Raw genomic sequence first — 72,089 nt, forward strand, 5'->3', positions numbered from 1 at the left:
CATGGGCTGTATCTTACCCACCCCTGTTCTGGATTTTAAATTGCCCTCAATTTAGGGTCGCCACACACCAGGCCAAAAATAGGAATGAAATGCTACCAAGGTACAGTTATGGTTTATGCCTGTTTTGCACTGGTGTAAGTGACTGCAAAGGTGCGCTGGAAAGAGGCATATTCCCCTTATTGTGGGCATCCATCCTGAACCATTAGCTAGCCTGCCCTCACCCCCCTGCTCTGACTGAGGGCTGGCTGAAAAAGAGCAATTCTTTTTCACAACAAAAAACCTTGGTTTTGATGTTTGTTTTGGTTCCTATATGGAACTGACTGTTCATACAATACATATACAGAAAGAGCGTACTAACCAAACCCAGAGCAGGTCTACTCTAGGAAACTATGTCTAAATAACTAAAATTGATTTAATAACACCCAAAATAACCAAATCGAACTAGTGTGTCCACACTACAGGGAAGCCTTGAAATGAGTCCGAAGCAGATTCCATTAACGTGACATGCTACCTTGACTTAGAGCCCCAGGAAACACTGGGGAGTAATTAGTTCGAATGACTCTGGGGAGTAGTTATTTCGAAATAGCGGCACTGTAGCATCCACACTACCGCTATTTTGAAATAACTATTTCAAAATTAGCATTATTTTCTGAGGTAAGCTGTAGTACAGATTTTGAAATAAGCAGCCTGTTATTTTGAACTAACGGGCATGGTAGTGTGGATGCTCCACTTATTGATTTGACCTCGGGGGTTATTTTGAAATAAAGCCCTAATGTAGACCAGGGATCAGAGAGTAGAACCAGCATCTGATGTGAGGGCCTAAGCGGGCTTTCAGACCTTCAGCAGTGTTGTAGGTGATTAGACTGAGTCATTGGGTTAGTGGATTGTTTTGACGGGTGTCGCTGCTTAGTGATACCTTAGTTGATGTGATTTGTTGTGGGTTTAGTTTATTTCATAACTGCCTACTGCAGATTTCCTCTTCTGATGCAGCTGTTACTGATAAATGTCAGAAAGTAGCCCAGCGGTGGGCAAATACCAGCCTGCAGGATGGTTCCAGTCCACCAGGGTTAGCCCCTGGTGGGCCCCCATACCGCTGCATCTGCCTGCACCGCTGCAGGTACAGGTGATCGCAGCTTCCGTTGGCCTCAGATCACCATTCCCAGTCAATGGGAATGGCGATCACCTGTACCTGCAGAGGTGCAGGTAAATATAGCAGCCCTGGACTCACTGGACCATTGTTTCTGGTACAGTCTGGTGATTTCTGTGCCACTCTATGAGACCCAGCCAAAAAGTAGACCTCCATTAACAAAAAAAATGTTTTTGACCAATTTCTCATGAAAATACAAAGTTTTGATGAAAGGTGTAACTTGCCAGGTGTCCAGTATTGGCCGCGTGTGGTGGGGGCAGTGGGATTTAAAGGTGCAATAGTGCATTTGATTTTTTTTTTTTTTTTTTTTTGCTCTACCAATTTTTTCCCCGCCATGTTTGGTATTTTTTGTGAAACTACCTGGCAACCCTAGTGTCAATTGCAAACACTGACAAATTTTCTACCAGCTCTCTATTAACAATTACAGAATGTCAGAAGCAAAATGACCCCTCCCTGTCCCTTTAAGAATCATTTTCCTTTGCCATTTTCTAGGGGGACCAAGATGTTTGGAACTGACAGCATGGATGGGGCAAGGGTTACAGTCCCTAAGCCTGAGCCATCCTCACTCAAACTGACACACCTGGCTCCTTTGAGACGCCAAAGAACTTGAGCACAAGTAAAGTTAAAACAGCAATGGGCAGTAAAGCAGAAGTGGGAGACTGCACAGAGAGCCTGCACAGAACCACTGATTTACTGTCTGTGTTTTTATTGCCAAGTGCTGAGGGATTACAGCTATAGTACATACAACAAACGTGGCCAGCTGACTTAGTACCATTTGGAGGCTAACTGTGGCACTGCAACAATTTTTAGGGTGAGGAAGCTAAGCTATGCCCCCCACCTTACCCTGTCCTTGCCCCTCACTGCCCCTCACAGCTGGGGGAAGCTGCACAGCCAGTGGCACAGGGCCTGTAGCTGAGCCCCTGGGCCTGGAGGCAAAGACCCCCAAAGGTAGTGGACGCCAGCAGCCAGGACTGGATGGAGCTGGTGATACAGGGATCCTGAGCTCAGGCTGGAGGCTAGGACTCTGGCATTGGCAAAAAAATCTGGGTGGTATTGCAGTACCCCCTATATCACCACTTCCCGCACCCCTGGAGACTTGCAAAAAGGCCATAGCATGCTGGAATCTGCAGCTGCACAACCCTTTAATTAAAGGCACAGGTCCTGATTCTGGTAACATACTGGTGTAACTTTCACTTGAACAGAATCACTCCTTAGCTCCACTGGCATACCAGAGCGGCATCTGGAATAGAGCCTCTAGATTTGGAATTGTTAGAAAAGTTTCCCCCGGTAGTTCTGTCCAGGTCACAGCTCTTTGTTTCCCTGTTATTGTTTATATGGCAGTAGCACTGGCAGGTGTGTATCCGGGCTCAGGGCCCCAACGTGCTACGTTTTGCACGAACAACAAAACCAGTCCCCGTCTCAAAGGGCTTACCATTTCAGTAGGCCATGGAAGGGAAATAGGAGTCCAGAGATAGTGACAGGCCCATCAACACATTAGTAGCAGAGCTAGGAATGGAACCAGGTCTCAGTCGCTACTCTAGAAATGAGTTTAAGAAGAGCACACTGCCATTTAGAAAACTGGTGTTTCATTGTAGACAAAGCCTGCATGTAATTTGGATTGAGGTGAGGGAAGGGGGGTTGATCCAAAAACTTGATCTCCATTCACACTATAGGCTCCTTTTACAGTGCTCGGGCAGTGGAAAGGAGTCTTAATGCAGGTATGAAGAGAGCTTTAATGTAGATATGAAGTCTCATGTAAGCAGTAACTTTGTCCAAACCTCTGGAATCAAGAGCTTTCTGCAGACAAAACTGGAAAAACACCTTTGCTGGTTCCCTAACAAACTGAAACCCCTGGGTTTTTCAGGGCTCGATGTAAGACAACTCCATTCATTCACGCAACATTTATGTCAAGCCTATTTTATTTCCACCTGTCCTCATGTCACTTAAAAGTGCAATTCGACCGTGAAAGGCAACTCTGCTCAATTGCCCTTTGTGCTTTGTGCTTGGAATCCTAATGACTCCTGCTCCAATGTGCTCAAATTACGGATACTTTTTCTTTTAGCTGCTAGCCCTGCAAATGTAAGACGTGTTTTAGGTGTGCTTGCATCCCCCATTAGTGATAGGTCCACATTCTGCGTAACAGGCTACTATGGACACTCTCCACTGAAGTGTTCAGTTAGCGCAAGCGGCTGAGGTGTGAAAATTGTGACTACAAGTCCTACCATTCAACCTTCTATCATGACTCAGGATGGGGATGGGGGGAGGGGAAAGGTTACCCAAGAGGCCACAGGGATCTGGGTCATGAGTTGGATTCTTGCCTTCTTAGCTATTGTCACCCTAATAGATATTCTACAGCCCAAATTTCACCCTTGCTGCTTACGCAGCATTGTCTTGAAGACTATGTCTAGACTGCAAGCCTCTTTCGAAAGAGAGCGTCTAGACTGCACGCGGAACTTTCGAAAGAGCAAGCCGCTTTTTCGAAAGAAAGCACCCAGTGAGTCTGGATGCTCTCTTTCGAAGAAGCCCTATTTACATTCAAGAACGCCTTCTTTCGAAAGAAGGTGTTCTTCCTCGTGAAATGAGGTTTACCGCTGTCGAAAGAAAAGCCGCGTTCTTTCGATTTAATTTCGAAAGAACGCGGCTGCAGTCTAGACGCAGGTGAAGTTTTTTCGGAAAAAGGCTACTTTTCCCAAAAAAAACCCTGAGTCTGGACACAGCCCAAGTGAAAGCATCCAAGACTTCTCTTTAAGCTTGTTCTCACAGCATGTGTGTACTTGCACACAGAACCGCTCTCCAGGACACACCCCAACCTACAAAGAGCCATTTAACATGTGGGGGATATAAATATGCCACCCGCAAACACCCCTGATCTTCCCCTTTCTCTCTCAGGCAGTTCTTTATGAGCAGCCTGACACCTATAAGCCCCTACACTGAATCCCTCCAAATGTGAGGGTGTGGCATTGCAGCTTGGCATGTGGCTATTGGTCCACTCAGGATTAGCCCAGCCGAAAAGGGGTCAGGCCAATGTCTGGGTGGCCCTATGGGATACTGTGTTTGGCCTGTAGATATTCTGGGGCAAAAAAGTGGCATGCAAACTACTCACTAGGCTGAGGCAGTACAGAAATAAACAAACCCTGATGAGTTAAGCACTTGTTTATATACAGGGTTGCACCAGTTTAACAAAATGGCTGCGTCTAGGCTGGCAAGATTTTACGCAAAAGCAGACGCTTTTACACAAAAACTTGCCAGCTGTCTACACTGGCCGCTTGAATTTGCGCAAGAGCACCGACTTTGTAAGGTACAAAATCAGTGCTTCTTGCACAAATACTTTCACGCTTCCGCACAGGGATAAGCCTTCTTTCGCAAGAATACTTGCGCAAGAGGGCCAATATAGACAGGCACCTTAATGTTTTTCGCAAGAAAGCCCGATGGCTAAAATGGCCATCGTAGCTTTCTTGCACAAAATCTCATCTAGACTGGCCACGGATGCTTTTGCGCAAAAGCATCTGTGCCAATCTAGATGCTTTTTTGCGGAAATACTTTTAATGGAAAAACTTTTCCGTTAAAAGCATTTGCGCAAAATCATGCCAGTGTAGACATAGCCAATGTGATTTGAAACCAATTGGTTCATTAAGTTGGTGCAAAAAGGCTGTGGAGGGAGTCACACTTATTTTGACTCAGACAAGGCTTATTTCAGTTTTAAAAAAAAAGTTAACCTTAAGCAGTGTTCACATGGGAAGTTGTGCCCAGTTGAACTAATCCAGTTCAAAGAGGGAGTGGTTTACCTAAACCAATGTATGTTTGTGGGTAGACAATCCCTAAAGGAATCCAGATTGCCAAGCGGAGCCTGATTCTGTAACTTTGGGAAGATTTCACTTTTAATTAAAAGCCAATATGTTTTGCCAGGAAAACATTCCTGCCTGTCATTTTCATCCATTCCTGCCAATGGATCACAAAGACTGGTGCTCAACTTCCCTGAATTCAGCTTTTTTTGGCAGCTGTGGACATTCCACTCCCTTGTCCTTGAATCTGGAAGATTTATCGTCTTGCCCGTGACAGTTACGTGTGGAGCAGCGGAGTGAAGGAATTCTGAGCTAAGACTGATACAATGTTGCTGACCTCACTGGAGTTGTACCAAGAATAGGCTGAGCCCCACTGAGAAGATGGGAAAATTCTACTGCGAGACTGTTTGGCTTCTTTCCTCTGCTCTCAATCTCTGTGCATCATTGAGCACATCTTGGAATGCAGCATCTCCTGCCACAAGATTCTATCTACCTCTATATGGCCCCGATCCAGCAAAGCATGAGCTTATCAGCTCCGCATTCAGCTCCCAGCGAGTCGTCTGCCACTCTGTGCTGCTGCCTATATACCAGAAGCAGCAGCATGGGGCAGCAGCCGGCTCCCCGGCACTGGGGCGGCAGGCAGGAGCCGATACTCACTGGGAGATGGCTTAAAAGCTGGCTCCCGGGGAGGAGATGGCTGCCTTTTGCTGCTGACTGTATACAAGAGTCTGAAGCATGGGGTGGCAGCTGGCTCCCTGGGAATGGGGCAGGCAGCCAGAAGCACACTGGCAGCCAGCCCTGCTTCTAGGAAGCCAGCACGGAATTGCTAACATTTTCAGTGGCTACACGGTTACAATCAAACCATTTTTAAAAAATCCCTAATATCTATGGCATGGGGTGATTTTATTTGTCCCAAATAAGCATTTTCTCTACCATGAGGTGGTTTTCTTTCTTCCAGTGGGGCTAAACTCCACCTTTCCTCCCAACATCTGCTCCAAGTCATTTGCACCACTGGGAGCTGGAAGGTAATTGCTGTGATCTGGACACAGACTGTCACCCTGAAGCTACGGGGACCATAGTCAAGGATCCATGAGCACAGGAGGACAGGGGCATGCACTGGCTTAGAAAGGCATTCAAGTCATGCTCCATGAGCCTTAGGACTGTGTGTTTTGCTTATCCCATTATAGCCCTTTGGATGGGACATTGACTGAAATGGCTCCGAAAGCCTCTCTGGGAAGGGGGTTCCCAAAAAACACTCCGCCCATCCCTGAATTATTTTCTTACTGATTTTTGGTGAGAGCTTTTTTGGTGTCATCCCCCATTTTTTTAGCATCCATCTCATTTTTTTCCCTATCACCTGCAAATTCTGCAGCCAGCCCTTGTTTGCCATTTACCAGCTAAGTGGAGTTGGTGGGAATGGGAAATCTACAAAGTGCTGAAGGAAAGGCAGGCGATGAGTCAGCACGGGGAGGAGGGTAACCGAGTTAGTTCACAGCATGGAGCTGGGAGGGGCTGGGGCTGAACTGTTGGAAGTTCCATTATTGAGTGGAGACGTAAAGCTAAGCACCATTAGCAGGCATTGAAACAATACCACGGGACTGTCACTCCTTATTACAATCATCTTTCCTTGGTGGGGGACCACAGTCTGATTAAGCAAGATCAGGAAGAGACAGATCTGGGCTCTGTTCCCAGCTATGACACTGACATGCATGATTACTTAAAAGGGGCTCAGTTATCCCCCTTTGTAAAACCCAAGGTGCATGCTATAACCGTGCAGAAAACACAGCCTGTCTCTCCCTGTTGCTCAAAGAGCAGCAGAATTGGCCAGCACTCCAACATCATGCAGCTACGTAAGCCTCCAACTTCACATGTCAGTGCCAAGGATTTTACGAGGTAATCAGTGGATCTCTCGTGCTGTGGCTAATGCCAAAATGCTGGGAAGGACTGTATGGAGTTTTGAGGTAATAGCTAAGGGTATGTCTACACTACCCTCCTAGTTCGAACTAGGAGGGTAATGTAGGCATACTGCACTTGCAAATGAAGCCCGGGAAATTCAAATCCCGGGCTTCATTTGCACGTGCGGTATGCCTACATTACCCCGCTAGTTCGAACTAGCGGGGTAGTGTAGACATACCCTAAGACTGCGGTGTTTAGTTCAAATCTAGCTGTATTTCCATCCTAGCAGAGACACTGGAAATGTCACACAGCACCCTGACCTCACTCAAGTTATAGCCCAGTTTCTGCTCTGAAGCTTCAGCTGAACAAAGGAGGCAGGGTGTCCTAGTGGCTAGATCACTGCTACTAGCTTGGCTGGTGATACTAGGTGACTCTGCACCTTGGTCCTCCATCTGTAAAGTGAGGGCGATGCCACTGACCTCCCTGATAAAGCGCTTTGAAATCCTCAGAGGCAGAATACATCAGAAGGCAGGATGGGCAATATTTTTGATGAGGGAGCCACTCCAAGATTTTGGTAAGTGGTCAAGAGCCACCTTTTCCCTGGAGCGGTGCGAGCTCAGGGTAGGGGATTGGGGTTCAGGAAAGGGTGTGGGGTCTTACAGGGAGGGGGTTGTGGCAAGGGATTAGGGTGCAGGATCCTGGAGAGGGTATGGGTGAAGGAGAGGATTCTGGCCTGGGGGTGAAGTGTAGGAGGGGGTGCAGGATCTGGGAGGGAGCTGTAACCTGGGGTGGGAGGTGCCAAGGGCTTAGGTGGTGACCTGGGACAGGGAGTTGGGGTGCAGATGCCAGGTGCAGGCTCTGGCCAGGATGGGCTTACCTAGGCAGGCCCCAGCCAGCAGCCCAGATTCCCTTTCCTGGTCTCTGTTTGTGGAAGGCTAGAGATGGTTGGCACAAGACAAATCGCTTGGTCATTGTCTTAGGTCCATCCCCTCAGGGGTACATGGTGCTGGCCCCTGTCGGCAGACAGGCTACTGGGCTAGATGGACCTTTGGTCTGACCAAGTACGGCCATTCTTATGTTCTAAGCTCAGGGTTCAGGGTCTGGGATCTCACTGGACCAACTTGATTTTCATGCAAACTTGCTCCTGGGTTCGCATGTGGCCTTTGGTGGCCAGGCTGGCAGCTATCCTGCCCTAGATGGCCGCATTCCTATGCCTAGTGCAGAGGTCATGGACGTTGGAGGCCTCCCCCCAAACCTTGATGAGGTCCACGATCTCCGCACTAGACCAGATGGGCACCTGCCTCTTGCAGTCCCGGGCAGGCTCCTGGGAGCTACCACCTGGTCCTGGAAAGAGGCAGAGGGCTGGGTGGCAGCGGGTGGCTTGCTCATGCCGTGCCAGGTGCAGGGTCTGCTGGCTGGGTGCTGGCAGGCTTGCAACTGGCATGAGCACTGTAGCCAGACTGTGCCCCTTTAAGGGCTCCGAGGCCGGGAGGGGAGCAGAAAAGTTTCCCTGGCTCAGAGTGGCCACCAGGGCAAGCTGGGAAGGGCTAGCCTCCAACTAGTTGGAATTAAGTGGCTACACAGCCCTTAATTCGAACTAGGCGTTAGTCCTCGTAGAATGAGGTTCACCTAGTTCAAATTAAGCACTCCGCTAGTTTGAATTAAGTTCGAACTAGCGGATTGCATGTATAGACGCTATGAAAGTTAATTCGAACTAATGTCTGTTAGTTCGAATTAACTTTGTAGTGTAGACATACCCAGAGAGGCTGACATTTTCAGAAGTGGATGTTCTTAAAAAAAAACAAAAAACAAGAGCCTACCAATCATAACAAGCTGAAATCAACAACTTCAGAGCCAGATTCCTGGAAGGATGACCCCTCGCTCTGACCTATGACATCCCTGCAATCCTGTTCCCAACCTCTTTTGGCGGAGACTCTTCATCATACCAGACAGGGCAGAGATGCATGCATGAGGGCTTTTCTGCACATGATTTTTGCACAGTTTTAATGGAATCTGTGACAATCCCAGAAACAAGTTATCCTAATTGTTACAGGATTGACTCACCACCACAGTGCCTCCTGCTGGTCACACCAGGAATTAGCTCGTTTTATGTAGTGATCCAACTTCTGGCCAATGTCTTGGCTATTATTCCACTTTCTCCACGCTCTGGTTCTGGACCAGCAACACTCCCTGGACTGTAGCATCCTCTTTAGGATACTTCCCTCTGGCAGCGCCCACCACTCCAGTGTCTCGCCCTCTTCTTGGGGTATCCGCAATGTTCCATCAATACACCCGCCTCTGTGGCCAACTGCAGACCCAAAATCTAGCCCTTTGCTTCAGGGGAAAGCTGCAGTCTGTACAGGCCAAGCTTCAATGGGGCTTCGTACAGGGCAAGGGAGAAGAGGAAGGACGCAGGACCACCCACTACTCCGGGCGCCAACCCAGGGACTCACTGGCGGCAGTCTTGTCCTGCCCCCTTCTCTCTCCTTAACTGACCATGTTCCCTGAGCCACTTCCCTGTGGACCTTGCATCAAGCCAGGACTTCTTTCCAGCTCCCGGAGCCCTGCTCCATGCAAGGTGCTTCTCCCAGGGCACCAGCCCTTCCCCTCCACTGGTCAGGAGCCAGCTCTCCTCTGCTCTGCTGAACAGCTCCTTATATCAGGGCAGCCTTCAGCAAGCAACCCTTTGATTGGCTCCCTAGAAGTCTCTCCCTGATTGGAGAGATCTGAGCGGGCTCCCCTTGGACTGGTTTTAACCCCACCCTTGCCACAGTGGGGCAAGCCTCCCCCTACACTAACGTAAACACATTTATATTGTTCAAACTGCATCCACTCTATGTGCTGTACCAATTCAGGGGGCTCTTTCCACCAGTCAATGCAAAACCTGCATGAAAACAAGCTTCGGGAACAGGGACTAGGGGGAAATTTACCACCCCACTTCTTTTACAACTTTGACCTTCCAGCTCTGGATACAAAGTGTCCTTAGGTCAGTTCTGGATTCAAGAATAAGATAATTAAGTTACAGAGTTAGGGCCTTGCAATATGAGGGACCTCTAAAAAGGAAAACTGACTCCATGTCCAATTTTATCAAGATTGTTTGATAAAAGGGAGACAAAGCAAAAAATCTCTCTAGACATTTTCATTCAAATACAACAAAAATATATGCAAGTGGCTACACAAATACTCTTACCCTACCCTTACCCTTTACTAACTGTTCGTGATTGACAGTCAGGAGGGTAGGGCAGTGAAAAAATGATTATTATACTTGTAATATTAGTATTTCTACTATGAATATGTCTGCTATCAGTCTCCTAAGGCAGCGCTTTGCTGCCCAGCTGCCACTAGTAAAAATCAGACTGCACCTTTTACTCCTTTAAATCAATAATCTGACTGCTGATAAAAATCAGGGAAGATGTGAGGCTGGCGACAGCAGTGTCTAGTTAATTGCTGTGATCTGGATACAGAATTTATCCCTGAAACATATATTGCACCCCGCTTGGGGGCTGCTAATAGCCGGACCACCATCTTTTCTTCACAGTCCAGCATGCTCAGTCATATAGTGCCTTCGTGCCTGCTATTCTCCATTTACTGAAGTGTTAGTGATCTGTCTTCTTTCGACCTGTACATATGTACAGTTGTGAGGTTTGGTGAATGCACCACTTTCTGCTTCATGTTCGGGTTTGCAGGTTACCAAACTCACACTGTCCCCGCCCCACTCACTGACTCTGCACCGCCATTGGTGGAGACTGGACCAATGGGAGCTGAGAGGTGGTGCCTGTGAGCAAAAGCAGCATGTGGATTCATCTCTTTCCTCTCCCCCCAATCTAAGCATCTGACCTGATGGCTGCTTCCAGGGTGCAAGAGGACAGGCAGAGGCCTGCCTTAGCCTCACTGCACCATTGATCGGGAACTGCCTGAGGTAAGCTCATGGCCCAACTCTGAGCTCCTAACGCCTGTCTGTCCCCCTAAGTATAGAGCCCCCCTCGGACCCCAAACCCCACCCAGGGCCCTCACCCACAACCCAGAGCCCTTTCTTGTACCCAAAATGCCTCATCCCTGGCCCCAGTGCAGAGCCATCACCCTCCTGCACCCCAACCCTCTGCCCAGCGTAAAGCCCCCTCCCATACCCTGAATCACTCACCCCTGGCCACACCCCAGAACTTGCTCTCCCAGCCCAGAGCCCTTGCCCCCACAGCACCCCCGCCCCTGCCCAGAGCAGAGCCCCCTCTCACACGCTAAACCCCTTCATGCCCAGCCCCATTCCACAGCTCAGAGTCCTTGCCCTCCTACATCCCAACCTTTTGTCCAGCCTAGAGCCCTCCCTGCACCCTGAACCCCTCGTTATTGTCCTTACCCCAGAACCCTCACCCCTCCCGCACCCCAGCCTCCTGCCCCAGCCCAGTGCAAGTAGTGAGGGTGGTGAAGAGCCAGCCACTAAGGGAGAGGGAATACAGTGAATGGGGGCAGGGAAGAGAGCCTGGCCTCAGAGAAGGGGCAGAACTAAGGTGTTCCATTTTGTGCTATTAGAAAATTGGCAAACTTAAATGGAAGTTACTCCTAGTCACATCCCTGAGAGCTGAACCAAGCTGCAAAACATAATTGCGTCACTCAGCTCCCTGCACTTTTCTTCAAATGTTGCCATGTGTTTGACAGCCTGGCCTCCCCCTCTGATTCCTGCCCATGACTTTAGAACAGCAAAAGCAAAGATGACGCCTGCAAGAATCCAGCCCAGGGTTTTACACGGAGCCCCATGCATGCTGGGAAAGGGTCTGGGGAGTGAGTCCGTGCTGTGTGGATACCTGCACAGAGCAGGCCTGGTCAATGAAGCTCCTGTTCATGCACCTCACTACAGACAGTGAATGCTTTGATGAAGTGCTCTGGGCAGTATGGTTCCTTCCTCGCTCCTTTGCAGGTAGGTAAATTCCCCAGGAGGAAGATGGGGATTGCTCTTAAGGCAGAACCCGCAGCGGGCTGTTCATAGACGCACGTGAAGAGTTGACCTCATGGATGCAAACTTTTGTTTTTGCAAATGCCACAGGGACATGCATACATCAACATGCCACTCACATTACATCAGCCCTTTCGCATTCTGAGTCCAAAGAGCTCCGTCTTGCTTAGCTGTAATCTCCGCTCTTCTCCCCTCCCCCTATGGAAACTTGATGCTGCTTTTACACCCCACAAGGGCAGTTAGACTTTTCTGCAAACACCTTGGAACAGTTAGGAAAGACCTGACTTCTGACCTGCCTAGACCTTCCCTGCTTTGACATGCATCGTGCTGAGAGCCCCCCTTCTCCCCTACCCACCCAGCCCCCCTTCCCTAGAACTCCTGCATTGATGAGGCAGAAATGTATGGCTGAGAAACCACCAGTAAATATTTTATCTTATCACAGGCATGTAGCTAGGCCTGTCCATTGTGGGCCTGCATGTCACAGTTTGAGTGTGCAGCTGAACCTGACAGACGCAGAGCTGGGAATAGAGGGTCTGTCTACACTGCAATCCAGAGGTGGGATTGCATCTTGTACAGACAAACCTGAGCTAGATTTCCTCTAGCTAGCTTGGGTCCCAGAGCAGTGAAGCCAAGACATAGTAGCTGGCACTCCAGGTCTGGCTACACAAACCCACCCAGAACCCTGGGGCTTTGTCTATACTACATGTTTTTTTGGCAGAAACTATGCTAATGAGGGACTCGTTAGCATAAGTCGCAATCTCATTAGCATATTTCCTGCCATTTCTTTTTGCGCACTGCTCCTGCACAGGTTAATTCTAAGAGTAATCACCCAGGTTTTGTCTATACTACTCGTTTTTTTGGAAGAAAATATGCTAACGGGGGATTGATTAGCATAAGTCGTGATCTCATTAGCATACGTTCTGCCGTTTCTTTTTGCGCAAGGGGTTTTTGCGCAAAAAGAAGCAGTGTGGATGGGGGTTTTTTTGCACAGAAACATCGTTTTGCGCAAGATCCTTATGCCTGTCCCAGAGAGCCATAAGGATCTTGCACAAAATGAGGTTTCTGCACCCAGAAACCAGCCAATGCGAGCTGCTTGTAAGAATAAAGAATCACACCTCCTCTCCTGGGCTCAGATATTCATAAAGCGCATGGCCAGGCAAGCAGGTTGGCTGGCTGGGAAACATTTTAAGCTCTGCAAGCAGGCAGGCTAGTTTGGCAGCTGACAAATAAGTCTCTTGGCCACAACCTGCTTCTGGCACCCCATCCCTTTCCTGCCCCCACTCTCTGGCCTCCCCTCCCCCTGCTCACAATAGCCAAACCCTCTGCCCTCTCTCAAATCCACACCCCCTCCCAGATCTGCCACCCCAATTTCTTGCCCCAGATCACAGTTCCCTCCTACCCTAGTTCACATCCCAAAGCCCTGTGCTCCAGTCCCCTGCCGTAGGTCACAACTGCCTGCTTCATCCCAACTCCCTCCCAGACTCCACTCTCCCTCCTGGACCTCAATCCCTTACCCCAAGCTCCCATCTGCACCCAACCTCAGTTTCAGCCCCCGCATCTCCACTAATATAATGGAAGAGTGCAGCCCTCGACCACTTTCCAAAATCTGGGAGTAGCCCTCTATCAAAATTATTGCCCACCCCTGCACTATACCCTGACAACATTCCATAGTAGCACAGAAAGATATAGGATGTCACGAGCACCACAGAGATGTGCATCAAGACATCACTGAGAGTACGTCTACACTGCAAGCTTATTTCGGAAAAAGCTATTCCAGAAGATCTCTTCCACAATAGCTTATTTCAAAATAGAGCGTCCACACTACAGGGAAGCCTCAAAATTAGCCCAAGGCAGGCTCCTCTAATGTGGATGCGCTATCTCGATTTAGAGCCCCAGGAGGCGCTGTGGAGAAATAAGTTTAGAATGGCACTGGTGAGGAGCTATTTTGACATAGCAGGAGTGGAACGTCTCTACACGCTCTCTTTCAAAAGAGTTTTTTCAGAAGAGGCATTATTCCTCATGGAATGAGGTTTCCGAATGTTGGAAAAAGACCTCCATTATTTCAATTTTCTTTTGAAATAATGCAATTGCTGTGTGGACGCTAGTATTGTTTTTCCGGAATACGGCCGTTATTCCAGAAGAACGGTGCAGTGTAGATGCACCCTGAGGCATGTAGCCATTTACACTGACTATGACTAGCCTAGAATAATTGTAGCCTGCTGGAGTGCTGCAAATGCTCTAACCTAGCCGCCTTCTTAAATTGCCAGGTCAAATCCCCAGAAGACCACATATCCATTTTTTTACCCCCGTCTTTTTTTGGAGCCCTTCCCTCATTCCTGCCTCCCTGAGAGCAGATCTTGGAGCCTGCATTATATTTCTTTGCAGTTAATAAGCAGACTATGAAATCATCCAGCAAACCACTCCCAAGCCATTTGAATAAATCGTGACAAATTTCCTTCATATTTACAACCCTGGAGATGGGGTAGCAGGCCTGAGAATACTGCTGTTATTGTTCTGTTCTTCCCGAGGCAACTGGAGTGAAAGGGGCCCAGCTCAGGTCAGCTTCAGGGACTAGCTAGAGGGGCTGCGGCCTAGCTTGGCCTACCAAACCCATGTTGCATTGATTATAGGCAGGAAGTGAAACCTGACATTGTTGACACCTAACACCACCTCCCCCCATATCCTGTCTCCTAGTCCAATGATGGGAGTAAAGATATTGCATTTTCAGTGGCACTGACACGTTTATACCTTTTAACGAAAGGAGGAAGCTGGGGGGAGTTCTTGGGACACTGTTGCAGAGGCTGAGGGAATACGGAACTCAGTTACAGCATTTCAGAAGATGGAGGAGATTCAAGTCGGAAGTTGTAGGCGGAAGGAAACATTTTTCCTTTTAATAACGCCAAAGGAATTCCCTCGCTCCCAGGGCTGAGGTAAACAGTAGTACAAAGGGGTGGGGGGAAAAACCCACAACGTAAGAGGGAAATTACATTAATGGAGAGAAAAAGCAGTCAAGTGTTCAGTTTGTAATATTTTCAGATGGGAAGGGAAAGGAAGCTACCCAGAGGACCATTTCAGAAAGGAGCCTCAGATGGGCTCCAGCTGGCAACATAACTGTGCTTGCTCAGCTTGCACTAAGTTCAAGAGAGGTATTCAATGCCTGGGTCCTCCATGCCACCCCAGTAGCACAAAGCAGTCAGAAACCTGACCTGATGTGCCAGCTGAGAAAAGTCCATTTGTATCACACCCCAGAAGCGATTTGAATCAATTGTGCTCAAATTTGAAAGGCACCCAAAGACACAGACCATGCCCAGAAAATTCCAGCCCCGACAGGAATTGGTCGTAAAGTTAGAGAACCTGGAAACAGGAGATTAGAATCTACATAGGAATGCTGTGTGAACCTTCCCAACTACCACCTCTAGGGGTCCCCACAGGATAGGTTCTAGTAGGGATGTTAAAACGATAACGGTGGAACCGCTGAAAATTTTAGCAGTTTTACGGTTACATGTGCTGCGGGCTCTGCAGTATAAAGCGTAAGTTAGCTTTACACTGCAGAGCCCACAGTGAAGCCTCCTGAGGAGCAGGGAGGAGTATAATTGATAACATCAACCGATAAGCGTCAGTGTATTGGTTAATCGGTTAAACTCTAACATCCTTAGGTTCTACTTACTCCTGACTCAGTGTCTGGATCCTAACAATAAGAGCCTGAGCCATAGGTCAGAGTAGGATCAAACCTGAAGCTGGGAGGAGCAGAGAAGGTCATAGGAAGGTCTGAGCCAGGATGGATACCAAAGGTCAGAGTTCAAGTCGGGAGTTCACAAACAAATCGGTTATGGCCCCTACAAAAAAGGCATACTGTTCCTGGTTTATGTAGGAAGAGAGCCAATCAGGAGCCTGTCAGACCCCTTCTGGAAGGACTTCCAGTGGTCTGCAGTATCATAGGCAGAGTAGCAGAAGCTAGCCGTAACTGCTACTGGATAGCTGTGTGGAGCATTCTCCTACCTGGTAATTCTGCAGACCTGTGCTCTGGATTATAGGGACATATACTCAGAACACTTAGTTGATTGGCATCTGAGATGTGGGTTGTTAATGCTACCAGGAGGCTCTTCCTGATGACCTGGGGTGAGTTGAACCTCTGTTTACCCTTCTGACTCAGGGGCTTGAAGCCCTATTTCCTGAATCAAAGCTGGCAGTCCTGCAAAAAGGGATTAGAGCAATGAACGGAGGAGAAGCTCTCTGGACAACGAATGCCAGTTTTCAATGAGTCTTGGCACACCAGGGGAGTTCCAGAAACCTAGAAGAAAGCTAGTGTTGTGCCATTGTGATGATAGGCCTGTCAGACTCACCTTGATCCCAGGCAAGCTAATGAAGCAGCTGACATGGGGCTGGATTAATAAAGAAAGAAAGGCTGGTAATTCTGTGAATGCCAGTCAACATCAGTTAATGGAGAACTGAGTCTGTCAGACTAACTCGGTATTTTTATGGGATTTGGAAATAGAGTTGATATAAGGTGTTTGATTTGCACAACATAATATGGTCTGACGACAGGCTCTGTTTAAGCTGGAGAGCTGCTCCCTCTCACTGACAGAAGGTCCTTCAATCAAACATATTGTCTTGCGCTCCTTGTCTCAGTCATCGTTTAATCCATTTAACATGTGTCATGTTGATTTGACAAACTGATCGGTCTCAGTGTGAAATTGTGAATGGGGAAGTGGGTGCACTATTAGTGGGGCACAGCAGGGATCGGTTCTTAGGTGGATGATATTTCACATTTTTATCAGTGACCTGAAAGAAAACATAGAATCAACGCTGATCAGGATTGAGGTAACACAAAGATTAAGTAGAGTCATAGAATCCAGCCCTCTGCCCAAGGCAGGACCAATCCCAACTAAATTAACCCAGCCAGGGCTTTGTCTAGCCGAGACTTAAAAACCTCTAGAGATGGAGATTCCACCACCTCCCTAGGGAACCCATCCCAGTCCTTCACCTCCCTCATAGTGAAATAGTTTTTCCTAATATCCAACCTACACTTCCTCCACTGCAACTTGAGACCATTGCTCCTTGTTCTGCCATCTGTCTGCCATCTTTGGAACCTCCCTTCAGGTAGTTGAAGACTACTATCAAATCTCCCCTCACTCTTCTCTTCTGCACACCAAACAAACCCAAACCCCCTCAGTCTCTCCTCATAGGTCATGCGCTCCAGCCCCCTAATCATTTTGGTCGCCTTCCACTGAACCCTCTCCAATGCGTCCACATGCTTTCTATAGTGGGGCGGGGGGGGGGGCCTCAGAACTGGACGCAATACTCTGGATCTGCTGGCGATGCTCCTCCTAATGCACCCTAATATGCCATTAGCCCTCTTGGCTACAAGGCTGCACTGTTGACTCATATCCAGCTTCTCACCCACTGTAATCCCCAGGTCCTTTTCTGCAGAACTGCTACTTAGCCAGTCAGTCCCCAGCCTGTAACAATGCTTGGGATTCTTCCGTCATGACAAGTAACTCATGAAGAGGACAGGTCACTGATTCAGAGCTATCCCTATCACTTGGTAAGCTGGATGCAAGCAAACAGAGTGGGTGCGTCTAGACTGGCAAGATTTTGCACAAATGCAATTGCTTTTGCGCAAAAACTTGCCAGCTGTCTACACTGGTTGCTTGAATTTGCGCAAGAACACTGACGTTCTAATGTAAGAATTCAGTGCTTCTTGTGCAAATACTTTGATGCTCCCGCTCAGGGACAAGCCCTCTTGCGCAAGAATACTTGCGCAAGAGGGCCAGTGTAGACAGGCACCTTAATTTTTTGCTCAAGAAAGCCCAGTGGCTTAACTGGCCATCAGAGCTTTCTTGCGCAAAAGCGCATCTATACTGGGCACGGATGCTTTTGCGCAAAAGCATCCGTGCCAATCTAGACGCTCTTTTGTGGAAATACTTTTAACAGAAAAACTTTTCCGTTAAAAGTATTTCTGCAAAATCATGCCAGTCTAGACACAGCCAGTGTGTTTTAATACAGCCAAAGACAAAAGTGTTCAGCTAGGAACAAAGAACGTAGGTCAGACTTGACTCTGTACAAAGTTTGAGGTTCATTCCAAAAGGGCTAATACAATCCTTGGATACGTGAATGGGAACCTGGAGTTGGGGTACAGAAGTGATGCTATGCTGGTATTTGGCAGTGGTGTGGCCACTGCTGAAATACCGTGTCCACTTCTGGTGTCCACAATTCCAGAAGGAAGATGATGAATTGGAGAGGATCCAGAGAGAAGCCACGAGAGTGATGAAATGATTTCTTAACATGCCTTCTAGTGATAGGTTCAAGGAGCTGAAATCCATCTAACTTAACAGAGAGAGAGCTGAACAGTCTGTAGAAAGGTACAACACAATCCAGCAGCCAGAAGTGGAAGCTAGACTAGTCAGACTTAATAAAGACGTCATTTTTTTAATAGTGAGAGTGATTAACCAGTGGAACTGCTTAATAAGGAGATGGATTTGTATTTTTTGACCTTTTGATGTAATTGCTCCTCCTCTCCCATTCCACTCCAGTATATTTATAACACCTTGTATCTTTAAATCAATCCTGCTCCCTTTAAGTCACATGGACTACAGCCTGTGAGAAAGGGCCAGGCCAGATCTTCAACTTGAGTACAGCCATGTGGCTCCTGACCAGGGAGATACATTGTTTTACACCAGATCCAGGTGGGGCCCATTTTACTGAAACTGACAGTTCACGTACCAGGGCTGCTTTCAGAGCCTCTATTTCTGGAGCTGTTGTGTCAATCTCTCTAAGTAACCAAATTCTGATTGAGTTGGGGTTGGTCCTGCTTTGAGTTGGGGTTGAACTCGATGACCTCCTGAGGTCTCTTCCAGCCCTATGGTTCTCTGATTCTAGGTCCTGGTCTACACTAGGGAGTTATTTCAAAATAACCCTCCTTATTTTGAAATAATAAATGGTGCATCCGCACTACCAAGCCCATTATTTTTGAAATAACAGGCTGGTTATTTCAAAATAATAACTCCTGCTTTCCTTGGGGAATAATATTATTTTGAAATAGTTATTTCGGGAGTTGTTACTTCGAAATAACTTCCTAGTTCAGACTTGCCCTATGACATTATGTGCCTTAAAACAGAAACCGGCCAGAAGTGGGAATAATCTCCGAGAAGCTCAGTTTCCATTCAATTGGCTCACCACAGCAGCTGACCTTTTGATAAACAGCCCTCCTTCCTAGTCAGGGCCTTTGCCAGGGCGTACGTTCTGGGTAATACATTTCAGTGCCTCCAAGCAATGGCAGGCTTAGTCCAGTTCACTTGCCTGCCTGGTGCTCTCTGGGTTAGTCCGCAGGTATGGATTGACTTTTGCCAGCAGCATCCCATTCAGTGGCTCCTTTGTTCACCTCAGGCTATTTCCCAGCCGCCGTAGGGCTGCTGAAGGGTTTGATCTCACCTTAGAGAACTTTGTGTTTTCTGTTTCACTTGTTTCTGTTTCTGCACTGATTGTCCGTCGGCTTTCCAATCTGGCAGTGCCTGCCCAGGCAGAGCTCCTGCTGAGATGTAACCCGCAGGTCAGTGTGTGTTATAGGCACCTCCCTGGAGGGACTGGCTCTAAAGAGGTTCTGGCTCTGTGGTACGTCCAAGACACCAAAAAAACAGCCACTGGACACCCCCCAGGCCAACAAAAACTAGCCACTGGCCATAGAAACCAACCCACTCCCATCAGCAAAAAGGGTCCCATGTCCCTGGCAGCTAACACTGGTCTACAATTTTTTAGAAGTCGTCTGCTTCAGAGATAAAATGTGCTATTTATTATGTATTTTGATGTGCTGAATTCAAATATGACAATTAAAACAACTGATTGGCTACTGTTTCCAAGATATTTAAGTTTTTACATTTTACGTCTATGTTTAATTTGTAGATAGTAGAGTTTTAATCATAACCTGTAAACCTAGGTCTTTTCATGTGTTTATGGTTGCTTTATATGATAATATTTCACCTGTCCTGTTTATGTAACACTTTAAAAATCAGCAAAAGGGTTATATAAATAAAATTTATTATGAAACAAAAGGCAAAAAACTATTATGTACATAGTTTAGTCCTATTTAGTGTTTACTCAGCGGTTCTTGGCTTGTCTCTTTTATTCATTAAATGGAGTATCTCTTATCACTGTCCAGCAATAGTCTGCAAGTATTGATGGGCTCCATTTGCCCTGATAGCGTTTCTCCATTGTTGCAATGTCCTGGTGAAATCGCTCGCAGTGCTCGTTGCTCACTGCTCCGCAGTTCGGTGGAAAAAAATCTAGATGAGAGTGCAAAAAATGTATCTTTAGTGACATGTTGCAACCAAGGCTTTTGTATGCCTTGAGGAGGTTTTCCACCAACAACCTGTAGTTGTCTGCCTTGTTGTTTCTGAGAAAATTTATTGCCACTAACTGGAGGGCTTTCCATGCCGTCTTTTCCTTGCCACGCAGTGCATGGTCAAACGCATCATCTCAAAGAAGTTCACGAATCTGAGGACCAACAAAGACACCTTCCTTTATCTTAGCTTCACTTAACCTTGGAAATTTTCTACGGAGGTACTTGAAAGCTGCTTGTGTTTTGTCCATGGCCTTGACAAAGTTCTTCATCAGACCCAGCTTGATGTATAAGGGTGGTAACAAAAGCTTCCTTGATTCAAAAAGTGGTGGATGCTGAACACTTTTCCTCCCAGGCTCCAATGACTGTTGGAGTGGCCAATCTATCTTGATGTAGTGGGAATCTCTTGCACAACTATCCCATTCACAGAGAAAACAGCAGTACTTTGTGTATCCAGTCTGCAGACCAAGCAAGAGAGCAACAATTTTCAAATCGCCACAAAGCTGCCGCTGATGTTGGTCATAGTTTATGCACTTCAAATGTTGTTTCATGTTGTCATAGGTTTCCTTCATATGGACTTCATGACCAACTGGAATTGATGGCAAAACATTGCCATTATGCAGCAAAACGTCCATGACTTCTAGGAATAACATGATGCAATGCATATCATGTATGATGCAATACCAGCTTCAGATTGCATCATTCATTGTTTTGCCTAAAATGCAAGTACTGTCCAAACCCAGTCATAGATTTATTCATAGATCCAGTCAAAGATGTATTTTAGTCATTTCTGGTTTAAATTGAGATCCCTTCCCTTTATAACTCACTTATCCTCCACCATTCGCAAGTCAAGGGTTGTATATACTGACCCAATAGCATATTTTGAAAACTAGAGCCAATCAACAATTTTAAGTATCATTTTCGTTCTCAGTGACCCAGAATTAGTAAAGTTTGACTACATTTATTTCAGAAGCATTTTGGCTGTAGAGCAGTGTAATTATTACAGAAACACTTTAGAGATTTATGTCCCCCGCCTTTCTCTCTCTCCTTTTTCTTATCTTATTCTAACTTAGCGCCACAGCCCAGACTACCAGAGGCATGAATTGCAGAGGGCTCACAAGTGTCCCAAATGTAAAAAAAAACATTAAATCTTTTAACTGGCAAGTCAATACAACAACCAGCCAAGCTGGTTAAAAACCAGCCAGGCAGCAACCCTAGATGCAGATTTCCACTTCAGAGCTGGCTCCGGACTGGCTTGATCTACATTTAATGTGCCCCGCTGTCCCTAGAAATACACACCCGCTGTGCTGTAATCACACGCTCCACTTTATGCAGACAAACAGTCCCACAGAAGCTTGAGGACAGATCCTCAACTAGTGGAAATGAAATAGCTCTGCTGCTGTCAGTGGAGCTATGCCAATTTGCACTAGTTGGAAGTCCAGGCCAATATAAAACTTGCATTACTTAGTTATGCACGTGCATAAGTGAGGGGAAAATTGCTCTCCTTGGCCTCTGATGATAGGACAAGAAGCAATGGGCTTAAACTGCAGCAAGGGAAGTTTAGGTTGGACATTAGGAAAGACTTCCTAACTGCCAGGGTGGTTAAACACTGGAATAAATTGCCTACGGGGGTTGTGGAATCTCTATCATTGGAGATATTTAAAAGCAGGTTAGACGGACACCTGTCAGGGATGATAGATCAGTGTTTCCCAAATGGTGTTCCACACCCCAGGGTTCCGCGAAGTGAAAATAAGGGTTCCGCAAGAAAATTACAATACAATAACATTTTATGATTTTTAAAAAATAATACATATTTAAGCATTTATAAATTTTATTGAAAACAATTTTCATTTGTGTTTGCCACGATATGTGTCCCTGTGGAATGCCAGCTTAGCCAGAGAATGGGGACTATGATGTCACTACTCGGCGCTGCGTGCACAGTCAGTCAGTGGTTATATACCACTGTAAATCCCCGTATTCACTCCCAGGGCGCGTGGATCACGTGGGTGACTGCATACGAATAGACTAGCGCCGCGTCAGATAAAGTTGAAGCTTCAGCTGTCAGACCAGTTGCTTGTATGGGAGTGCGCAGGCAGTGTGCTTGCGAATACTTTACTTCCATATAGTCGCGTGATTTCTTGTATTTAAAAATGTACATTGACTATGATAGATTAATCTATGTGCAATTAAACTAAATGTTGACCTCATAACCTTGTTTAGCATTTGTTTATTATTATCCTCACTTATTTGTGGTCTACTTTTTCAGATCCATACATAAGACTGTTATTAGGGGTTCTACAAAATTATTTCGAGTTTAAAAGGGTTCTGTGGCCAAATAAAATTGGGAAACACTGATCTAGACAGTGCTTGGTCCTGCCGTGAGGGCAGGGGACTAGACTTGATCTCTTAGGTCCCTTTCAGTTCTAGTATTCTGTGATTCTATGCAGAATCAGGGCCTAAAAGTGGTGAATAAATTCAAAGGAGGATTACGGTTGTTGGTTAACCTATGAAGTTTTATGGTTGTTTTTTCCATGCGATAGTACACTCTTCATTCATGTGTCTCTTTACATAGTCAAGTGAATTAACAGATTCATACCAACCATAATCTCCCCACCCTCTCAGCCTACCAGGGAATCTTGGGTCTCATTCAAAGACCCTTCTTTGCTAGTATCAGGATAGTTAACATAGAAGATTGACTGTAGACCACTTAGGTATCCAGGCCCTGGAAATGTCTCAAAAGAAAATGTCTCTCCTACCACTGAGCATGGGGGCAGCTGTTGACATGTCCCTCTTATCCATCTGCTCATCCCCATTCTAGTCTGCCCCAGATTAATGAATCGGGAAGGAAAACAAAAGGGTCTGGCGAGGCCCAGAAGAATAACAGCCCAGGCTCAAAAAAGCGAGAGGAGAAATCAGAGCAAGTGGAAGGCAGATGTGCCAATAATTCCCCATCACAAACCTCCTTTCCCTCTGATTGCCTCTCCACTCAATGGCTTTGCCAAAGCGATGGCATTGTTACACTTCTGGCCCAGTCAACAGGGGTAGGGAGAAGAGACAAAGGAGACAATTGCCCAGGGGACCAGGCAGTTTAAAAGGGTGCCCAGCTGCCACCACTGTCGACAATGCAGGGGAGCTAAGACAGACTTCCTGCCCAAACCTGCTCTGTGCTGTTCCCAGAAATGGCTGACACCATCCCTGCAGCCCCTGGGGAAAAGGGATTTCCATGCACTTCCCCCTCCCTGAACACCGACTTTTGCAGCTCCCATTGCCCAGGAACTGTGGCCAATGGGCTGCAGGTGTGGCGCCTTCAGGAGTAGCATGCAGACCTCTGCCCCCCCTCCCCCCACTCCTCCAGCTGCTTCCAAAAGGATGTGCTGGTTGGTTTTGGTAGCTCTCTGAGGTAAGCACTGCCTCCATGCCTCCTCCTGCAGAAAAGCGCTGCTGACAGCTCTGCTGGCAGCTCTCTGGGCACAAGCCATAGCAGGCGCAGCACCACCCAAATGTCAGGCTGACCATGTCTGCAAGGGGGGGCAGTTTGTGCAGACCGGGGGGCCATCAACTATTCTGCTCTGGGGCCTGGAATTGCTGTTGCTGGGCCTGGCCTGGCCAGTTCCTATTTAAGGATTTGGGGGTCATCCATGTAGAAAGCCCCTAAATCGAATTAGCTGGTAAATCTCATTTAAATCGGAATCCTGTTTCACTGCCGCATGTAGACGCGGGCAGTTACTTCAGGCTAGTCAATTTCTAAAATGGCAACCGGCCGGGAACATGCAAATCAAGCGTATGATATTTAAACACCGGGCTTAATTTGCAATTTTGGTTGCCCTAGTTAGCCTCCTTAGATCGATCTAGAGGGCTAGTGTAGACGTACCCTTAGTTCCACTTACTGAGTTTGCATTTTCTGGTGCTGACTCAGCTGCTGTAGGCAACAAGGCACCACTAGAGAGAGACAAAGCGTAGCACAGCGAGGTTACCACAGAGGACCCAGATTGTCACTCAGAGTGGATGCAGTGTGCAAATGGGCCAAGACCAGGATTCACAGCCATCCTCCCTTTCTTGAAAGATAAGGAGCATAAGGTGAATGGTGATGCAGTGCTTAGGTTCCTGGAGATCTAGGGTCAAGGCTCTGCTCTATCACAAATCACTTGCACTTTGTGCCTGAGGGTGTGTCTAGACTACAGTGTTTTGTAGACAAAAGTGGACTTTTGTCAACAAAACTATACCTGTGTCTACACTACTGCTGAGTTCTGTCGACATAACCTCAACAGAACTCAGCAGTTTTGTCGATGGCTGTAAACCTCATTCTACGAGGAATAACACCTTTTGTCGAGAGAGTTCTGGCAACAGAAGGCATTATTGCATCTACACTGTCCTTTGCATCCACACTGTCATGTGGACAAAGCGGCTTGCTTTGTCAACAGAATTGGATGTAGTCTAGACGCTCTTTGTTGACAGAACTGTCGACAAAACTTCTGTCGACAAAAGCCTGTAGTCTAGATGTACCCTTAGTTCCCCTTCTGTAAAACAGGGATGCTACTGCCCTACGCTACAAGGCAAGGCGGAGCAGGGCGGGGGCGGGGCCGGAGCCGGAGCGGGGGATAGTGTATGTGTTAGTGGTACTTAGATGTGACCATAACAGGGGCTAAGTACCATAAATGGGCAGTACCAGCTCCTTTCAGCCATAACCTGGGGTCACACCGCAAAACGGGAACCCCCAGTTCTCCAGGGATTGTGATTTTGAATACAATGCACCACAGCAAAACCCAGATCAAGGGAAATGTTAAGCTTCCAACCTCACATCCCTCTCCCGGGGAGGATTTCTGTTTACCTTGGTTTGTACAAACACCTGGTGCCTTCTAAGCGACAGGCAGCCAAGGATCTGAAGTGATCCCACATGAAAGTGCGCTAAACAGCAACATTTATGTAAAAGAAAACAGCAACCCCCCAAAGGCGGAGGCTGCAGAATGAAGAGCTTGCAGAGAAACACTGCGCGTTCAGACAGCTGTCTTAAGGCTCCCGCGAGTCAAAGCTCTGCACCTACACATCATGCCTCTCAAAGCACCATATAAACAGCAGCAGCTCTTTCAACACTCCTCCTCCCACCCATGCGTGTGGCTGACTGACTCTGGTGCATCGTTATTAACTGTGTGATGGTAGCACCTAGGAGCCCCAATCACAGACCCCATTATACAGACAGAAGGAAAAGAGTCTTTGACCCCAAGGGCTGACAATCTAAGCACAGGACAAGACACAACAGCAAAACACACCAAACAGAACAGGGTGGGGAAAGCCCAAAATAAAACAGATACAAGCTCTTCTCTGTTTACAGGTGGGAAACTGAGGCACCAAGCGGTTCAATGAGTTGTTCAAATCCACACACTGAAGCAGCTGCAGCGCTGGGAGCTACAAGGCCTGGCTTTTGTGTGTGTGTGTGTGTTTTAACCACTAGGCCAGACCATTACCTAGCACAAGAAATTATGTTCTTTCCATGTGACGTTCATCCCTGCACAGAGATTCAGCACAAGGGCTGGGTGCCATTTTGATCCCCGAGGGGCTGCTCAGTTTACAGGATTGTTCCCTCGGGTGAAATCTAACAGTAGCCCAAGTGCATCCAAAGCTGCAGTGTCCCTGATTCCAAAGAAACCCCGTAACCACAGGGCTGGCCCACAACAGTTTGGCACCTGAGGCAGGGAGCTCAAATGACGCCCCCATGCCCCCTTTTCTCCTGCCTGCCTGTTATGTCTCTTGTGCCCTCCTTCCTCCAGCACAGCACTCCCCCATCTCTATGCGTCTAGAGCAGAGAGAATACAGATGCACCAGCAGCAGACACAATTTCCAACATTTTGGGTCCTAGTTGTGCTCCCTCCTCCCCACACATACAGTCTGGCACCTGAGGCGGTTGCCTCAGTTCGCCTCATGGTAAGGCCAGCGCTGCGTAACCATCTAGTCTGCTCTCCCGTAGGACATGGGCCAGAGAACTGACCCTGGATAGCTCCTAGGCTGGAGCTTTGACTGCAAAATGGTCACTGTTGGAAAATCCATCCCAATCAATTGGTCCAATGGTTAATTACTCACACAGTTACAACGCATGCCTCGTCTCCAGAATTAACTGCCAGCCATTGCATGGCGTCAGACCTCTCCCTGCTACATGGAAGAGCATTCAACAGTGTGGGCTGCAAAGCCCGGAAGGTTCATTTAAGCATATCAAGGGCACCACAGGCAGCCATTTTCCTCATCTCCTTGGGCACTGACCGCCGATGTCTATGACAGATGAGATTCATTCCACAGGCTCCGGACTCTGCAAACACGTAGGCCCCAGCTGAAAGTTAAGCAGGTGCTGAAGAGGTTTGCTGAACCAGGCCCGCATTGATGGATTATGTCATGGTGAGTGAAGCTCCAATAATCTCTCCCCCCATTGGATTTCTTTTCTGGTCAGTGCTGTTGCTTGGCAGAGATCCCATTCTTCATCTATCACGGAAGAAAACCAGTCAATCAATTCTGGCATGAAAAATTGCAGTGCAGAAGGTTATTCCTGCCAAAAGTTACGGGCATCGGGAAACAAGGGATGTAATGAAAAGAACTCCTCATCAATAGCATTATACTCCTGACCCTACCTAGAGCACTGTACTCTAGTCTTTAGTTGGGCTCTGGTGCCATCTAGAGGAAGAGCCACAAAATATAAAAATCTAATATCGAACGCTGACTTATTTTAACACCGCAGCAGGCCCATTAAGTCGGGCTGCTTGAAAAATGGAAAAGATTTCTCTGGAACGTTTTAAAAAACGACAATTTTTACTGGGCGACTTTCAGTGAAATAAATCAAACCAACTGTTTGCATTTTGCTTCGCACTGATTTTTTTTTGGGGGGGGGGATTCAATCCCTCCCCCGGAGGAAATAAAAAGGACAGAGTGATAAGAGGGATAAAACGTTTTTTGCAAATATTTTTCTGTAGTTTGAAAAGCTCTGTTTCATCCCAATTTTGGGGGGGCCCTGCGCCTGCCCTGTTTGCCTGATATCAAAGCTGGTCCCAGATCCAGTCCCTGCTCAACTTAACTGTGTCATATAATTCAGGTAAAAAGGGAGTAGGCCACTGGTGGGTCCTGAGCATGAGGTGCTCAGAAGTGACAGACCATGTAAGAACACTTGGACAACCACTCTGATGGCTCCCGCAGCCCTGCCCACAAGGCTCAATAGACCCTCTGTGCCTCTGGACAGGACAGAGGTATGGGCTTCATGCTCCCAGAAGGGGTAGAGCCTTAGGCTATGTCTAGACTATGTTTTTTTTCTGGGATATTGGAGGTATCCCGGAAAAACTCAGCCACGTCCAGGGAACGCGTCTGCTCTTCCACTTTTTGATGCAGAAGAGCAGACATGCTCTTTCAGAAGCCCTGTCTTACTCCTACGATGAGGAAGATGGGCTCTTCTGAAAGAGGGCTTTTTTTTCTGAAATTTAGCCCAGTATAGATGGGCCAAATTTCGGAAAAGCCTCTTCTGAAAAAACTATCGGAAACAGGTACGCCAATTGTGGAGCGCAGTTAGTGTACCTTTTCCCGATAAAGCCCCATAGTGTAGACATAGCCTCAGGCGAAAGGGGAAGTCGGTGGCTACCAGCTCTCAGCACCACCCAGCATGCTCTGTGCTAGCCCCCTTCCCCACCTCTCAGCCAGCCCTGAGAGCCTCCTGGAGCATGCGGCACAGCACTCTGATGGTGATTTAAAAGACCAGCTCCAGCTGCTGCTGCTTCTGCTAGATTCCAAGGCCAGACGGGACCATAAAGAGCATCTAGTCTAACTTCCTGTATAACACAAGCCAGAAAGCATCCCCCAGATAATTCCTAGAGCAGCTCATTCAGGGAAAAATCATCCAACCTTGATTTAAACATTGTCGATGATGGAGAAATCACCACAACTTGTTCCAGTGGTTAATGACTCTCACCATAAAAATGTATGCCTTATTTCCCGTCTGAATCTGCCTCACCTCTGTTTCCAGTTGGACTCTTCTCTACTGTGTACAGCCTGTAACCAAGTCACCCCTGAGCCTTCTTTTGGTTAAGCTAAGAGCAAGTGCCTACAATCAATCATTATAAGGCAAGTTCTTTAATTCTTCAATCATTCTCAAGGCTCTTCTCTGTGCCCTGTCCAATATAGCAACATCCTTCTTCAACCGTGGGCACCAGAACTGAACACAGCCTTCCAGCAGCAGTCACAGTGGGGCCACGTAACAGAGGTAAAAATAACCCCTCCTCAGATTGAGATTCCCCTGTTTATGTGCCCAAGCACCTCAGCACCTATGATATACAGCCTTCTGTGCAGAGGAAAGCAACAGGGTAGAAGAGTACGAAGTGAGTGGACAGGGATGAAGCTGAGGAAAAGCTCTTTCAGCCATTGGGCTCTTTCCATCCTTCTTGACTCTCCCAGCCAACAGTGGAAAAGGTAGATGCTGTATACGCAAAAGCTTGGGGAGGGAGGCAAGTGTCCCTGGGAACTGGCTGTTTTTAGGAGCTTTTCCAGCAGCTAACAGGGACACAACCCCAGGAAATCTGAGCAGAGAATTTCTTACCCTCAGAAAGTCCAGATATGACTCCCCATGTTACAGCCAGTGATCCTGTCAGCTTTGCACACGACCCCTTCCACAACCTCCCTCTGATCTCCCCTTCCCTTGCTGGTGTTGAGAACCAGGAGTTGGAGGGAATTGGCCCAAGAAGGATGAGGATTTGGGACACATGGGGAGCTTTAAAGTGCAAACTGGAAAGCTCTTAAGAAAGAGAAGCCTTGAATGGCAGCTGCTTCTGAAGTAATGGCAGCAACATCTCTATACCCAGGCAGACACTGGGGGAGTTTTGTGGTGGCAAAAGAAACAGAGACAAAGCTCTATGAAAGTGCATAATGGGAGTGATAATATCCACCCATGTCAGTAAGGTTTCCGCTGGAGAACCACTGTAAACGTAAGGGACTGTGCAAAAGGGTCTGTTTATTGCTGGTGCAGCCTCTCCTGGGTTCTCCTCTTCTAGCAACCCGGCCAACATCTATCCAGCACTCTGTCTTTCCCCGTGACACCACACAGGCCAAGTTCCACCTCACATGGCTAGACGTGGAGATCCGTTTCAGCCCCACCTGAGCACAGCAGCATGGCCCACCTGAAGCAGGCGGAGCAATGTGGTCTCTCCCCAGAGAGATGGAGCTGCTGCTGCAGCAGGTCCCAGGTGGGTGCAGGCACTTCGTGCCACCACAAGAGGGCATAAGGTCTGTGGAGAGGGGGTGAGTTGTGGAGCAGCAGCTTGTCTGACAGCCGCGCAGGGACATGGCTTCAGCGTTTGCCACTTCCCGGTGAGGCTGTGGCTACACTGTGCCGCATGGCCACAAGGGAGTGTGCCCTTCGGCTGCAGCAAGTTATACCACCACAAGGGTTTCAGCGTGTCACCCCGCAACAAGACACATGGACTGTAGCGTGCTCCGGTTTGGTGTAACACCCAGGCTGTGTCTAGACTGGCAAGTTTTTCCGCAAAATCATCTGCTTTTGCGGAAAAACTTGCCAGCTGTCTACACTGGCCGCTTGAATTTCCGCAAGAACGCTGACGATCTCATGTAAGATTGTCAGTGTTCTTGCGGAAATCCTATGCTGCTCCTGTTTGGGCAAAAGCCCTCTTGCGCAAATCATTTGTGCAAGAGGGCCAGTGTAGACAGCATAGTACTGTTTAGCGCAAAAAAGCCCTGATGGCTAAAATGGCGATCCGGGCTTTTTTGCGCAAAAGAGTGTCTAGATTGGCACGGACACTTTTCCGCAAAAAGTGTTTTTGCGGAAAAGCGTCCGTGCCAATCTAGACGTGCTTTTCCGAAAATGCTTTTAATGGAAAACTTTTCCATTAAAAGCATTTCCGGAAAATCATGCCAGTGTAGACGTAGCCCCAGTGTCCCTGCTGGAGCTCCCTTTTCCCCAGGGGAACCTGACACGGAGCAATGTCTGCCCTGCGACCCAGCCAGCCATGAGGCTCTCCCTTGGACCTAATGTTGCTGAGCCATGAGGAGGCCTGGCAAAGACCTGTGGCCTGTGATCCATTCCTCCTTCCTCACTCGGGAGCGTGTCACTCCCGTATCCCTACTTCTGCTGCCATTCAACCACCAGAGGCAGAGAAAGGGCTCCTCCGGATCACTGCTGCCCTGCCGAGGCTCCAGCAGGGACCCTTGTGGCCCACAGAGGGCGGAAGAGCTAAGAAGGAACACAAGTGGTGCAGGCTGGGTGCCTGGCAGATGTGCTCTCTGGCATGCCTATGGCAGCAGTGCCCAACAGCTGCAATATCGCCGGGTGGGGACCAGGTGGCAGCAGAGTCACACCCAGGGCCACACGCTGCCCCAGGCTTGGGTTTCCCGTCCCCAAACGAACCGGGAAAGTTCTGGGATCGTCTCGCCCAGCCCTGCTGGGAGCTGCAGGGTAGGTCAGGTTTGAACCTCTCCTTGGACAGCTGGATCAGAGAGCCAGCTCCGTGTGAATTGAAACACAATCTTCGTGTATCACCATCTTTTGTCCGTTTGTCTTTGGGAAACTCAGCCTGAACCCGTGTGCCTCAGCCTTCCCCAGGAGCGCACCTGTCTGGAGGTGTTCACCACAAGAGCGACTCGTCTTAATGGCCTCCCCTCCACATCCAGACCTGGGGCTCCACAGATGCAGCAGCATCCGTCAGCCCGACTGCAAATGTCTCTGCTTGCTCTAGCATGGGTTGCCAGCCCCGAGGAGCCAGCCCTTTGCAGATCAGTTCCCTGGAGGATCTCAACCTGGCTACTGCAGAGCGATAATGGACAGCGTGGCATAAAGCCCAGCACCAGTGGCTTGGTGTGGGGAATGCACTGAGGAGCCAGCCAAAGAACGCAGAGCCCTCGGCCCTCAGAAACGGCTCAGAGCCAAGAAGCATTTTCCCCCTTGGTGAGCTGAGCCTGGAAAACTCTCCAGGGTCCTGGAAGCCTTCTGAGAAGGTGAAATAAGCCTGGCTTCTCACTCATGAACAAGCCGGAGGCTAGACAGCCCTGAGCCTAGCTGGTAAATTTCCACTGGAGTCCTGGCGTTTGTCCCCAGCCCTTCCCTCACTGCACCTGAGACCAAAGAGAAAACAGAAGCATAACACTGAAACCTAATCCTAATGTCCCAGCATGCAGGCACCCTAGGGAGCCCAACTGAGGGATGGTGGAACATGCCCTCGGGGTGAGTGACTGCATGATGGGACAATCAACGGCTTCCCTTAATTCTGGCCTCCTTTGGGAGAGGGCTCGGAACAGCTGAGGAGCTGGGGAGAGGGGTGTTTCCACTTGTCTGATGGGCTCGCAGCTGGGAGCTCATGGGTGGCGGGCCTGTTAGGCAGGAGAAGGCACAGCCTTCCCAAACTGCCAGCCTGGCCCCACCCACACTCCGCCCCAGAATGCCTACTGTAGGCGCCCTGGGGTGGAGTGTTGTTGCCTCTGTGCTCGGAGCTGGGGAGACTGGGGCCCAGACCCCCCACCTCCCTGTGGTGCTATGGGGGGCGGCTTGGCTCCTGGGGGCGGGGCCTGGGCAGAAGGGACGGGGGTTTTGGCAAAGCTGGGGTCTTGCCTTCCCCATCCCCACCTTCACCCACTGCCCATGTGGCACTCAACTCCTGCAAAAAACACCTGTGGTGCAAGGTCTGTCCAAGCACAGCAGGTGACAGAGACTGCTGATAGCTCTAAGAGAAAGGGTCTCTCTCTGCACTGCTGCAGCCTCTCGCCTTCTCTCTCTCTCATGCCCCCAATTCACAAAATGCCCCTTTCACTCTCTCCATTCACTGTCACTATTGCAGAACTTTCACCCTTTTCATCCCGCATTCCCAACAAGCCTCTGACCCTCCCTAATCACTGCACACATCCTGGGAACACACGGGAGACAAATGGAGTGATTTACCCTGAAGGAATTGAAGCCATCACTGTGACACCGGACAGCTTTTCTGAACGTCTGATACAATCTCCCGCTCTGGCCCAAGCAGCAACCTCATTGCATGTGTCTCCAATCGATGGCCCTGCATAGAAACAGTGATGATTGTTGTTATTGCTTGCCATTGCTCTTTACTCCCATCTGACATTACGGGCTCAGTTCCTATCAGGCAATAATCAATTACTTCTGACTTCCTGTGCTCTCAGTCTCCAGTTGGGTTTTCAATAGACATCTGTGAGCATTGGATCAAGTCTGTCCCTTTGCCATCCATAATACACAACTCAAGGATCTGTGCAGTGGGTGTCACTGATGACCCCAGAATCTTTTCCTGCCTCTCAGCTCTCTCCTGTAAGGTGTATCCATCCTGTTACCCCAAAGCAAACCCATCCTTCACCCCAAGCTAGTCTCCACCATCAAACTGACCTACATCAGGCACTGTTCCCTCTAATCTTTTCCAGCCATATTCAGAATACATTTTTCTATGTGCCCTGCTAATCAGCTCGGTGGCATTGGAATCTCTGCTGACCTGTTGTACAAGCACCCAGCTTACATGTAACACTGCTCAGGAGCAGCATTGGTGCTAACTTTGGCCAGTGATAGCAACAGGGTGCATTAAAGCAGAAAGTATCTCAATGTTCATCCATTTTTTCCAATTTCAGCTCATCCTTCTAAGCTCCTGACCCCTCGCCTCTGGGGTCTTCTTTGCAAAAACTGGAGAGGAGAGCTCCACAAAGGACTTGCACTCAACACAATCAGACATGGGGCCAGCCCAGAATATTGGCTCCAAGTTCCTGGGTTCAGCTGCATGGATCAGCGATCCATAACAACCCCGTGGTCTGGTTTCCACAATCTATGGTCTATTACCATCGCGCCTGAGTATCTCAGTCTTTGATGTGTTTAGCCTCGCAACCCCGTGGGACACAGGGAAGTCTCATCTCAGCTTTACAAGGAGGAGAGAGAGTTAGAGACAGGCCCACAGAACATGCATAGATTCCAAGGCCAGAGGGAAGTCCGACTTCCTGCATTACACAGGCCATAAGGCTTCCTTGAATTAACTCCCGTTCCGATCCAGGCTGTTCTAAACCTGCAAGGTGCCTGCATTCCTTAGGGATTTACCATCATGGCGGTGATGGTATTTAGAAAAACACCCAGTCTTGGTTTTAAAATCACCGATAGCATAGACTCCATCACAACCCTTGGTAAATGGTCCCAATGTTCATTACTTTCCCCATTAAAATCTACACCTGGTTTCAGTCCAAATATATCTAGTTTCCACTTCCGGCTCCTCTTATACCTTGCTTAGCTCAGCTGACGACTCCACTGTAAAATACTTGTCCTCCTTGTAGGTTCTTAATAGTAGAGTGGGGAGTTGTCCTCAGAGCTGCTGAGTTTCTGGCTCACACCCTAAGCATTTCCTGTCCATAAGCAACACACAGTTGATGGGTTAGCAGAACCCACCTCACCCCCATTAGAGATGGGGGAATCTCCAAAGCCGTTTATTCACACTCCCATATATCACAGCTAATCAGATACTACACATCCTTTAGTGAGCATATAATGGAGCATCCTCTGCATGTCTCAATAGGCTGACAAGGTCCCAACCATGTGTGCAGTGGGTCCGAGCTGTGTACCCTGGGCACAGAAGGCTCAGCTGGTAGAGGGCAAAGGATGCTCTATCCCACTTTGGTGTCACCCACTTTCTGGGCTGCTTCAGGGGACCCTGACGTAAATTAGAGCAGCGCAGTGGCTGCTCTAACTTGTGCCGAATTCTCCAGGCCTGCCCAAAGGTCTGCTCAGTGCTACAGGCATGCCTCTTCGTGACATTTTCCAGGCCAGGGGTGTGATGGGGGCAGCATAAAGCCACTTATACCAGTCCCGTGCTGATCAGGTGCCAGGGGATTTCTTCTGCAGCCCCAGGGCAGCACACGTGGTCCAGAGCAAGCCACTAGTTCTCTCTTTTACTTACAGTCCTCCCTGACCTGACTGTAGAAACTGATCCCAAGAATTCAACATCAAGTTCGGGATGAAACCTGTTGATCTTATTAGCAGCAGCCGGGGGCTGCGACAGAACAAACTCAATCTGGAGGGGTGCTGAAGGCCCCCCCCACAGGTTTCCAGCGGTGTTACCGAGTGTCTGGAGCACAGCATACCAATGAGTGCCACACATCTGGTTGAACAATTCCTTCTTAAGCAGTGGCATTGGCTCCAAAAAGGTCACAAGGAGGAAGGAGAAAATTTGTTCCTCTTGGTTTCTGAGGACAGGACAAGGAGTAATGGGCTTAAAGTGCAGCAGGGGAGGTTTAGATTGGACATTAGGAAAAAATTCCTAACTGTCAGGGTGGTCAAATATTGGAATAAATTGCCAAGGGAGGTGGTGGAATCTCCCTCTCTGGAGATATTTAAGAACAGGTTAGATAGACATCTGTCAGGGATGGTGTCGACGGAGCTTGGTCCTGCCTTGAGGGCGGGGGGCTGGACTCGATGACCTCTCGAGGTCCCTTCCAGTCCTATTATTCTATGATTCTATGAAAAAGAAACGCAACCCCAAGCCAAATCAAATTACTTAACCCTCCTAACCAGTGTTTCCTATGTGACCGCCCCAGGCACAGCTGACAGGGGAGAGTACAATGCCACCCAGCTGATCAGCAGAGCACCCACAGCCGTCCACAGCCAGCAGCCAGCAGTATGTGTTTCTATTGATAGTGCACATCTGCACATGCCTTGGAGCATGCAACAAAATGTATTCCACTTTGATTATACAGTAAATTTCCACTGAGTCTCTCAAACCCCCAGATAATTTGTTCCCTATCATCTGCATTTTGTGGGTGAGGAAACAGCTGAGGCACCGAGCGATTAAGGTCTCAACATAAAGGGAAACCACTGCCTAGTTTTATGGCACATCTTTCAGATGGGACCATGGGACATTTACACAGAGGTTACGTCAGGTCGTTTTCCCATTGCATGCCCCTGACTGTGCAATAGACCATTTTTCTTCCAGTGATGACTTTTATAAGACTTTCTTTTAGTCCCTCAGCAGGGATGTCTTTCAAAGGACTCCATGCTGCTGGGGAGACACTAACAGAACATCATATTGGGCAGAGCAACTGGGCGAAAATATCTGGCACCCTGCAGGCAACGCAATGGTCTCAAGTTGCAGTGGGGGAGGCCTAGGTTGGATATTAGGAAAAACTATTTCCCTAGGAGGGCGGTGAAGCACTGGAATGGGTTCCCTAGGGAGGTGGTGGAATCTCCATCCCTGGAGGTTTTTAAGTCTTGGCTTGACAAAGCCCTGGCCAGGTTGATTTAGTTGGGGTTGGTCCTGCCTTGGGCAGGGGGCTGGACTTGACGACCTTCTGAGGTCTCTTCCAGATCTATGATTCTATAATTCTATGAACGCTCCCATGGAAATTGCTGGAAGCATTCGACATTAGCAGCCCCAGTAGCTGGAAAACTGACGGGAAAATGGACTTTATCCTTTACATCATTGCAGATGTGGCTAGAGTCACCTCTTCCGGCATAAAAAGCAAAGCCCTGTTTGGTGTCCAGGGATGTAAAAGGAGCACTGAGCCCCAGATTACATTTTCTCAAATCTTTTTTCCAGTTCTGGGTTCCAGTGACCCAAACAATCAGACTTCCACTGCTTCCCATGGGAAATGAGTGCATCGTAACTTGGAGGGGGGAATCTCTCTTCCTCTGTTTTGCTTTGCCATTAACAGGCAATCAGATAAAAATTCCTGCTAGTTTGTGCTCTTATTGATGGACACTTCCCCCAACATTTAGCCTAGACTTTAATTGTCTAGGTCACCACACCTGGTTTCCTGTCCTCGTCTGCTATTTCCATGAAAGTGCCATGAAGCTGCCACCAAGAATCTTCAAAGCATGTAAAATTCACCTGCTTTGGACTGTTGATCCATAAGCCAATCGGAAAGTCCATGGTCATTCTGAGCTCACTGGGCAATGTGCTAGGCTGTATCCTTTAAAGGAAGGATAGTCCAATGGTTAGGGCACTAGATAGAGATCTGCATTCAGTTCCTTACTCTACTACTGACTTCCGTCTGTGGTCCTCAGCAAATCTGTCTGTTGTTCCTTAGTCAAATGAGGATACAAACACTTTGCTTCTTTAAAAGCATGTGAGATGCTCAGATCATATGATAATGAAAGCTACCAGCGTACCTCTGGTAGATTTCATATCACAGGTTTGTTCTTTTCTGAATTCATGATGCTACGTTTCCCCCCACCAAATGAGATTACGAATCCACAGAAGCAGGCGATTTGGTGCAATCAGAGAATCAGGAATGATGAGGCAGCAGAAATAGGCTAGCACGCTCTGGAGAATTGGGAAATATGCCATTCTAAAGCATAGCTACACCCCATAATATGCTCCTTGCACAGCTTCGGCAGAGGAATCCCCACTGTGGGCAAGCGCTGGTACGTTGGCTCGAGCGAGAGAGATAGTTTATATATTATGATAAAGCAAAGTACCACCAAGCTGTTCATTTACCGTGGTTAGAACTCAATTTATTTCTTGCTCATTCGACAAATACAATATGAAAAGAGCTGCCTGTGTTTATCTAGTCCAAGCAGCAGCAGCTCTCAGCTCTGCTGAACGTAATGGAGGGAAATTGGCCCCAGGAGTCAGCCTGTACCATTCTCTTGAGCTAGGAGAGGCAGGGATAGGTAAATTGCATCCGATAAGCAAGGCAGTGTCTGTTCACATTAGAGCAAGGACGGGGAAGAGGGCTGGTAAGTGGCCGCCCATAAGGACCCAATGATTTAATGCCACTGTGGAGGGATCCCGTGTTCATTAGTGGTTGTGACACAATTGGAAGTTCCTTCTCTGTGACGCAGAGTTTTGAGGAGGTCACTGGTCATTCTGCAAGGTTTCGGTTATTGGTTATAGAGGGCCAGATTTGCCAAAGACTTCAGAGACATTTTCAAAGGCACAGAATCCACAGCTGGGGCAGGCTTTCAAGACACCTGCCCCTGTCAGACAGGGCTCTGTTCAAACTTCGCAATAGACAGGAGCAACGCTCTCCTTAAACTCAGGCCCAAGTATCCAGAAACATGCCAGCCCCTTTATAGCCCTGTGTTATGAATCAGACATGATCTAAACCAGGGTTACTCTACTTTGGAAGCCCCGGGGGCCACAATGATACTCACAGCACATGCGGAGGGCCGCGACTTGAGTGTGGTTGCAAATACATGCAAATATACATGCAAATGTATGCAAATAGCTTCTTTCACACTGCTGGGCATGAATACAAAGATTAAGGCAAGACCACGCAACACACAGGCCCCGTTTAAGTCAGTTCTGCTGATAATAACAACATGCAATATTTACCCGATTTCCACCCATAGGACAGCACTTTTAATGAGCAATGACAGGCCAGGAATTTAACTACTAAAATGCATCTCAACAGAAGACCATTCTATTGACTGCTTCTTTGTTTTGGCTCCCACCTGCGGGCCGTGTGTTGTGCCCTGAGTAAACCCAAACCACCCCGCAGGCCTCAAACAAACAGGCTGCGAGCCTCATGTGGCCCATGTGCTCTGCGTTGAGTAGCTCTGATTTAACCAGGAAAAGGAGTGGGAGGGTCGATACAGCATGGGAGTTTTAGTTTGTGGTTTTCAAATATTGCACCATTATTTATTAATTTAATTAATTTATTTAACCCTGTTATTTCATGTATTTTTAATATATCAGCTAAGTGGCAGGATCATTATGTCTCCCTCCAGTGGCTAACTGAGCCTGAGGATAAAAAACCTACTACTTAGACAAGTGGGAGCTACTGCTTTAGCTCAGATGGTAAAGGCAGTGCTTTCGATACTGTTATGTGTAGAACATGTCCAATAGGATGTAAGTTGGCTGAAGAATCTAAGGATCACTTCAGATCTGGAAGATGGTGTTCTGGAGTGCAGGAAAATAGAAGCATAGACTGTAGAGATAGAAGAGGTAACTGTCTCTGTGGATATGGAGATGGGAAAGTCGGTGGATGTGATATACCTTGACTTTAACAAAGCTTTTGATACAGTCTCCCACAATATTCTTACCAGCAACTTAAGGGAATATGGATTGGATAAATGGTAAGATGGATAGAAAGCTGGCTAGCCTGTCTGGCGCAATGCGTAGTGTCAGGCTGGCGGTTGGTTTCCAGCAGAGTGCCCCAAGGATCGGTTCTAGGACTGGTTTTGTTCAATGTCTTTATTGATGACCTGGATGAGGGGATGGATTGCACCCTCAGCAAGTTTGCGGATGACACTAAGCTGGGGGAGAGGTAAATACGATGGAGGGCAGGGATAGGGTCCAGAGTGACCTAGACAAATTAGAGGATTGGGCCAAAAGAAATCTGATGAGGTTCAACAAGGACAAGTGTAGAGTACTGTACTTGGGACGAAAGAATCCCAAGCATTGTTACAGGCTGGGGACCGACTGGCTAAGTAGCAGTTCTGCAGAAAAGGACCTGGGGATTACAGTTAATGAGAAGCTGGATATGAGTCAACAGTGCGCCCTTGTAGCCAAGAAGGAGAATGAAATATTAGGTTGCATTAGGAGGAGCATTGCCAGCAGATCCAGAGAAATTATTATTCCCCTTTATTTGGCTCTGGTGAGGCTATATCTGGAGTACTGCGTCCAGTTCTGGGCCCCTCACTATAGAAAGGATGTGGACTCATTGGAGAGGGTCCAGCAGAGGGCGACCAAAATGATTAGGGGGCTGGAGCACATGACCTATGAGGAGAGGCTGAGGGATTTGGTCTTATTTAGTCTGCAGAAGAGAAGAGTGAGGGAAGATTTCATAGCAGGGGAGATTTCATCTTCACATAGAGAAGGATGGCAGGAGACAAATCACTTAATCATTGTCTTCGGTCCACCCCCTCTGGGGCACCTGGTGCTGGTCACTGTCGGCAGACAGGCTACTGGGCTAGATGGACCTTTGGTCTGACCCAGTACGGCCATTCTTATGTTCTTATGTTCTTATGTCCTGAAGGGAGGCTCCAAAGAGGATGGAGAGAGGCTGTTCTTAGTAGTGACAGATGGCAGAACATGGAGCAATGGTCTCAAGTTGCAGTGGGGGAGGTCTAGGTTGGATATTAGGAAAATCTATTTCACTAGGAGGGTGGTGAAGCACTGGGATGGGTTATCTAGGGAGGTGGTTGAATCTCCATCCCTGGAGGTTTTTAGGTCTCGGCTTGACAAAGCCCTGGCTGGGATGATTTAGTTGGGATTGATCCTGCCTTGGGCAGGGGGCTGGACTTGATGAATTCCTGAGGTCTTTTCCAGCCCTAGGATTCTATAATTCTAAGAGCCCCTCATGGTGAGGCAGGATTAAGCATACTTGGAGCAGACAGCAAGCTCTGGTTATTTTGCTCTATTAGTTTTGAATTAAAATAATGTAATTGTCCATGGCTAGCTCCCTGTGACTTGCTGAGAACAACAATACAGGTCTTGTCTTCAATGAAGATTTAATTTAAGTTATAACTCAAATGTCGCCCTTCACTCAAGCCCTGTCCACACACAAAAACCCTTCACATAAGTGTTGGGGAGCTTTTAACTTGACTGGCTCAGCAGGGGGTATACGCCACACTTCCAACTGAAACAGCCCATCCGCTGTATCCATAATCACGCCATGCAGCAGAGTGATATTTCTCATCCTCACTGCTTTCACTTGGACAAGGCTAAGTCAAGAGGAGTTACTTAAGGGTTGATCACTTGAGTTTCAGACACAAAGGGGTGCAGGGAAGCTGGTTTTGACCAAAAAACATCAGATCTTCAGCTGAACAATTTTTTGGGCGATATTACTCCTGTCTGCAGACAATTATTGATTTATTTTTGTCAGCAAAAATCCAAATGCCCAAATACCAAAATATGTGTCGGTATTCAAATTCCCACCAAAGAGTCCACATTTCCCAAACAGCTCCCTTGCCCCATTTTTGACCAGCGTGAGTTGCAGATTCTCACCTCACTGATGACATCGGGCTGCACAGATCAGCACAGATTCAGAGACTGAAGGCAAGAAGGGACCATTACAATCATCTTGTCCAACCTTCTGTACAGAACAGGCTGCAGAACCTCCCCCAGTAAATCTGCATCAGGTTCATAACATGTATTTGAGGCTGTAACATCTCTTTTATGAGGATGCTCTGACTTGATTTAAAGCTTGTTTATAGCCTGATTTATACTCAGCTTTTGCTCGGTTGCTAACAGGGGTGATTCAGGGTGGAATCAGACATAACTGGGATGCTGCATAGAAGTGGAAGGACATTCTGCTAAAATGCCTCCTTTATATACCCTCTTAAGTGAAGCTGCAAACCATATAATGGGGAGTTCAACACCAACACATCTTGCTTTTGACCACCTCTCCCCTCTCCGAGTCTTAGTTTTGAAACCAGCCCCTCGTCCTACAATCTCTGGCCAGCCAGGATGGCAACAGTGGAAAAATGAGGTAACCCTAACACAATCTCGGAGTCTGACTCACAGAGAGATAGGCTATCCATTCAGTATCTCCAGGGTTTACCACACGCTGCTTTGTACCCAAGGGAAAACCGATGAAATTCCATCCGAGCGCCTGTTCATTCCCTTTCTCAATCTCAATGCAAAATAAGTGGAAGCAAAAGTCAGGTAAAACAAAGACATTAAATGCAAAGACTATGCAGGGAGTTTTTGCCTAAATCCTTTCTTGATCCCTTCATTTGTGGACAGGGTGTCTGATACGCTGCTTTGCAGATCACTGAATGATCTTTACTGCGAGTGTTTAATGATGGTTTTGATTACAAAGTGCAGGGCAAGGTTGTTCTTCCTCTTGTCAGTTCAGATGAGCACAGTGTCCATTAGCAGGAGGATTCCAGGGCGTGGGATGTGCTGCATTCCTCACTGGACCGTGGCTGCTGCTTAAGAACGTGGTTGTTTAAGACAGGAAGTAAAAACGAGAGTAACCATTTGAAATGACAAGGAGGATTTAAGGGAAGAGAGGACAATTAACAAAGCTGATTGCAAAATGGAGGTAATACCTCTGCTCCTATGGAAAAGTGTCACCAGAGCTTTAGTGACCATAGGTGCTTGGGATTTTACTTATATATTTTTACTGCTATTTTCAGATTTGGGTGATTAAATGTTGGCACCTAGTTTCATTGGGCAGGCCATGCCCCCTGCTGCACATTCAAGAAGGGAGGTGCAAGGTTGCATCTCATCCTCCTTCTGCAGTTGTCAGAGCAGTAGGGGGATGAACTGCCACAAATTTGCTACTCATCTTCCCATGGTTTTTTGGGCAGAGAATGGGCAGGAAGAAGTGGGGAACAGGAGGAGCCTGGCTATAATGCCCAAAGCACCAGCCAACAAGGCTAAACTGGTACAGAGCAAGGAACATTGCCCCAGGAAGAGGGCTGGAGCAATATACATTCCCCATGAAGCAACAGCCTCAACTGCAGAGTTATCAGTTCTAGTGGGATCCTTTTATTTGGTGTTTTTCCTAAAGCCAAGTGACTATGTATGAATTACAGCTTTCATCTGTGTCAAAAAAGCAAGTGTGTAGCTAGAGATGGTTTGGAATTTTCTAACTCCACCATTTTAATCAAACATATAACTATTCAAGGGAAATGATCATTTCTGATGAATCTCCCGATTCAAATTTTTGGGGGGGACAGTAATTTCAAAATTGTCAAAAATTCCCACTTTTATATTTTCACGACAGGCTCTTTTTTTTTTTTTTTATTTAAAAAACCTTTTTGTTTAGAAATCTTAGATCAATCAATATAATAATTAGGTAGATTTTAGATATAGTTTACAAATAATTCGATGAAAATGCAAAGTTATTTTTTAACAAAACGTTACACCTGGCACAATCCAAAATTATTTTCAGATCATTGCTTTGTGAAAATTTATTAGATTTCAAATTTCATCCCAATTTGAGGTGGGGAAAAAATTGAAATCTCAAAAACTCTCATCTGACAGGAAAACTGTTTTGTGGCCTGGTCTATTTCTAGACCTTCTGATTGTGAAGAAAATTTGACCTGGGAAAGGCCCAAATATCAGAATGCAAAAAAAAAAAGACCTGAACTTTATTAATTAATAAAAACACCTCATGATTTTTAAGACAAGCACATTTGGGGGAGCAGGGGAAGGGAAGAGCAGTTTTGCTGTTGGCAATATTGGAATGACCACTATGGCTGTGTCCAGACTCAGGGGTTTTTTCGGGAAAAGTAGCCTTTTTCCGAAAAAACTTCACCTGCGTCTAGACTGCAGCCGCGTTCTTTCGAAATTAAATCGAAAGAACGCGGCTTTTCTTTCGACGGCGGTAAACCTCATTTCACGAGGAAGAACGCCTTCTTTCGAAAGTGCTTCTTTCGAAAGAAGGCGTTCTTGAATGTAAATAGGGCTTCTTCGAAAGAGAGCATCCAGACTCACTGGGTGCTTTCTTTCGAAAAAGCGGCTTGCTCTTTCGAAAGTTCCGCGTGCAGTCTAGACGCTCTCTTTCGAAAGAGGCTTGCAGTCTAGACATAGCCTATGAGTCTTAATTCAGTCCCTGCTCTGTTATCATGTTGTGCTGTCTCTTGCTAAGGGGAAATTGTTAGATTTCAATCTAATCCACAAGATGCGTAAAATAAAAGCTACCTGCTTCTCAGAGGTGCTGAGCGTCCAGAGCTCAGAGAAAGTCTGCAGAACTTGAAGATGTTTGACAGCTCTGGAAACAGGCTGTAATACAAGAGGTTTCTGGAGGCACTGCTGCAAGGGTCAAGTCAGGCTGAATTGCTCAGAAACAAGGCTACTTATAGCCCACAACTGGGAGGCCTCCACTATAAAGCACACCGAACCAGTCACCAAGAGCACTTCTGTTTGCCACATTGGCTAGCAAGAAACCTCACAAGCAATCTCCTTAGACACTCTAGGTCTCCTGTGCCACCATTAGTACCACTTCTTATGCAGATGAGAGGTCATGAAAACCAGTCTCACCAAATCACAACAGGTTGTTCTGATCCCAAAGGACCAGCCACGTTCCCAGGTCAGATCCTACCCAAATGAGCATGCTGTGCCAAATCCTTTAGAATCTAAAATCTAAAGGTTTATTAATAAAAAGAAAGAAATGGTGAGAGTTGTTAAAGGAATCAAACCATTCTAAGTTGTTAAAGGAATCAACAGTTGCAAAGTTCTTGATGCAGGTTTGTAACAGAGACCAAATAATCTGCTATTTTACATCAGTCTCTGGACTACATCATCTGTTAGATTAGATCAACAGTCCTTCCAGGCTTCAGTTCATAGCAGAGAACATTCATAGGCGATTAGCCAGTTTGAAGACAAATGGAGGAACCCACAGGGCCCTCTTTATACCCTTGCCCATGTGGAGGGAATCCCGAGATGGAGTTTGTCCCAAGATGGAGTTTGTCACATGAGCAAGTCACCTGCCTATGCAGGACTCAATCCTTTTTAGGCAGCAGTCATTGTACCCATGCTGGTCTGAACGTTCATAGCAGAGCTCATCGGATGCGGATTGGCACCACCTAAGGCCCATTGTTAGTCAAGTGTGGCTATTCACTTGACTAATAGTCTTCCCACAATAGGCTGGCCAAGCTTCCTGTTGATATCTCTGGCTACGTTTAGACTGCATCCCTCTGTCGACAGACTACACCTCGAGACGCACATTCTAGACGCGCTCATTTTTTGAGGAAAACAGGATCTGTCCAAAAAGGGTTTATTTTCGACAGATCCGCGTCTAGACTGCCGTTTTTTTTTCTGAAAAAGCTCCGTTTCGAAAAAAGCGGTGGCCATGTTTATGCTAATGAAGCACAGGATATTTAAATCCCTGCTTCATTAGCAATTTCGACGTACCTAATCAACATCTCTCTGTCGACAGAGAGGTGTAGTCTAGACACAGCCTCTGAGAAGCAAACATGTGAAAGGCAAATTCAGAGTCAATACTCATAACTTCAAATACAAAAATGATAGATGCACATGAACAGTACGAACAGGATCAATGGCTCGTAAGCTTTTCATCGACATCTTACTTGGCTCACTTTGTACAAGATTTGGTGCACACATGTAACAAGTGGTTGCAATAATGATTTGTCTGTTCATCTCACAGTCCAATAACATCACACAAGCCATTGCTTATTCAGTTACCAAATGATGGAGTGATGTGCCTAGCTTTGGGCACCCACATTTGAATGTCTTAGCCTTATTATTATAATTATTATTTATTATTATAGCATCTGCGGGCTCCAATCACAGACTAGTGTCCCATTGTGCTAAGTGCTATATAGAATAAAAAGACTGTATCAGCCCCAGAAAGATCACAGTCTAAACTCCATATAAAAGTGACCATTTCTGCTTCATAGCACCTTCTACCACCAAGTCAGAGTATTGTTTCAGTCCTGACTTAGAGTGGAGAATACAACAGAGACAATAACAGTACTTCATGCAGCACAGTGCCCCACAACGACCGGTAGGGTGATGCACTCCAGTGCCAAATGTTCTGTTAATTCCCACATGCCATGAACCTCCTAAAAATATACATGGCCAATACATCCTGAAAGAGGAACATCATCAATTCTATCTCCCAGATAATTACTTTTTATTTATTTATCCAGCACAGGGAAAACAATTAAACTACCCATTAAAAAATTGCAAAAATAAGAGTTCATCTTTAATCTGCAGTCTTCAAAAGTTTCTTGGAAAGCTTAATTAAATGGCAATTCATCAGTGCATTGGCTCTGCCTTGTAAAGCCTGATAATACCGGAGTCTTAATTAAAAAAATCTAATGCAGCTTTTTGTTTTTATTCTGCTAGTTCAAGGGGGAGGGAAAATCAGCAGCAGGGTCTGTCAATAGAGCTGAAAGATGCCTTGACACTGACACAGCATTGATTTTACTCTGTTGAAATTCAGAGTGTCATTTCAGATAATCACATTAAAAGGCATTCCGTATTTATTTATTTATTCACTCTTACAGGGAAGATGAAAATGCAGGAGGCTGGAGGAGTCTCAATGTCGGTAGCTATTTAACTTGAAAGCTGTGTGAATGAATGTTCCCTGGCAGGCTATTTCTGAGGTCCCGCATGCCGGCTGAAATCAACAGTAGTGAACAGCGTGAAAGTGACGTGAGATGGAAATCAGGAGAGGGGAGGCTAGATACAGCACTCACTTACATTGGTGTAAATGAGGACTAATGCCACTGAATCCAGTGTCACCCCCCCAGATGTTAGGGTATGTCTACACTGCCACCCTAGTTCGAACTAGGGTGGCTAATGTAGGCAATCGAAGTTGCAAATGAAGCCCGGGATTTAAATATCCCGGGCTTCATTTGCATCTTGCCGGGCGCCGCCATTTTTAACTCCCCGTTAGTGCGGACTCCGTGCCCGCAGCTACACGCGGCACGGAGTAGGTAGTTCGAATTAGGCTCTCTAATTCCACGAGGAGTAACGGTAGTTCGAATTAGAAAGCCTAATTCGAACTACCTACTCCGTGCCGCGTGTAGCCGCGGGCACGGAGTCCGCACTAACGGGGATTTAAAAATGGCGGCGCCCGGCAAGATGCAAATGAAGCCCGGGATATTTAAATCCCGGGCTTCATTTGCAACTTTGATTGCCTACATTAGCCACCCTAGTTCGAACTAGGGTGGCAGTGTAGACATACCCCTAGGCAGTACTGAGATCAGCACTGGGAGCACTGGGAGTGGAGGTAGATTGATGTAATGTTGGACTAGTGTTAATGCCAGGCCCACGGGGTTCAAATTGCTGCTCTTTTGCAAGGGTGCCACTCCTCTAAGGAACTGCCTCCCCTCTCCAAGAGGGGAGGGCAGAGGGCCTTATGGGGGATGTAGTCTGAGCAGGAAGCTTTTCCTATAGGGAGCTTACATCATCTGAACTACAATTCCCATAAGGCAAAGCAGTGGCATTTCCAAATTGAAATATTACAGTTTTGGAATAGTTTGATTGTTTCAGTGGAAATTCAGTGTAAAAACACCATTTAAAAATCAGCTCTTCTGAGGAGGCAGATTGGTATCATTGGCCTGCAGTGCATTAATGTAAGGATTTCTTAACTTGACATCCTTATCCTTGACATTCACGTGACACCCCACATACCATGATCCACACGCGACGGGGAAGAAAAAGACTGTGTGTTAAGTGCAACTGACAACGACTGTTCCGAACAGCATGTAATGTTGTTTAGAACTCACCAAGTTTAAATTATTAACACAGGTATGAGGGAGAAGAAAGGGGGTTTGTTCTCCCTCTAACAAAATTCTTTTCATAGCCAATTCTGCTCCTGACATCGTCCTTGTGTGATATGATAGCTCCTTGGATATTGCATCTCCCTATGGAAAATGGCAGACGGCAACCCCATGGTTCTGTTCACCAAAAGTCAGATCTAAATCCCACTGAAATCTGTGGGACTCTCCATTGACTGCCCTGGGCTTTGAATTAGGCCCTGCCTGGTTTATGGAAGCCAAGTTGTCTGGAGGCAGAGAGGCCCTGCTGTAGCTTCCGTGTTGCCCTTGTGCACTTTGAAAGCAATTTCGTTTTTTCCTTTGCTACGGGAATCCACTCTCCTTTTCACTGCTGATAACTCTTCAGGGGCCTCTTTAATGCTACTTAATTTACTGACGCAATGAATTAATGCTGGATTAGGCCAAGCTGTTAATTATACCCACCTAAAACAAAAAAGGAAACCAACCCACGCAAGGTAATGGTCAGAGGCTCCCTCCCACCACGTTTTGCAAGCACCAGCTACAAACCGATCCAACCATCCATATCCAGTTTAAAAAGGAATTGACCAACAAAGAAAGTGTGCTTATTGAATCTGAGGCTGGGAGCATTAGTTTGCAAGAAGACAAACAATCTACTTCCCTCTGAACCTTTGCATCTCACAAAACCAGTGCATGTCTCTTTTAATAATAACCCTTGGTTATCACAGAACTTTTTCAAAGATCTCAAAGTGCTTTACAAACGATGTTATTATCATTAATCCCACTTTACAATGGGGGAAACTGAGGCAAATAATGGGGATGCAATTTACCTGAGACCACTCAACAGCACAAAAGTCATAGCTCTTCAGTCCACCCACTAGGTAACACTGCCTCTGCCTCTTTTGGATTTGTTTTTCTCTCTCCTTTCCTATGATGATGATCAGTATTATGGCAGCATTTAGGATATGTCTACGCTGCGAGTAAAAGCCCACACTGGCCTATGCCTGCTGATTCACGCTTGCAGGGCTTGGCCTCATGGGGCCATTTCATTACCATGTAGATACGGTATTCACACTCGGGCTGGATCCCAGGTACTAGGACTCTGCAAGGTGGGAGGAGAGTCCCAGAGCTTGGACTGCAACCTGACTGTCTACACCAGAATTAAAGAGCCCTTAAACCCAAGTACTACTCAGTTGGTGGGGGCCAGCCACAGATGTCTAAAGGCAGTGTAGACATACCTTTAGTGTCCTCAGCCAAGACCAGGAGTGCTTTGTGCCAGGCGCTGTACAAACTCCCAGTGAAAGACACATCCCGTCCCAAGGAGCTTACAATGTAAACAGACAAGACACAGAAGGAGTGAGAGGGGAAACAGAACCACCAAAATCTGCCCTGCATCAGTGGCAGAGCAGAAATGGGACCCGGCTCACTTGCTTTGCAATGTAGCAACCTGCCCCTCACAAAATTCATGTGCAAAATGGGGAGCAGCAGCATTGCCTACAGGATAAAGCACTGAGACCTCAGCAGATCTAACATATTCTTGCTCTGCCATTAGCCTCCTTGGTGAGTCACATCCCTTCGCCGTGCCTCAGTTTCCTCACTTGTAGCACAGAGCTAATGACCCTCCTTTGTAAAGCACTTTCAGATCTGCTGGTGAGACATTATTATTATTATTATTATTATTATTATTATTATTCACCATCGCTGTCAGTCTACCATAATGTAGCATGTTTAGTATCTCAAAATGCTGATGTCACAATTAAAGAGGCGAGCATGTCTGGCGTCGCTTTGACATGAGAGTAGCTGATGATAGCTGTTCCAAGAAGCACATAATTTGGTTTAGAAATTGCCAAGTTTAAATTATTAATCAACAGACAAGCACGGTGGAAAAGGGAGGGGTTGGCCCCCCTCTCATGAAAGGGTGGGAGTTGCTTTTTTGCCAGCTCTGCTCCGGATTTGTCATCGTGTGATGTGGAAGATCCTCTGATGTTGCTCACACTAAGAAGAAGCATGTCAAGGATTTTTTTTTCTCCCCCTGCAGAAGTCTTTGTTTCTGGATTTGATATTTTTCAGCAATAATTGGGAACTGTAGAAATGGAAAGGGATTTCTCTCTCTCTCTCTCTCTCTCTCACTTGCTAAACCAAACCAATAAACACGAGGGAGGATGGGAAACAGCAAATGCTTTGCTATAGTTGGATGCATCCGAAATACTGGCGCCGATAGCTCTTGAGGGGAACCTGCAGCTGGGGTGCTAGAACAGAGGCTATTTTGAGTGAGGGGTACAATTCCCAGCGTGAGGAGACAGGCCCACGCTAGCTCTAATCGAGCCAGTGTGCTAAAAGCAGCATGGCGCCTCAGTGCTGCCTGAGCTTGCCGATGACCGAGATGCGAGGCACGTGATGGACAGCCAGGCTCTCCTCCTGCTGTGGCAATCTTGTTTTAGTGCACCAGCTCAGTCAGAGCTAACTTATTGACCATTCATTATCAGTGGGAAATAGGTCAATGGAGGGACGATTGGAGTTACTATAGGGAACTTTCTGGGTGTCTGGCTGGTGAGTCTTGCCCACATGCTCAGGGGTTTAGCTGATCGCCATATTTGGGGTCAGGAAGGAATTTTCCTCCAGGGTAGATTGGCAGAGGCCCTGGAGGTTTTTCACCTTCCTCTGTAGCATGGGGCACAGATCACAGCTGGAGGACTCTCTGCATCTTGGGGTCTTCAAACTATTTGAAGGCTTCAATATCTGAGATATAGGTGAGAGGATTATTCTAGGAGGGGTGGGTGAGATTCTGTGGCCTGCACTGTGTAGGGGGTCAGACTAGATGATCATAATGGTCCCTTCTGACCTTAAAGTCTATGAGATATGCCGGCGGGAGAAGCCTTTCAGGGCACACACCTTTACTGTTTTGTTGGCGAAAGCTGACTTGTCGGCCTGTGCAGTGTATCCAAGGCCTGAGGATCTGATCCCTCCATCCAGCATCACTGCAAATGGGGAGGGCAGCCCTAAGATGAGACGGGATGGGAAGGGAGGAAAAAGCAGAGGGTGTCTGGAAGAGAGGGGTGATTGAAGCCAGTGGGAATCTGGCCTGAGCTAGAACTTGAGTACGGCCCCCAGGAAGTGCCAAGTGTATAATGCCTGCCTTGGTTAAGCCTTAATCCTCATGCCCATGAAACCTCAAGATAGGCCCAGTCCAATGTAAGTCTGTTTCCCTGCTCTGTGGGGGTGTTCGGAGGCCCACTCCAGATCTGACTGACTCCCAGCCTCTATGGTTGGCTTGCTCAGAGTCTGACCAACACTGGCTTCTGGAGCCGTTCAGTAACTGGAGCTGCACAGTGCAGCGGTAGCCCGCCAATGCAGTCAAACAGAGCCCTGTATCAGGGAGGTTCCTCAATCCCTGGTGGTGGGGAATTCACAGACGTGCCCGGCTGGCATCAACAGAGCCCGTGGTCAAGTCAAATCACTCCCGCACCTCTCGGGCTGAGGTGACATCCCCGGAATGTTCCTCCCTGGAAGCACAAACTGTGTCTCGGCCTTTTCTGGGAGATCAGAGGGAACCAGCCGTTCATTGAAGTGTCAAAAGCGGAGCCAGGCAAATGCTGTGGAGCAGCTAATCCCGGAGTCTGTGTGTTCTGAGGAGCAGTGGTGGGCAATCCACCACTAATTAGATAGCGCACAGCAAAACCACGAGGTTTGTCGCAGGGCTACCAGCACAAGAACCCTCAGCAGTGTGGCTGTGAAGAAGAAAGGGGAATAATTTGAACATGGGGCTGAAGAAGAGGCTGGCGTGGAAAAAAGAGCTGCCGTCAGGGCAGCAACAATGCATCCCTCAGATGATCACAAGAGGGGCTCTGTGGACCTGCCATACAAACTAATTATTAACCGGGAGCTGCCTGATAAGTGTCCCCGATTCCTGGGGAAATTTGGTGCTTGGGATAAAGCCGAATTTTTCCTGTCAGCCGAGCTCACTGCTAGGGCCGGTGGCAGCATGGCCAAGCCAGTAAAGGACGACTCAGGTTCTAGTCCCATTTCTGCCACCTGTCTGCCAGAAGATCTGAGCCAAGTCAGGTTTCTGAGAGTCCCAGCTGGAAAGTGGGGTAAAGAAGCTGGACCTCCTTTGAAAAGGCTTTGAGATCTGTGGCTCAGCAGTGCTACAGGTCAGGGAATTGACAGTAGTGGTTGCAGTAAGGAAGAGAACATACAGAGCCGGGTGACACAGTAATGTTGCTGCTATGCGAATACTACACAGGAACAAATGGATTTCCCTTCTAGCTCAGGAACAAGTCACAATTCCCAGTGACAAACCAGCACTCACTGATCCACTTTTCATCTATGCATCACCACGATCAAACAGTCTGCACCCTGCTGAATCAGCCAGATTCTGGCCTGGCTCATGCTCTGCTCACAGGCACACGCAGTCAGCTCCCCTGGGGTGAGTGGAGGGAGACTTCAGGAAAATGACACAGGTGGAAGCAGCTGAATTTGGAGCATTATATGACAAGAAGAGCATGTATAGAAGAGACAGTAATAGCTATGACTGTTGGGTTCTATTGCTGGCTGCGCTTCTGCTTCACTGAGACACCTTGGGCAAGCCATAAGAATATAAGAAAGGCCACACTGGGTCAGACCAAAGGTCCATCTAGCACACTATCCTGTCTACCGACAGTGGCCAATGCCAGGTGCCCCAGAGGGAATGAACAGAGCAGGGAATCCTCAAGTGATCCCTCTCCTGTCATCCATTTCCAGCCTCTGACAAACAGAGGCTAGGGACACTATTCCTGCCCATCCTGGCTAATCAGGATTGATGGACATATCCTCCATGAATTTATCCAGTTCTTTTTTGAACCCTACTAAAGTCCTGGTCTTCACAACATCCTCTGGCAAGGAGTTCCACAGGTTGACTATGCACTGCATAAAGAAAAACTTCCTTTTGTTTGTTTTAAATCTGCTGCCTATTAATTTCATTTAGTGACGCCCTAGTTCTTGTGTTATGGGAAAAGGACATAATTTTTCCTTATTCACTTTCTCTATATCAGTCATGATTTTATAGACCTCTATCATATCCTCCCTTAGTCTCCTCTCTTCTAAGCTGAAAAGTTAATCTCTCTTCTTATGGCAGCCATTCCAAAACCAATATTTTTCTTGCCCTTTTCTGAACCTTTGTTAGTGCCATGTCACTGGACTCTCTAGTGTCTCATTTTCCCCATCTGTAATAATGGGGTTTTAATGTTTCCCACATTCACAGGGGCAGGCAAATGCCAGAAGCAGGATACCAGACCTTATGGAATAATTGCTTGATGTGAACCGGTGAATCATCCTCTTGGCTATTTCTTGGTATACTCCTAGGCTACGTCTATACTGCTTCCTTCTTCCGCAAAAGCCTATGCAAATGAAACGTTGATTAGCATATTGCCACACTTCATTTGCATAATTAATTAGGGGCCGTTTTTGTGCAAGAGGCTTTTGCGCAAAGAGGAGCTGTGTAAATGGCTCCTTTCTGCACAAGACCCCCCCTCTTTGCAAGAGCCGTTCTTCCTCATTTTTTCAGGAGGAACGGCTCTTGCACAAGAGAGGGGTTTTGCGCAAAAAGGAGCCATCTACACAGCTTGTTTTTGCGCAAAAGCCTCTTGTGTGCAAAAACGGCCCCTAATTAATTATGCAAACAAAGCATGGCAATATGCTAATCCACGCTTCATTTGCACAGGCTTTTGCGAAAAGAGGTGCAGAGTAGACGTAGCCATAATGTGTGAGCATACCGACTACAGCTGAACAAGCAAGGCTGGGGTTTACACATGAACATGGGCAGGTTGGGTGCCTAACTAGCTATGTGTACGCACGTATATCTCATTTGCCCATGCAGTCGTGATATTTGCATGGGCAAATAATGCTGTGGCATAGTAGCTGGCCCTTTGCATTTAGCTTTATCTTTGAAAGGGGCAAGTGACTTGGTCAGTAAAACTGGCTGCTGCAGAGTCTCTGAATCCACAGCCAAGCTCACAGAAGGGCCACTGTGTCCCCCTAGATCCTTAATGGTCTAGTCTGACCTCCTCTATAACTCAGTCCATATGGCTTCCCCAGCCTAATTGCCACTGCAGATCTTTTTCAATCTGCTAGTTTCAGCTCCCAGTCCCTGGGCTGTGTTAGACCTTCTTCTGCCAGACTGAAGACCCCGTTATTAAAGATACCGTATGTGTGGCAGATACATCCTTATAGACTGCAACCAAGTCACCCCTTAACCTTCTCTAAATAGCTTGAACTCCCTGAGTATCTCACTACAGAGCAGGTTTTCTAATCTTCTATTTCCTCCCCCGGCTCTTCTAGGAACCCGCTCCAATGTAGCCACATCCTTCCTGACCTGTGGACCCCAGAACAGCACCCGTGCCAAACAGGAAGGTAAAACTACCTCTCTGCCTCTATTCACATCCCATTCATGCAACTCAGGATCACATCAGTTCTTTCGACCTCATCACTGAGCTCAGTCAGTTTCCTCCCGCCCCTTTTTTAGGCCTTTCACTGCCTCCTCTGTGCTTGAGGGTGTCCCCTATGCCTCTGCAGATCCCAAGCCAAAGCACTAGGCAAGAGGGCCACCCCCAAAATACACACTGATGCTCCGGTGATATACAGAGGTTGGGGTGAAATCCTGCTCCCACTCAAATCAAGGGCAAAATTCCAAGTGAGTCCTGGGGTAAAACGTTGGAATTTCAGATCAAGGTTAGGTCAACTGCACGGCAGCTCCACACACTGACCTTCAAGCAACAAGCACAGCAGGAATCAATGGAGAGACCAGATGGCATTCTCCCCAGGTTAGGATTTGCAACATTAACTTTTAGGTCCAGACTATCTGCAATCAGTGCTGCTTACACAGGACCAGACGGGCTGTCAGTTACAGGAGCAGCAAATATGGCTTCTGTTCCGACTGCCATTATCAACAATGCTTCCTGGTTACATGGCCTTCGATGCTATGAAGGGTCATCGCCACTGGTGGAAAATGAAAGGGGGCATCAACATTCTTACTGGGAGAACAGCTTTGGGGCACAAAGGACTGGCATTTGCCTCGTCCGGAAGAGACCCGAGAGCTGAATAGCTGGTTAAGAAAATTGTGCATAGGCATGAAAATAACAGAGAGTCACCCAAGGATTTTATCAGCAGACATGAGAAAAAACATGATCTAGTAGGTAAGACGCAGTGTGTGACGTAGTGGGGGTACCTGGCTGGTTTCTATGCTGCTGGCTCTGGGGTAACCCCCACTGGCTGCAGTGGGTACCACGACCCAGCAAAACAGGATGAGTCACTATGCAAATGAGTATGGCCAGACACCCCCCATGGAGAGGAACAAAGGAAGGTGGAGGCTGCCCTGGCTGGGGGCAGGGCTGGAAGAGAGTTAGTTGCTGGCTGGCTGGAAGCATGGAGGAGACAGCCTAGGGAAAGGGGCTGGAGTTTAGGGGCCCAGTCTCCCCCATCTCAAGGGGGCCTGAGGCATCCTAGCCCAGCTCTGTGACCAGACTACATCTGTGCTGTGCTGTACCCTGGAGAGGCAATAAACTTCCTCTATTCCACCGGCTGGGGCAGTCTGTTTGTGCCATTTCAGGGTGCAGGAGACGGGGGACCCCCAACGCGCCGTCACACAGGGCAAGCAATCAGGAGAAAATGTTTGGGTCTGTGTGATTTTGAGTAAGATCTTTGCCTGCTCTCCGCCTCTGTTTTCACATCTGTGAAATGAGGATCATGAAACCAGCACCAAGAACTACAGGTGGAAAGTGGCTTGACAAAGCCCTGGCTGGGGTGATTTAGTTGAGACTGGTCCTGCTTGGAGCAGGGGGCTGGACTCATTGACCTCCTGAGGTCTCTTCCAGCCCTGAGCTTCTCTGATTCTAACCATTCTTTTTCACACCCTGCTTCCCTGGGGAGGCTAAAGGGGGAGAGGGTTGAGTGGCCCCGAAAAGCCGTATGGACATAAAATGAAAGGAAAAAAGACGCAGCATTTGGGTCACTCTTAGGGTGTGTCTAGACAACAGGGTTTTTTTCAAAAAAACTTCCCCTGTGTCTAGACTGCTGCTGCGTTCTTTCAAAAGTAAATCAAAAGAACGCGGCAGTTTTTTTGACCACGGAAAACCTCATTTTACAAGGAATAACGCCTTTTTTCAAACGTGCTCTTTCCTAAAAAGGCGCTATGTAATGCAAACTGCTTTTTTGAAAGAGAGCATCCAGACTGCATCCCCACCTGTCTCCAGACTGACTAACATCCCTGGTATTGAGGCTCTGGGCTTAGCTGAGAGATGGTGGGGTGAAAGCCATTGCAGAAAGGACTAACCTCACTCAGCCGGCTGCACCCTGCCTGCCAAGACGCTGCGGAAAGATTCCAGTACAGAAAAGCACAATGAGCAGAGACTTAGCTCCTCCGTCCTTTGCTGGGGCTGCTGAAACTCCTTATCAGAGTTATGCAGCTCTGGTGCTGTCTGCCACACTCCAGCCTGTGTCCCTTAAGATCCTGTTAATACAAGGGACACATCTGTCTGGTAGAGGCAGGGTTTCCATCAGTGACCAGTCACTGACTCAAAGCAGATCAGCTCAGTTCAGAAGCTCCTCTGCAAAGCGGTGGGATACCCAGAAGATGGTAACCTGTAATATCTTTCTCCCTTCTGCCCCCTCACTCATTTACAATGGGGGCTGTATGGTTCCTCTCCTCGTGTGATCCGATTTACTCCCTGCTCGTGCTTCTCATGCAAGAAAACATGCTGCATAGGAGAGACGTTCGCAATGGCTTTTCTTCCACCTTTAAGTTAAATCCAGTTTATTTCTTCCTCATGTGGATGCTACAGCCGTGATATGGGGAGACTGGAATTACTTTCGCTTTTCTAATGCGGTTAAGAGTCCCATGTTATTGGGTTACCTTGGCTCTGAGTTACTGGTGACTGAGGTCAAGGAGATTTCTGAGAGCTGAGTAATAGCCTCTGGGCTCACTCCATTTGCTTAAGAAGCTTTGGTGTGTCTTCGAGAATGGGACCTGAAATTGACACAGGCTTTGTACGAGGGTATTAACTGGTTTTACAGTGGGGGAAAAGGTTTGGAATAAAAAATGAATCTCAGGCCAGATTCTCTACCTCACCAGTGCAAACCAAGAGTCAAGCAGGAGTAAAACGAGGATGAGAAGCAGCCCTTTATGTCTTTGCAAGATAGCGCATGTGTACGTCAGAGCTCCCATCCCCAAAAAAGCAATGGATCAGACCCTCCGCTGGTGTAACGTTATGTAGTTCAAGTGACTTAATGGTGGCTTCTCTGATTTACACCAGGTGAAGAGCTGGCCCAAGTGTTCCATATGGAGGGTCCTCCGTGAGGTGTGTGCTAAGCACCCATCTCCCCCTGCACTCACAGATAATTAAGGCACTCAGAACCAATGTTCCCTCTAATTTTTTTCCATCCGCGTGTGGAATAAATTTTGTTCTATACTCTGAGGCAAAGGTGGGTGTGCACCACCAGTGGAAACACCTGCCTTTGGGTGTGGGCACTCTGCTAATCAGCTGAGCAGAATTTGAATCTTTGGTGGGTGGCTGCTCAGCTCCCTCTCAGAAAGCACTTAGGTCCTGATCTCCACAAAGTATTTAAGCCCCTAACTCCCAGTGGAACCAAGAGGAGTTAGGTATCTATGCAGCTTTGATGATTTGAGCCTTAGCACCTCTCAGTTCCTAATCCTGCACTCTGTACCAGTGACCACTGCCAGACATCACTAAGTCATCATTCTGCACCCCCCACTGCATTATCCAAGCTCAGCATGTAAATTACACACCCTGAAGGGAGTAAAATTTACACCACCAGTGTCTGTGCAGCTAAAAAGCTTGACTCTCACACCAACAGCAGTGATTCCAATAAAAGATATTACCTCACCCAATTTGTCTCTCAAAGCACCAGCTCCATCATTTGTGAATTTGTTCCTATACGCACGGTAGGACAGCTGTATAATAACTATCTTTTATTATTTTTTGCTGGGCCCAGCTAAAACCCCATTGAAAGTGCAAAGGGACTTTCCAAGATAAGGTGCTTCATCAGTGGGTCTGTAGAGTATAAATAATGTCAACGCTAAAACGAGCCAGAACAGCACAACGTACAGTTGGCATAAAGGGCAGATTCAGGTCAAAGGAAACAAACAGTAAAAAGAATCAGAACAGGATCTAAAATGATACAGGCTCATCAGTGACTATCATTTTTCACTGACACCCACTTTCATTCCTGCACACTCCTCTTCCAGCCACAAACACCCATACCTTTGTGCACAGATAAGGTGCTTTTTAGAGTCTTCCTATTTCTATACTTAGGACATCTTCAAGCAAGCCCCTGGATTCAATGCACTCTCATACAATGGATTGTCCGTGTCATACAATGTAGGAGCAAGCAATGGTAATGGACTGAAAAAAAGTAGCTGGAGATTTTGAATCTGAGTCTGGACAGTGCCTCTGGCTATATAAAATATGATCCAAATTTCCCTGATCTGAATCTTGCTGAAATGGACAAGCGTTGAAATGAGATCTCTCAGAACTTAGCCCCATAGCAGTCCAATAGTGGGAATCCAGACTTCACATTGGTGGTTTGGCAAGACATGCTGTGTTGCACTGTGCAGGGAGTCACGTGTGGGGGTTTATGTTCTCTGACTGGCCAAATGACTGTGCATACATCTGCTTTTCTGTTCCTCAGTTTCCCTTGCTGTAAAATGGGGGCGATGAGCATTTTAAAATGGGGGTGATAACCATTGTGAATCCTCTTGAAATCCATTTTTATGTGGATTCTAACAGTTGGCACTTAGGTTTTTGAAGCAGACACTTGCGCCAGCTCTTCATGCAAACGTGAAGTTAGCACAGCCTAATAAAGCAGCTAAGGGTCGGATAACACCATCATTTAAATTAAAACGTATAAATGATAATATAATAACGTCAAGAGCAAAAAATACATAGTATATATTTATAAGTAACTAGACGATCCACCTGGCATTGCTTGGGTTCTTCAAGACAAGGGGGTGGGGGTGCAGGAGTTAGGTCAGGTGTTTGGAGGGTGTGGGGGCCTCAGGGCAGGAAGCTGGAGGGTAGGGGTGCAGGAGTCAGCTTGGAGGTTGGGAAGTGTGGGGGGGAGGGCTCAGGACAGTGGTGGGAGTGGTGGGGGCCATGCAGCTCACCTGCCAGCTTTTCCCCAGAGTGGCAGGGGCCAAGCTGCCAGCTAGCAGCTGCTTCCCAGGGCTGGGATACTTGTTGTTCCCCTGTGGTCATTTGGGGGTATAAATGTCCCTGCTATCACACACACCCTTTCTGTCTGATGAGAAACAATCACATTCCAGGCACATCCCAGTGTTCTGGCACAACCCAACCCTGACCTTGCTTTAAGTTAGAAGAAGAAGAAGTTGCACACTAAGGCTGTGTCTACACTGGGCCACTTATTCCGGAAAAGCAGCCGCTTTTCCGGAATAACTTGCCAGCTGTCTACACTGGCCGCTTGCTTTTCCGGAAAAGCAATGACGATCTAATGTAAAATTGTCAGTGTTTTTCCAGAAAAACTATGCTGCTCCCGTTTGGGCAAAAGTCCTTTTTTGGAAAAACTGTTCCGGAAAAGGGCCAGTGTAGACAGCCCAGTAGTCTTTTCCGCAAAAAAGCCCCGATCGCAAAAATGACGACCGGGGCTTTTTTTTTCCAGAAAAGGGCGTCTACATTGGCCACGGACGCTTTTCTGGAAAAAGTGCTTTTCCAGAAAAGCATCCTGCCAATGTAGATGCGCTTTTCCTGGAAATACTTATAACGGAAAACTGTTTCGTTTTAAGCATTTCCGGAAAAGGGTGCCAGTGTAGACGTAGCCCCAGTGTGGTCATCCCAGCTCTTACCGTTCAGGAGTTCTTGAACAAATTCACAGACAGAGGGACAGACACACAGACAAGCACAAATTCTCAAATATATACTTGATAAATGTGTTTATTACTATAAACCCTAACCACAAAACCCATGAGGCTTAACAAATAAATACTTGCACAGTGGTTGTGATCACTGGATTAAACTGCGGCAGAAGATTGAGGGATTGTACAAGATGCCTATCTAGCTACATTTCACAATTTTGTCTGTGCAATACACCCCAGCCATTCAGCACTTTGGGAGGCTATAACTGATAGGCCCTGCTACTCCAATAGCACAGACTTCTGCAATTTGAGCAAAAGGAGACTCACAGTATAGAGACATGACACGCAGCTGAGTATTTCCAGCAGAGGGCAATGATGTACAGGCAAACCACACTTCATTGAAGTTAGAGCTGGCCCCAAAACAAATTTTCCCCCAAACTTTTTCACTCATGTTCAGTTTTTCATGCCCTCCCTCTCCCCCCAAACTTGAGGACTGTTCAAGTTTTGCATCCCTCCCCCCTCTTTCCAGCCCGTTGACCCCTTCCCTTCTCTTTTCTATCAGCCAAACAGAGGAGAGGAAATAAAAGCAGAAAAAAGGGAGATAAGCAGCGATCCAACCTCTCCTCCCCCACAAATCAGTCTCTCTGAAAAACAAAGTATGTCAAAAATGGATTTTTTAAATTTATTTAGAAACAACGAAGGTAAAAAATTCCAGCAAGCACTAATTAGCACATCCTCCTGATTCTAATTTGTGTTATCCCCAGTCTAAAACACGCCCCAGTATAATTAAAAACACATTAAATCCAGTTCGTCAGGCTTTAAATGAGTTCACCTCATTATACTCCTCTCACAAAAAAGCTGCTTCATCTTGTGCATAATACTCAGCCAATTTACCCCCCTCCACTACCCAATGCAAACCCTATTGCTGTGGATGAGTGTCTCTCCCTCAACTTCAGTGGGCTTTGGATCAGGTCCTATAATTTTCTGCACTCCCCCTTTTCATGGAAAGTGGGATCTCCTGCCCCCTCTGAATCCCATATCTGGGAGCTGGCCCTCCTGTTCGCACACAGCTGCATGCCCCATTAGTTCTTACCATTCGATTTACTAGCCCCTGTGCTTCCTAACCAGCCTCCGGGCTGGAAGTACGGATTGCTGTCTACCTGCTGGAGTATTTTTAATTGGGCAGCCATGGCAGAGCAGGAAAGCTCGTTAGAGCCCACTTGAAATGGCTCTGGCTGCGGGGACAGCTTTGGGCGGCAGACATCCCAGGGTAACTCTCCCCTCCCTGTCCCTCCCCTCCTGAGTCAGCCTGGCAAAGAGGCTGCATGCTTTAGGTTTGAAGGTTGGCCTTGTGGATTCACGCTGGGGCTTGCCCAGGTCATGGAGCAGGTATTTAAGATTCCGGAGTCCATAGCAACCTCAGAGGCATTTGAGAAGGTCAGGCCAAGAGCCCATTTCCCCACTGCCAGCTGGATGCGACCGAGCAGAGAAATCTCAGGCGCCATTGTCTAATTGCATGTCTGAGCTGTGCTGTGGATAGCTGCTGAGGATTGCCAACCCTTCAGGACTGCCCTGGAGTCACCAGAAATGAAAGATTAATCTTTAATTAAAGATTGTGTCAAGTGACGAAACCTCCAGGTATATAGCCAAGCAGAACTGGTAACCTCCCTCGCTCATGGCTGCAGAGAGCTGCTGTCTCTCGCACTTTAGCCTTATACAAAGGTTGTTAGAGAAAAAAAGGGGGAGGGACTATTTGCTCATTATTATCAATAATGGGGGCTGTGTCTAGACTGGCAAGTTTTTCTGCAAAATCATCTGCTTTTGCGGAAAAACTTGCCAGCTGTCTACACTGGCCGCTTGAATTTCCACAAAAGCACTGACGCTCTCATGTAAGATTGTCAGTGCTTTTGCGGAAATACTATGCTGCTCCCGTTCGGGCAAAAGTCTTTTTCCGAGAAACTTTTGCGCAAAAGGGCCAGTGTAGACAGCAGAGATTTGTTTTCCGCAAAAAAGCCCCGATCGCGAAAATGACGATCGGGGCTTTTTTGCGAAAAAGCGCGTCTAGATTGGCCACGGACGCTTTTCCGCAAAAAGTGCTTTTGCAGAAAAGCGTCCTGCCAATCTAGACACGCTTTTCCGAAAATGCTTTTAACGGAAAACGTTTCCGTTAAAAGCATTTCCGGAAAATCATGCCAATGTAGACATCGCCGGGGAAAGGATTGCTTGGTGCTTTGAGTATTAGACTGCTAAATCCAGGGTTGTGAGCTCAATCTTTGAGGAAGGCAATCTGGGGCAGATCTGTCAGGGATGGGGCTTGGTCTTGCTGTGAGGGCAGGGGACTGGACTCCATGACTGCTCAAGGTCCCTTCTAGCTCTATGAGGGTCTGTCTACACTAGCCCCCTAATTCGAACTAGGGAGGGTAATGTAGGCATTCGAAGTTGCAAACGAAGCCCGGGATTTAAATATCCTTAGTTCGAGGTAACGTTTGACTGCCGCGTGTAGCAGTTGGTTCGGACTAAGGGGATTTAAAATGGTGCCCGGACGCAAAGATGCAAATAAATCCCAGGATATTTAAATCCTGGGCTTCATTTGCAACTTCAAATGCCTACATTAGCCACCCAAGTTCAAACTAGAGGGGTAGTGTAGACATACCCTGAGATAGGCATATCTCCATATTTTTATTTATCAATATAAATGAAGACTTGGAATAAAACCATGGCTCCCAACACACCGTGAAGGGGTAGAGATGCTGCTTTTCTGAGTTGTCCCTCAATAATACTTTGCACTCCTGCAGCTCACAAGACACATTGTGTGATCCTGGTTCTGTAGCTGGGGAAGCTCAGGTTTACAGAGGGAAGTGACTTACCTCGGGACTCAGTAGCAGAATCAAGAGTGGAATATGGGCCTTCTGATGCTGCATCTTCTGCTCTAACTACTGGACAACGCTGCCACACCATTCAAGACACAGGTAAGATGTATTGAATCTCTGCTGTAAATGTGAGTCAGATGAATGCATTATATGTGAGCTCCTCTGAGAGCTACGTAGATTTCAAACATGAAATCTAAATGAGCTCCTCAAAATGTACATGACCCATGCAATCATGCTGAATTCTAAAGTGCCTCCCCGCATGTTTATTGAGTAGTCCAGTACTAAGGCCATTTAGGAGCTCTGAGTACAAGTCCTCACTCTTCCTGATTCACAGCAGTTTTTCCTCCAGATCACTCTGAATTAGACCCTGTTAGAACTTGAGCCTGGAATTGCCCCCTCTCCAGGACACACACTCACTCTTGTTTTCCCAGAAGTGTTCGAAAGCTTTTGGTTTCATTCCAGTGTAGAACAAAGGTACAATCGGAAACCTCAAAAGCTGCCACGGATCTAGAATTGTCACCCTCCAGTCAGGGCTGGCCTTACCATGAGGCAAACTGAGGTCGCTGCCTCAGATGCCAGTCTGGGAGGGGGGGCGAGGTGGGGGAGAAGGCGCCACTAGGACCCAGAGCGTAGAAAGTTGTGTCTTCTGCTGGTGCATATGTATTCTCCTGAATTGAGACCTTTCAAAGTTTTGGCCCAAGCGAGGGCGAATGGGGGCATCATTTGAGCTTCCCGCCTCAGGTGCCAAATGTTGTGGGCCAGCCCTGCCTCCGGTCACAGTGTCCGTCTGGGCTGTAGCACGAGTATCCCCAAGGCTGGGAGACGTACAGGTCCCATTAAGTACTGGGAAACTTCAAGAGATCCCTGGGCACCTCCATCCAGACCATGTCTCCGTAAGTCAACTCCTTAGAGATGGACACCTCCCTGGAAGTGACTGTAGCAAGCTGTATTCTCCATGTTCGCCACCAGGCAGGAGAGCATGGACCTCAGTAACCATCCTCTCCAGCAGCAGTCCCTTCTGCACTGGCCAATGAAGGTTTTGTAAAGGCCAGCACTGTCCAGGACTACAGCAATGCAGCGAGATCCAGAAAAGCTGTGTTCTAGTTCCACGAATGTACACCACTTTTCCCCTCCCTTTTCCTATTTAAACTGTAAGCTCTTCAGGGCTGCAGCTGGCCCTTACGTCTGTTTGTACAGTGCCTACCACCTCTTTTCTCATTAGGAGCCTGTAGGCACCACTAGTAAATGGAGACCCAGGCTGCATTCCTACCACGTTTACAGAGCCAGGGAGTCCTCTGAGCAACAAGGACATTAGCTAATTCTCTCCTCGGCACCTCTCAAGATGGGAGCTCCTGGCCCTTCACCCGTATAACCCTTCTCGACCCCCATGTGCTCTGAATTCTATAGCACAGGCCTAGAGTTAATGTTCAGGGAACAAGGGTCGGAGCTTTGATTTAATTGCTGGTGAATGTTCTTTGAGGGAAAATTCAATGAACAGGAAAGTGCTTTTATCCTGTTCCGACAGGAAGCCCGCCTGGCAGCCACAGACAGCTCTCTCCTTCCCCGGGGAGATGCAGTGGGCACCCGATCTCCAGGCCAGGGGTGGCAAAGGAGTCATCCTGCCTAATGACAATGATCCTGTGATGCAAGAGAGGGTCGCCTCACACAGGGCCTGTGTGGAGGTGCACTGACCCCTGGAATACATCAGGACATCACATGCTGCAGGTTTCCAAAGGCTCTCTCCTGAGTGCCAAGGGGAGGTGAGAAGGCTGAGGGACGGAGGAGGTTTGGGCCATGGAGTTCTCTCACCCTCCTGTGTCCCTTGCTTCCAAAGGGAAAGCTGGGCTGCACCCCAGGGCGCACAGAACTGCAGGCAGCCTCCAATGTTCAGGAGTCACTCTGCGGATGCTGAATGCTTTTGCTAACACATTGCATGCCCGCCCCCCAATGCTACAGACTGCATCCCTCGGGAAGGACCTTTGATGACTAAGAACATCTTGGCTTGGCTGGTGAATCTTTTCCCTTGTGCTGACTGTAGTCAGTAAGATGATTCTGTAATAAGAACTGGGGGCTTGTGTGGTTTTCTTTATTTGGACACTTTTTCATAAAAGGGTTTCCCTGTCAAGGTCTTTGGATGCTGCAGTCATAGAAAATATGAAGTAACTTAACTATCTTTTTTATTCTTTTCTCATTTGATGGAGGAGATGAGGGCTTTGGTGGAATCAAGGTTTTGCTAGCCTAGATTTTTGGAGGAAAAGCAGTGTGGGCATTAGGATACTTAAAAAATAATAATAAATAAACGCTAGCAAAATTGTGTTCATAAATGCCACCTGATCAGACTGACAACATCAATCATGTTATTCCACAGAACACATTGATAAATCACACTCAAAGTTATCTAAAAGAGAAAAAACTCCTGTTTTTCCCTCTTACCAGAACAAAAACCAAAACCAAACCAAACAAACAAACAAAAACATTGAAAGAAATGCAGTTTGGAAAAGGTAACAAACTATTATACACAGATAGGTGAGAATTATAGGACTTACACAGAATGGAGCAGATAGAAGAGAGCCATTGAAATAGCCAGGATGGTTGTGCACTGGTGTCAAAGGTCAACACTGAGGCTACGTCTACACTACAGGGTTTTTGTGCAGGAACAGCCATTTATGCGCAAAAATCCCATGGAGCATCCACACCTCAAGAGTGTTTTTGCACAAGAAAATTTACAGTAGAACGTCAGAACAGAGGGCTTTTTGTAGTATAGGTATACCTCTTGCTACGAGGAATAACTCCTTTTTGTGCAAGAGCCCTCGCATAGAAAGGAAGGGGAAGGGATAGCTCAGTGCATTGAGCTTGTTAAACCCATGGTTGTGAGCCCAATCCTCGAGGGGGGGCATTTAGGGATCAGGGCAAATCTGTCAGGGATGGTACTTGGTTCTGCTATGAAGGCAGGGGATTGTACTTGATGACCTTTCAAGGTCCCTTCCAGTTCTGAGATAGGTGTATCTCCATTTATTATTATAATAGGTGTGTGTGGACACCCAACAGGAGTTTCTTGCGCAAAAAGCACAGATGCTCTGATGGCCATATCTGTAAATGGCCATCAGAACATTCTTGCGCAAGAGCATTCATGCAGTGTGGATGCTCTTTTGCACAAGACGTTTTTGTGGAAGATCTCTTCCGCAAAAAGTTTCTTGTGCAAAAAGCCTCAGGTGGAGATAGCAGATGCCCATGTTAGATTTTAAACCCAGACATTTTCTCTCTTATTGCTGCTGGATTTTTTTTTTTATGTCAAAGAGCTCACTCACTGACTTCTGCAACACTTTTAGTATCTACCTGGCACCCATCAATGGTAAAGGTGGTAGAGTAACATTGTACATTAATGACTGGGTAGACTGTACAACAGTTACAAAAGTTAAATGTGATGGGATGGATGAAATGGAATCTGTTTGGAGAGTAAGGTAACCGGCTTCAGTGGGATGAGACTGGGGATGGGCTACAGATCTCCAGGTTCTGAACTGGGGAAATCTCCTTCCCAATTTTAAAAGAGAAACACATTAGGGGCAGATGTAAATGGTAACTGGGATAAAATACAACATGGTTTTACAAAAGGCAAATCATGCCAGACCAACCAGTTCTTTCTTTAAGAAAATAACAGATTATCTAAACAAAGGAAACACAGTACGTCTAATCTACTTGGCTTTCAGTAGGGCATTTGATACTAGAATGATCAGAGGAATGGAGAATGTCTCTCAAGACAAGATACTTGGCTTGTTTAGCCTAATCAAAACAGAAGTGGAGGGGGCCTATGGTTATAGATTGATGTCTTTATAGAGGAAGAGGAGATATTTAAGTGCCCAGGTGGATACATGAACAAAGAGCTGTAAATTGGCCAGCAACAATTTTAGGATTGAAATTAGTCGAGTCTCCCAAGTGGTGAAGTGGGGGCAAAAAACCTGACTGGCTTCAAGTGTGAGCTTGACAAGTTTCTGAAGAGGATGGTATGATGAGACTGCACATGATCCAACGGCAAATGCTCATAGTAAATATCTCCAGCAGCCAGGAGACCGGGCACCAGATGTGGGGAAGGGCTCCGAGGCTTTGTCTACACTATGACTTTTTCTACATGAAGCAATGCAAATGAAGCCCGGATTAGCATTTTCTTGCACTTTATTTGCATACTCTCTTTCATTCCATTTTTGCAGTAGTGGGTTTTGCGCTAAAACAGGCAGTGTGGCTGTGGCCATTTTGCGCAAAAAAACCCTTTTTCTGCAAGATCCATATGCCAGTCCCAGAAAGGCACAAGGATCTTATGGAAAAAGAGGGATGTGCGCAAAATGACCATGGCCACACTGCCTGTTTTAGCACAAAAACCCCTAGTACAAAAATGGAATGAAAGAGAGTATGCAAATGAAGCACGAGAAAATGCTAATCTGCACTTCATTTGCATTGCCTCTTGTGGAAAAAGTCATGGTGTAGACAAAGACACAGTTACTCAGAGAATTCTTTCCCTAGTGGATCTCGGGGTCTAACTGATCACTGGATTTGAGGTTGAGAAGGAATTCTCCCATTCCCGTCTCCCATCAGAGTAGCAGAGAAGATTTCTCTGTAGCATGGGGCATGTGGCACATTCCGGTTTAAACTCGAGTAAATGGTGAATTCTCTGTTCCTTGAAGTCTTTACATCATGATTTAAGGGCTCCAGGAACTCAGACAGTGGTTGGGAGGCTAGTGCAAGAACGGGAGGGTGAGGTTCTGTGCAGAAGATCAGACATTAGATGATCATGACATTCCCTGTTGGCCTGAAAGCATGTGAGTCTGTATCTAATTAGTACAGAGGAGACAGTGAAGTCTGACCAGTGGAGCACCTCTCTAGATCCCTGGCAGTTCATGGCTTTTGCTCTGTTTGTCTGTGTGAGATGCTTAAGCAAGTCTGTAGAGCCTCTGACACAGCTCTTGTGTTAAGTGAGAAATCCCCCCTCGACAATACTACTTAGCACTTCTATAGCACTTTCCATCTTCAAAGCCCTCTACAAATATGAACTAATTGCTCATTAGCACTGGACATGCCCAGAGTTCACTCTGGCTGTTGATGCAGAGATCTGCATCTCAGGAAAATGGACTTTTTGCTTGTACTGCAAAAAGGATCACTAATTTTGCCCCCGTGCAGAGTGTAACCCTGGAGAGGCCTCCCCCACTGATATCTTTGTATTTTACTTTCCTCCTACCAGGATGTCTTTTAGTGGAAGCTTCTTTGGCCCATCCAGCCAAGTGAGCATGGCCATAACTCCTTCAGGAGGCCAACCAGCTCCCTGTCTAAACTAGGGATGTTAAATTGTGGGTAATCAGCTAATCAAGTAGTCAATGAAGTTTCCATCAACTACTTGATTAGTCGATAAGGGGGAAACTGCAGAGGCTCTTAATACACTCAAAAGGCAGAGGCGTGCCTGGGGGACCTGGCGTGAGCCAGGAATCAGCTGTCCCGGCTCATGTCCAGTCCCTGCCCCCACTGCACTTCTGCTTTTTAAAAGTATTAAAAGTCAGGCGGCTCTTAATACATTTTTAAAAGCAGATGCGCACCGTCTGGGACCAGGCGTGAGACAGGAATCAGCTGATTCCCAGCTAGCACCAGGTTCCCCACTACATTTTTGCCTCTTTTGCCCCCCTGGAGACAGTGCTGGGGGGAACTGGCTTTTAAGCCAGCTTCCGCTTCCCCCCACAATTTGCTGCCTCTCCCAGATAGAGGCAGAAAAGTGGGGGGAGCGACTAGTCAAGTCTCTCCTCGACTAGTCGCTTACATCCCTAGTCTATACCAGCCCCAGAGTTTTCAATGAAGTACCTCCACCCCCCCAGCTCTAATGTTGCCTAGTTGTTTATGGCCATGCAAAATACCACAACTGAATGGCCATTTTTTTTTGGCCTTGCTTTTCATTAGAGCAACATAGAAAACATTCCAACTGAAAAGGTTTCTATTTGAAAAAGCAATTTCATTGGAATCAAAATGCTCTATAAGAACATGTTAACCTTGATGGAATTTTCAAAACAAAACTTCTCTTAATTGTTTCACCTCAATAATGTTGAAACATTTCATTTTGATTAAATATAAAATGGGCATGTAAATGATGCAAGACGATATATAATGTAAAAATAAAACCACAATGAAAAATTCAAATGAGAAGGGTTTTTTTTAACCATAAAACAAAAATATCGGTCTTAATCAAAAAAGAAAAGATTCCAAATTATCAACATTTCACAGATCCAAATTGATTTTTTTTTCAGAATTTTCATTTTATGAAAAATTTCAGAATTGTGACTTTTTTGCGTTTTCATTTTAAAAAATACAAAATGTCAATAACTTTCGTGGTATGAAAATTCAATTTCTTACTGGCTCTTCTTTTACAGTGGTGGAAGTGAACCTACAAGATTCAGGGCAGGAAAGACTCAGGACACTGGTCTCCTTTCTCCATAAGGCTGCCCTCAGCCAGAAGTAAAAGCCAGTTGCAAGCATGGGTTTAAGGAAGATACCCAGGAGCTACTATTTAGAGCCAACAATTACACATAATAAGACCTGGATTCAATTCCTGGCTCTACTACTGAATTGTTGCAACTCAACAATCCTTCTTGGATTTGTTTTCTCATCCGTAAATAGGGCTAATGAGACGAACTGGTTGGAAAATAGATTTTCTATCTCTCAAAACACTCCAAGATTTCAGAAAAAAATCAAAATTGATACAATTCCGTGGACATTTTGGCTACGTCTAGACTGGCCCCATAAGACAGAATAGCCATGCAAAGCAGGTAAGTCAGAATTGGGAAATCCGCGGGGGATTTAAATATCCCCCGCGGGATTTAAATAAACATGGCCGCCGCTTTTTTTCCAGCTTCGGGAAAAGCCGGAAAAAAGTGTCTAGACTGGCGCGATCCTCTGGAATAAAGCCCTTTTCCGGAGGATCTTATTCCTACTTTCAGGTAGCCATCCAGTTTTGTGACAATGGCATTTTCCAGTGAAAACCTATCAGTTAAATCTTTCCAGCTGGTTCTAATACCATCCAGACTTGACTCAAGGGTTTTTGGGGACAGAGGCTGTCTAGGCACTAAGTATGGCTATAAAGCCTTGTGAACACATTGTGTGAGGCTGTCTGAAGAATGTGGTCATACATGTCAATATCTGGCCCATGACGGGGGAACATCAACATAGTGGTAAAGCACCCTTCCCTGAGTGAGAAATCAGGACCGCGTTCTTTACAGAACTATAGGCTCAGAGTCCCAGCTGGTATAAGGCAGTGTCGCTCTAATGATTTCAGTGAACTTCTGATCATTCACACCAGTTGGGATGGGAATCCGACCCCTGGACTTCAGTGGAATTATGCCAATTTACATCAGCTAGGAATCCAGCCAAGTGACTCCAATGGAACGACACTGATTTAGATGCAGTGGGCATCTGGTCCGGAAACAAGCCTGAACCTGCTTCATATGGCCATGTAAATGTCTGTGATGGAATATGGACTGGTCCGAAGCTGACACACTGATTTTTCCAGTCTTAAACAGCTCTTCCAGCCCATTTGCTATTGTAAATAGTTCTGTGGGTTGGCCCTTTCGCAGTACTAAGAAGTGCCATATTATCCTGCTTTATGGTCTTTTTTTTTTCATTAAACTTCTTTTGAAAGCACCAGCATGTTCTTTCAGAATCATATTAACCATGTAATAAATTTGCATAATGCGAATCCATAATGCTTAATCAAAACCTCTCTGGAAAGCGGTTATTGTCCATGGGCTGCTATAAATTCTCAATATCACCTCCACGTTAAATACTAAAGCTGCTCAGGGTATACTGTGTGCTAATCACCTGCAACATTGTGTTTGAAAGAAATGATTTTTTTAAAAACAGTAGTTACATAAATAGAGCAGCTGACATTAGGAACTTCTCGCTCTTTTTTATTTTAAATCAGCTGCACTTTGTGGACTTTGCTGGAGCTAATCCAGTTTCCACCCGTGGAGGTTCTGGCCTGCTCAGAGCAACTTATTTTCAGAGAAAGTGGGCACCTATAGCCCAAACAGAAGTTGATGAAACCCTGGAAAGTAGTCCTTCGAATTCTAGCCTATGTGATGAAAATGGAGGCCCTCCCCTCAGTCACTGCAGAGCAGGCATCTCCAACACAAAACCACCACCGAGGTATTCATCGATTCTGTCATTTTGCGTAATGTAGCAGAGAAAGATGTGTGGCTGTGTCATGGAAAAAAAATCATTGCTGCGGCGCCCCCTCCTGGCCACTGTAGGGATTAGCTCCTTCCAGGGGCTGGGCCCTCCTTGGGCATTCTCTTCACTCATCACCCTCTCGCAGCCTGCTGCTCCTCTCGTTCTGGGAGCTGCAGCATCATCCTTGTACCTTGGCCCTCCATCGACTACTCAACTAGTTGATAGGCCCGTCAGCATTCCTTCTTTGAAATGTACTAGAGCCCCCGCTGGAAGTCCACTGGCTCTTGTGTATTTGAAAGTGGAAACACCCTCATGGAGCCTAGGGCCAGCGGGAGACTCAGAGTCCCCCGCTGACCCGGGCTCCATGCGGTGCTGCTGCTTTGAAATGCCGCGCGAAGCCTGGAGTCCCGGGCTCCGCACGACATTTCCACAAAGCCTGGGATCAGATGGGGACTCCACAGCTGATCCTGGGGGGTCCATGGAAATGGAGCCCGGGATCAGCTCGGAAGTCCCCCCAGCTGACCCCAGGCTCCACAAGGCGCTGCCACTTTGAAACGCTGTAGCAGCGCGGCTTCTTTGACATGCTGCCTCAGCATCTCAAAGGGGCAATGCCGCACAGAACTGACCCCGGGCTTCATGCGGTGCTGCTCAGGATCAGCTGTGTGGTGCTGCCCCTTTGAAACACCGCCATGGCGTTTCAAAGCAGCAGCACCGCATGGAGCCTGGGTATGGGCTCCATGCAGCGCTGCCACTTTGAAGTACCCCATCTTCCCCCCCACCCTTTACTAGCTCTATCTGATAGAGGCAGCAAGGGGGGAGGTAATCGACTAGTCGACTGGACTATCCAATAAACTTTTGCTTAGCAGATAGTCGACTAGTCCTTAACATCCTTAATCAGGCAAGTGGACACTCACCAGGCCCCTGGGCAAGGTGGGGGAGGGCCCAGCGCTGTGCTCCAGAAGGGGTGTGGCCAGAGCAGCTGGCATTGGACCATGCCCCACCACTGTGATCTGGGGTACCCATGCATTGCCCAGGAGCAATGTAAAGAGACCAGGGTGGCGCCACTGCAGTAGTGCCCATGCATCGCTGTTTTCCCCCAAACCTCCCTTACCTCTCCCCTCTTCTCCAGGTTTGCCAGCCCAAACTCCCTCTTGCCAGGGAGTAACTGCGGACTGCACTCTCTGGCCCCAGGCACACCTCTCTTTGCTCAGCGAGTACCTGCAGCCTCCTTCCCGGCAACCCTTTTCTGTGCTCAGTTGTATAGGGGCCTTGCCCATTCCCATCCAGCTGAGCCCCACCTAATCAATCCCGGAGACCTGGCTTCTCTCCCAGTTGCAGCTTGGGCAGTTACTTGGCCCAGCTAGCCACTGTAATCCCTCTGGTCCTGTGTGAGGCGGACACTGCAACAGAGGGTGGAAAGCTGCTACGGCCAGGTGATCCCCAGCGGATACAAAAGACATTGGAGGGGAGCAGCGGGTCATTACATTAGAACAGCCTCAGAGAACTTCTAGGAGGACCTACTCTGTTTCATTTCAGGTACTTACTCCTGGCAGCCCATCGGCAAATGCAGTGAAGACCAAGCCTTGAATCACTGACCACGTCTATTGGCTGTAGATAAGCCAGGCAATCTCGTTCTCAGAGGAACTTTCATCTGCTTCCCTCAAACCACTGTGCAGGTGGGGGTTAGGAAAGTCTCATGGGCCCTTACAGTGCAACATGTGAGAGTCACATTTGGGGTAGGGCTGGGGTTGCAATGAGATGCTGAAGATCAGGATGGAGATGCATTAGCAGGGCATAGGGGGAAGCGGGGAGCTTGCTACATATCAGACCCTCAGATCTCATCTTGTTTTAGCCTTGTTGAAGGAGATTCCAGCATCCAGGGCAGAATCCCCTGGGATCAGCCTGCCTCAGCTGTGCTTTTGGAAGTGCAAAGATTTGACCTAATTGAGTTGCAACATTCGATACGTGAGCAGCTGTAGGCTGGCTTTCCAAGCTTCATCTCCGCTGCCTCAGAGACCAAGTTAAGGACAAGCATTTCTGCTCTCGGGTGCTGGAGAGAGATGGGGATTCAACTGTCAGAAGCACAGGCACTAATGAAAGAGCAGACTCAATTCACTTCTGTTTTAAAATTTTCCCTGAAATGAGTTCAGGCACGGCGGGGGTGGGGGAAGCCACTGAACTGCAACTGTCCCCGTGGGGTGAGCTTTTAGACCAGAACTGAATCCCTAGGGCCTCATTACACGCCGCCCCCCCCCCCCCCCGCCTCCTCCCCGGAGCCGCTCTATTACTGTTCTAAACTAACTGCTCCTGGCTGGCAAAGAAGGGGTCATTTTTTATTGGGGAAGAGGATGCCGCTTCCAGCTGAGCAGCACAGCGCTGCCAGTGCTAGAGCATGGGGGTGCAGTGCCTGCCACAAGCATGAGCCCAGACTTGAGGGATTTCGTGCACCCCCACCCCTGTGGCCAAACCTCGGGAATAAACATCTCCATTCCACTGGTTCTTCTGCTACCTACAGCAACACGCAGGCCTATCCTCTCTTCCCCCTCCCTCCCTCTAGCTCCATCTTCATATACTCAGCTCCCAACTTGACTCCTGCCCCCTCCTTCCCTCGGGGTCCTCCCGTTCATTTCCCACGATCCCAGCCAGAACTCTGCTGCTGAAATCTTATCTCTTACTCTGCTCCTGTCCCCAGCAGTTTGAGTTCTTTGACCGGCTTCTCTCCCCACACCCCATCACGTTCTGCCTCCCTCTCCTCCCAAACAGCTTTTGCTGCCTCCCTCCTCTCTAGTCCCCTCTCTCTCATTTGATTTGCTCCTCCCCAGCTTCCTTCTCCCTCTTTCGTCTCCTCCATGCTTCCTGCTGTGGGATGGAGACTGAGTTTGATGCTGCAGAGCCTCACGGTTCTACTGAATCGCAGACTGGACCCATGGGGTTAAAAGGCACCACCA

This window comes from Pelodiscus sinensis, chromosome 25 (assembly GCF_052426305.1).
Source record: "Pelodiscus sinensis isolate ZL-2025 chromosome 25, ASM5242630v1, whole genome shotgun sequence".
Taxonomy (NCBI): domain Eukaryota; kingdom Metazoa; phylum Chordata; order Testudines; family Trionychidae; genus Pelodiscus; species Pelodiscus sinensis.